Source organism: Tetrao urogallus, assembly GCF_951394365.1.
Source record: "Tetrao urogallus genome assembly, chromosome: 21".
Classification (NCBI taxonomy): domain Eukaryota; kingdom Metazoa; phylum Chordata; class Aves; order Galliformes; family Phasianidae; genus Tetrao; species Tetrao urogallus.
In genome coordinates, this window is record NC_136834.1 from 1,162,035 (window position 1) to 1,232,394 (window position 70,360).

Below are 70,360 nucleotides of genomic sequence, written 5' to 3' on the forward strand. Positions count from 1 at the left end.
TCACAGCCACAGCAGCAGGCAATGACACTCTGTCTGTCTGTCACACAGTTTTGGAGTCATGGTGATGGAGAGCTCCATCCCTCAGCCTCCTGCTAGCTCCTACTTTAATTTTCTTCTTTTCCTTCCCTAATTTTTTCACTAGAGTTTTGTGCTAGACACAAGAAAGTTCTCACCCTGCAATGTTTCTATCCATCTTGCACAAAGCCTTCAGCAGAGATGATGGGTACCAGTGCTGTTCTGTCATTTTTGATACCCTCAGCTGCTTTGCTCCTGAGAGTTTTGCCTCTGAGGACTGAAAGGAGCTCAGTGTCCCATGGATTGATTCCAGGGCTTGGATTGCAAAGGGGACAGTGGGAGAGATGCTGGATACCCTGTTTTGAGGCAGTCACATCAGTTACATTGGATGGTTTGAGGGATCCAAGTAACAACATTTCTAAAATGTAACTGCAGGGAAAAATGGGAAATAATTATAAGTGAATGAATGTAACAGACTGCTGAGGGGCACTGGTGGACCTTTAATCTCTGGGCTTTATTAAAGTAAACACATCCACACCACCCACCGGCTGCGGCCATTCTCACTGCTTTGCCATCTGTTGCAGGAAGGCTGGATGGGCAGCGTTGCCATAATTTGCAGAATGTCCTCATGCAAAGCTCAGTCAGAGGATGCTGGTAGCTTTTGGTCTTCTGGCTCTGAGCAGGCAAAGCTGGGTTTTGCTCTAGGGAGGAGATCCAGGCGACTTCACATCTTCTTTGTCTTTAGAGTTTCAGAATTTGCAAAACTTTGACAGAATTGAATGAAACTCTCCTCGTTTTTCCCCAGGGACAATAAATTTCCAAAACCTCCCATGGACTGAAACGTCAATAAAATAATTCTCTGCCAGTACCAAAGGCAGTCTGGGAAGCAAAATAAACAAGTAAAACCCAAGCCACACACATTGCCTGAGCTAAATGCAAATAAATCACAAAAGTATTAAGTTCAGTCCTAAATCTCTCTCTCCATCTTCCTGTTTTCCACACCGTCTGTTTTTGTTCAATCTACCCCGGGTAGATCTGGGTTTATCTACAGCTCAGCTTTTCCCTATCGCTGCGTTTTGGCTGTCTGTGTTTGTAAATAGGGGCATGCCACCAAATGCAATCACCAGAGGTATTGCTCCAGCCACACCTCCCAAAGGGCGCATATCTTCCTTTGTCACACAGTATCCCGAGTTGGAAGGGACCCGTAAGGATCATTGAGTCCAACTCCTGGGACCGAATGGCATTGATTGATAGCACCTGTGAAGTTGGCTTGTATTTCCCCCAGCGCTTAATTTTTTTATTCCTGAGGAGTGACATTAACATTAACAGGAAAAATACCTGATTCCAGTGTGCAGAATTGGAGTGACATCTTCTCCTCCATTAATCATTAGACCAGAATGTGTGCTGGGTTCATTCGCTGGAACATTTCCCACGTTCTGCCCGTGGTGATTTACACCAAGAGAGAAAGCTTTTGCTTTCCAAGGATCATTTCTGACCTGCAGCCCTCCTGGGAATGTTTTTTGTTCTCTAGGAATTTTTTGAGCACTTTGCATTTATTTGTTTCTTCCCTGGGAATCCTTTCTGTTTTATGGAAATTTTTGCTTCACCCACTTCTGTAAGCTCCCTTGGTTCTCCAGTAGCTGAAGAGATGTGTAGCATCTCGTGGTGTTTCCAAAGTGATTGTGGGTGTGTACCCTCAATTCAGTGTGTGAATGGTTTGTTTTGATTTTGTCGTCTTCTTCTGATGCTCCAAAGGTAGATGTGAAGAAGAAAAGTTGAGCAGTTGAGGAGGGGTTCTACATATTCTGGGGTTCAAGGAGGCAACCAGCTCTATAGCAAAATGAAAGAGTGACCTAAATGCCAAGGATGGGCTGGAATAGGAATAGGAAATGGGAATAGGATTAGGAATGGGAATAGCAATAGGATCAGGAATGGGAATAGGAATAGGAAATGGAAATGGGATTAGGAATGGGAATAGCAATAGGATTAGGAATGGGAATGGGAATAGGAAATGGGAATAGGATTAGGAATGGGAATAGCAATAGGATCAGGAATGAGAATAGGAATAGGAAATGGAAATGGGATTAGTAATGGGAATAGGGATAGGAGTAGGGATAAGAATAGGAATGAGGATAGAAATAGAGATAGGAATAGCAATGGAAACAGGAATAGTCATAAGAATAGAAAGAGCAATAGGAATAGCAATAGAAACAGCAATAGCAATACCTAATTTTGAACTGCATCCACCAGAGAAAGACCATTTAGAACAGGGCAGCACAACCTGAGTTCATTGGTCCCTGGAGGGAGACACCTGCTACATTTATTCTGCTGGCTCCTACCTTGGAATAACCTGTAATGCATAACAGCACCAGGAGCATAGATTTGGCCTCATTCCTTTCCCTCCCTACATCCTCTGATGAGGGCACTAGGCTGAAAGAAAGGATGTCACCTTCAGGGCAGGTCACAGTCGGTGGTGGAGCTAGCTGGGGACAAGCCTCGGGTCTTCTCCATCTCCTGGTCTGCACCCACTGTGCATTCATGGGCATGAAGCAGCTCTGCAAATCCTGCATTCATTACAAGACAATAAAGCTTTGCTGCATGGGTCTTTTTCTCAATGTCTCTCAAACCCAAGGCTGATTTGCATTTTCAAACCACCACTTCCACCACAGGAAAATGCTATTCAGTAGTTCCCAGAGCTCAAGAGTAAAGATTCTCTCTCTTATTCTCATCTGCCTACAATACATTTTTGTCCAAATTGTGCAGTGCTTATTGCTAATGTTTGTGTTGTGAATATTCCTGGCTTCCTGGGGCTTTGAAGCTCTGGCAGAAGGCGAGCACAGGAGGCACAGCACTTCGAGCACCCACACTGGGTGTGTGGGACGCAGTGATGTTGGGGTGAGGACGCTCGCTTGGTTCGGGTGCAAGCTGTGGGGCACCAATGCAGTCTGCAAGCCTTAAACTCCATTAAACAGAGCAAGTTCCAGCCTGCAGCTGAGCCCCCAGTCCCAGCAGTGCTGTGCATGACCGGGGCACGCTTCCCTCTGGCTGCTGTGGCTGCAGGCTCCGGGCTCACTGCTGTTCAGATGGTGCCATCTGGCTCTCGTGAAATATACAGGAAGCTTATCCAATAACAGAGGGGGCTGGCTGGCTGCGTGCCCTCACCGCTGTGCTCGGAGGGGAAGGGATTGTTTCTGCATCTGGGAGATACTGAACATAATTTTTGAGCGCTCGTGTACGAAATATTCGGCTGGCAGCTCGATGCAGGTCCTGCCTGGTTAGGGTAGGCCCGATTAGCAGCAGCCAGGAGCTGTTTGTTGTTGGGTTCGGAGCTGAGGTTTGTAAACACGTGGCCCACAGAAACAGTGATGTGGCTCTGCTAGTTCTGTGGATGGACAGGAAATGCACTTCCCCTAATGGTCGGTCCAGCAGGATGTGTGGGTTAGGAAAGGTAGGGAAGAAGGATCCCTGCTCTCTGGCAGGAAGACACCAGGAAACAAGTGGCAAAACTTCAAATAGGACAGGAAAGAGCCTGGCCCCATCCGCTTGCCTCCCACCCTGCAGGCATTTCTAAGCGTTGCTCAGATCCCCTCTCAGCCTTCTCCTCCCCACACTGAGCAGCCCCAGGGCTCTCAGCCTTTCCTCATGCAGGAGATGCTCCAGGCCCTGATCTCTCTGTAGCCCTGCTGGGCTCTCCCCAGCAGTTCCCTGCCTGCCTTGAACTGGGCAGCCCAGCACTGGGCCCAGTGCTCCTGATGTGGCCTCCTCAGTGCAGAGCAGAGGGATGGAGAACCTCCCTCGTTCTGCAGGCCGTGCTCTCTGCAATGCACACAGGGGTTCCATCGGCCTCTTGGGCACCAGGGCACACTGCTGGCTTGTGTTCACCATGGCCACCAGGAAACCCAGGTCCTTTTCTGCAGAGCTCCTTTCCAGCAGCTCAGCCCTTCGCCTGTACTGATGCATGTGGTTGTAGGAGCTGGGTTACTGCCCAGCCCTCCACACTGTATGGCTGCACTCAGGCCCAAAGTGGAGAGCCTTTGTGCAGTCAGGCACTGATAGACCTTGTGGAAGCTGAAAGCCCCCAGATAAAATTTACAAGGCCTGAGAGAGCCTGCCTGGCATTATTTAATGCTTTAGTAATGAGCACCTGAGCTGGAAAGATTGCCTGGGTAGTTTTATTCTGCATAGATGAGCAGTCAGAATTTCAAAGAGGGGTCATAAATATAAGCACGTGGGATGGTGACGGTGGCTGATGTTGGTGTGGAAAGCAGCACTGAAGGAATGAGAAGGTCAGAAAGTGCAAATACAGGGGAAGATGTTTGCCTTCCATTTCCCAACCCCAATGAGCGAGAAACGTACCTACAGTTTGGTACAGTTTGTGTTTATGTGCACAGATACTGCTGCTCGTGTGCAGTTCTTACGTGTGCCTGAATAAAACACACTCAGTGTGGCTGACGTAAGCTGGTAATGAACTATTTATTCATATTAGCAACACGAGTTGTTTTGCTGAGCACATCAACAAGGAAATGGTCGTGATTGGGGACCGATGCTTTGAGCACTGAGGGGAGGGGAAGGAAGTGTGAAGGCAGGCATGCAGATCTGCACTCTTGGGTAATGCATTGGCACAGGGAGGTGGTGGAATCCCCATCCCCATCCCTGGAGGTGTTCAGGATCCGTGGAGGTGTGGCCAGTGAGCATGGTGGGGATGGTTGGGGTTGGGCTGGATGATCTTGGAGGTCTTTTCCAACCTTAGTGATTCTATGGCTCTGTGAGGTGAGCAGAAGCTGTGTGACTGTGTGCCCATGCTGCTCCCTCCCTGCTCTTTGCTGGCTCTGCTGTGTGATTGATTGATTCCTGTCCCTCATATCGCTGCCAGAGTTAGAAAAGTGATTTTTCCCCTTACTGTACGCTGGCACTTTGCAACAAAACTGCTAACCCATCAGCATCACCTCCTCTGCAGAAACCTCCATCACTGGCAGAAATGCACTAAGCTGGTGGAATGCAATTTTACTCCAGGAGCCTCATTAAATTTGTATTCCTTGGAGCCTACAAGGAAGATGATGGTCTGGCTTTGTCTGCCTGGCTTCCTGTTCGCATTGGGTGATGCATCAGAAGGAACATGATGACACCAGCAGACGCTCAGTGATGGACACTTTGTGCTGTGCTGTGCCCTGTTTGTTATTTAATGGACAAATCTGTCTAAAAAGTGGGGTGGCAGATATCCTCAGCACAGTCAAATAAGCACAAATATTGGGCAGAAAAGCCTCAGGCCAGCTCTCTAATACAGCCTGATTAGAAGCCGTTCCCATCAGGCAGCTGTTGAGCAATTTGCCCACATGGTACCCATGTTGTCCTATGGCCTCTCTGGAACAGGGCAAGGATGGGAGAACTGAGACTCAGCTCTTCTCTCCCTCTCTCCAAAACCAATAAATAAATGCAAGAGTGTGGCTTGCAGCAGCCATTAGAGACCTCCTGTCAGCACAGAGCAAAGCCCCTGTAGTCGGGGATGTCTTTATCAAGGACTCCTCAGTGCAGGAGAGACGTGGACCTGTTGGAGGGCATCCAGAGGAGGGCCACAGCAATGCTCCCTGATGGAACGTGAGGACAGGCTGAGAGCTGGGGCTGTGCAGCACGGAGGAGAGAAGGCTGCAGGAGAGCTGAGAGCGGCCCGTGTGTCTAAAGGGGCTGTAAGCAAAAGGGGACAGACTGTTCAGCAGGGCGTGTGGAGATGGGACGGGGAAACGGATTCCTGCTAAAAGAGGGGAGACTCAGGTTGGATATAAGGAAGAAGGGAGGTGAGGCACTGCACAGAGTGCCCAGAGAGGAGGTGCAGGCACCCAAGGTCAGGGGATGGGGCTGTGAGCACTGATGGAGCTGTGGGTGTCCCTGCTCAGTGCAGGGTTGGACCTGATGGCCTTTAGGGTCCCTTCCAGCTCCAACCATTCTGTGGTTCTATGACTGCACTCCCGAAAGCCGAGGCAGAGGTCTGCAGTCAGTCTCCTCCGGCTGTGCAGATTCCCATCGATTCCAATCGAACGCCGGGCTTGTTGCCGCACAGCTCGGCCTCGGAACGCGTTTATCTCTCCTGTAGGGTACCGGGGAGCCGCGGTACATCGCACACCTCGGGACGCGGAGCGGGACCCGCAGCGCTGCCCGCGCAACTTCTCGACACTTCGGGGTGCTGCCCCTTCAGCCGCATCGCACCGCGTTCCCTCCTCCCGACATCACCTCACTCTCCGGGCATCGCTCCGTCGGGGTTTGCCCTCCTCGGCGCCGGTTGCGGGGGGTGACGGGGTGGGGGGGCCGCGCACGGGGCAGGCTTTATAGCGCGGCCGCAGCGCCGCCCGCAGCCCGGAGGGGCGGCAGCGCTCGGTGAGCTCCGCGCAGCACCGCGCGGTACCGCAGCGCAGCGCCGAGGGCTGACGGCCAACCTCCCCACCTCCCCCCGGAGGGCCGCGCTCGGAGCCCGGCGGAGCGGAGCGGAAAGGAAAGGAGGAGAGACGGCGGCGGGGTGCACGGGGCTGCGGGAGGGAGCGCTGCAGGGGAGAGCGGCTCCGCGGCTGCGGAGGTGAGTGCGGGGCGGGGGGAGCGCGGCGCGGCTCTGCGGGGGGGGTCCATGGGGGTCCGCTGTGCTCCCAGGCCGCGGGGCGGGCGGTGCTTCTCGCAGTCCCTTTTCCTTTTCTTCCCTTTTCCTCCTCTTCCTCAGTTCACTTTTTTTTTTCCCCTAGCCCCCTCTACCCCTCCCCCCCCTTTTCTTTCTTTATTTCCAATTAAATCCCTCGGCTGTGTGTGTTCAGCCAACTCTTTTTCCCTTGGAGCACGGGAGAGTTGATGAATACGCACAAAGGAGAGCGTTTCCCCGGAGGCTGTTTCCACAATGAGCCCATTGAGCTGCACCCGCGGCGCCGTGTTTCTCTATGGGGGGAAAAGTTGTGTGCCAGCACTGAGCTGCCCCATCCTTGTGTCCCTGTGTGTCGGGGGTGTCGGTGGGTCCTCTTTTACCCCACCTCCCCCAACAGCTGCTGTCCAACGTCCAGAAGATGCGTGGTGCACCCTGGTGCAGAGTGGCCTTTCTATTTTGTACTGATTAAGCTTTTCCTACCTAAAAAGCTCGGGTCGTTTTGTAGGAGCCCTGCATTGCTCAGGGACTGTCCCTGTGCACAGCCGGCTCTGGGGCCCTTTTTGTTCCGGTCGCACTCCAAAGTCACCCAGCATGAAGAAGAGAAAGAAAACAGAGAACCTGGAGAAAACCCAGCCGTGGTGTTGTGTGTCTGGTGGTCTGATGGGCAGCCCTTGCTGACCCTCATTGCTCACCACATCCCCGAAATGAGCAGGGCTGAGGGGCAGAGCACTGAGATATTGGAAAGTGCATTGAGTGCTTGGAAGGGATGGGAGCTGCTGGGCTGTGGGTGCTGCTGGAATGCTCAGAGATGGGAGGAGGATGAGGTGGAGGCTGCGGCCCCTCGGACACATCCTCGGCATCCCGAGCTGCTTGTGGTGCTGTGTGCAGCTTAGCAGCTCGTGCAGCTACGGGGATCGCATCCCCTGTTGGGGTTTCATGTGATGTGCAGGCAGATTGCTTTAAATGGGCTGAGTGCCCTCGTGGTGGTTTGAGGAGAGACTGTGGTTAGGTGGGATGAGGAGCTGTGCCTTGGGGAGGGAGAGCTGCTGCGATTCCAATGGCAGAATAAACAGAGCCGTGGTGCCCACACAGCCACACGTGCACACACGGAGCGGCTGCCAGAAAAGCTCAGGGTTTTGTTTTTTTTTATCGTTGTTGTTTTGTTTTCTTAAACAGTTTCAAAGGAAAACGTGGGTGAGTTCTTGAAATGAGTTCTCTATCCTCACCGGTAGAACTTTGCTCAGGGGACCCTTCTCCCTGCCCAGCCACCTTGTGAAGTGTTGATAAAGATATTATCCGCAGCATCAGCTTCCTTTGATTGCTCTTTTCAGCTGTGTGTCTGGATGGAAACCTAGCAACACAATAACCGTATTGAAGGGAGACGTTTCAATAGCTGCACTTCTTTTATCACGTTGGGTGCATCTTCAGAGGTTGGCGTCATCCAGTCGGTTTCTTTACCCCTTTGGAGCCTGAGAGTTTGATGGGGCCCCGAGCCTGGAATAAAACAGACGTGAGCTACTGAAAGAGACAACAAAGGTGGAATAGAAATGTGTAATATAATAAAACATCCATCCCCCTTTTCTTCCCCTGCCCCTGCGAGCACCTGCTGTGTTCTCATGGGATGCACTCTGCTAGGAAGGGAGGGTACCCATGTCACAGCAGAGGAATTCTCAAGGAGAAAGCAGCCATTGTGTTTGTAGCCACTTCACCTTGGTACACGTGGGGGAATCTAAAGGACAGGCAGCCCAGAGCAATGTGCAGCACAGTGCAGTGTGTGAGAACCAGGCTGGCCTTTGGGAAGCAGCCTTGTTCCAACCACCCACTGTGAGGAAGATTATGACTCAGTGTTTGAAATGTACAGGGCCAAATTCATCCTTGGGTTAAAAAGCTGAAAGTCCCTGCCTCTACATTTAGCACCATTCTGGTGTTGTCAGCTATGTTGACAGATGGATGCCCTTGTCGTGCCAGCTGCCTCCATGCAGCATTGGAGTGAGGCACCATCACAGGGAGCCGGAGTGACAGCACCTGGCTGCCCTGCCGTCAGCTTGGGAAGTAGGAAAGGTTTCTTCTCTGAAGGAGCAGCGATGCATTGGTACGGGCAGAGCAGAAAGGTGGGAGTTTATCCTTGGAGGTGCTCAGGGAGCGTGGAGAGGTGGCACTGAGGGATGTGGTGAGTGGGGGTGGTGTGGGGTTGGCCCTGGGGATCCCAATGGTCTTAACGATAAGCAGGAGATGGAAATGAGGGATTTCACGCTGGTGAAAATCTCGTAGTTTTCAAATGTTTGGGAGCAAACCTTTGCTAGGTGCCAACATTTCTCTAAATACCCACTGTTTCCATGGCTGCTTCTCCCAAGATCTTCTGCCTGTTACATGTTAATGAATTAAACATCACAGGCACCTTTGTCAGGGCAAAAGAAAAAGTGCTTCTGCTCCAAGACAACTTTGAGAGTTCCGTGTCTGTCATTTCTGCACTGTCAACGAGAAGTGTTTGCTGTTCAGGGGCAGCTGAGATGTGTGTGTGGAACTGTATGGAGTGCAGTGAGATCTGGCGCGGCACTGCAGGAGGGTACGATGGCCACTCTGTGTCCCCAAAAAGCACAGCATGTCTGAGAACCTCTCGTGATGCCGGCGCTCTGGGATAAGTGCTGCTTGTGCAGGGTTTGCCTGTTGGGTCCAAGTGCTTAGTGAGTAAGCTTGACTGAAGCTGGAGAGGGATCGGAGTTCGTACCTCGACGGCGTATGGAAAATCTGGATAAGCTGTGATTGTGAATTCTGAAGTTTGAGCAGGTCCTGCTGCACGGGCTCTGGGCGATGTCACTGCCATCTCTGCATACCAAATCCCAGCACAGCTCTCTTTAGCACAGAGTATTTAGCATACAGTTGGTTTAATCCTCTAATCTTACCCAGCACTGACATAAACGAGGACTGAACAGATTAGTTCATTTGAAAAAATCAGGCCCCGTTGTATCTCTCCGTGGCACTGCATGGAGAGGCGGCTTATTTCTCTGTGCCACTGCATTTCCAGCAGGTGTGTGGAGGTGTTCAGTGTGGAGATGTGGCACTGAGGGATGTGGGCACTGGGCACGCTGGGGTTGTGCTGGATGATCTTAGAGGGCTTTTCCAACCTTCATGATTCTCCATAAGGTCAGTGGTGCAAGTTTACCTGCTGTTGGTTGGGGTGGCAGCAGCAGGGTGGGCTGGGGCTTGGGGCAGTGGGAGTGCCAGGGCTGGCACAGCACAGCAGTGCTGCTACCCCTTGGTGACAAGCAGCCTGTTCGTTCCTTGCACTGTCACAGAGACCTGGATGTGCCCTTTGCTTCCCTCCGCTCACCGCTCTGTCTGCAGGGCAGCACAGCCCTGAGATGGTGTGCATCTCTGTGAGTGCATGGCCAGGGGCTGGGATTGCACTTCCAGACCTCGTGATGAAGCCCAACGATGAAAGATGAGTTTTCAGCTCTCCCTCACGTCTCCCCTGTGATGCCACAGAACAGGCCATCTCTTTAAGTGATGGATTTCGCACAGATTTACTCAAGTTCATTCATCTTGATGCAGCTCTAGCAGGGTGAATTCTGTCTGAGTTGTGGCCTTACTGATGTCTTTTCTAAGGGCTGGATCCTGCCTCATTCCTTGCAGAGCACCTGATCTCATGAATAGCTGCACTGCATTCAGGGAGGCTGTTAAGGAGTGCTGTGGTGCCTGTGACTCAGACTAATATAAGTCAATTTAAAGGACAGATGAAGCACAGTGTGAGTATGGATTGCCGTGTCTGGCCCCTAATGAATAATTCAGGGACGGCGTAAGAGTTAAGAGCTTCATCCAGCTGTAGGTGAAGTCAGCTCCCCGCTGACCCCAGCCCATAATACATCTCAGTTTGTGGTTAGCTGGCTTTAACCAGTCCACCCCCAGCCTGGTTCAGCACCCAGCAGAACATCACTTGGGGTGCTGCTGCCCATCACGGTGCCATAGCTGTCTTCTGCAGCCCCAGGACAGATGTTTTCTGAGATCTCAGTGCTGCCTCTGAGTCCTGCTTCTATAGTATTGAAAAACAGGAAAGATTCATCGCTGGAGCATTAAAAACACAGATACTGAAAAAAAGTTTAGCAAGGCATGTTGCAAAGATGTAAGAGATGTGAGATAGGGCTGGGGTGATAGGACAAGGGGAAATGGAACAGGACAAGGAGAAATGGTTTCAAACTAGAAGAGGGGAGATTTAGACTGGATAGAGGGAAGAAGTTTTTTATGAGTGGTGAGGCACTGCACAGAGTGCCCAGAGAGGTGGTGCAGGCACCCAAGGTCAGGGAATGGGGCTCTGAGCACCGATGGAGCTGTGGGTGTCCCTGCTCAGTGCAGGGTTGGACCTGATGGCCTTTAGGGTCCCTTCCAACTCCAACTGTGGTTCTGTGATGCTCTCCTTTTCCAAGAACTTGGGTTTTGCTACAGCTGGATCTTCACGCTTCTCTTTGGGTCTCTTTGTGCCTGCTCTGCCATGGCTGCTGCAAGCTGCCTCCGCGGGGGGGTTGGACTGCCTGCCCAGATGGCTGCAGCCTTCAGCACCTGACCCTTTTTTCCTGTTTTGAGTTCTCTCTGCTTGCTGGGAGAAGCGGTTTGGGGAACAAGGCTGGGATGCTTTCCCTGCCATCTGCCTCAAGGCAGCAGGCTGCAAGCTGGCACAGTTAATTCCCCGTCTTTGCCAAGCTCTGTTAATAGAGAACGGCTCCTCCTGAATAGAAGGCAGTTCTGGTTACATAAATAGCAGAGGAGGGGGAGAGGCCAATGTGTCTGTGGGGGGTGAAAGACATACTGGCAGTCGTCTGGTTTTTTATCTGCCGCTGATCTTGACTGTTGGCTTCTATATATGGGAGAATAAGAGGTGAGCACCATTCACTTTGTGCCCGGACTTCAGGCTGGGGATGTTAGCGCTTCAGTGGCTGTGATCTCACTCCCTCTGTGTGCATGTGATCCTGGGATCTGCCTGCTGGGATGACCGTGTGGGTGAGCTGGAAAGATGCATGGAAGAAAAGGATCTGGGGGTGGTGGTTGCTGACAGGCAGCTGAATGTGAGCCAGCAGTGTGCCCAGGTAGCCAGGGGGGCCAGCGGCATCCTGCCCTGTGGTTGGGCACCGGCACAGATGCCCAGGGAGGTGGGGGAGTCACTGTATGGAGGTCCCATAGAGATGTGGAATTGAGGGATGTAGTCAGCAGGCACGGTGGGGTGGGTTGGGGCTGGACCCAATAGCAGAGAAGGAAGTTTGCGTGTCAGCATAACTGACCTCTGCTGGGTGTGAAGTCCTTTATGCATGGTGGTACAGAACGTGGGAGGCACTGGGGAATCTGGCTGTTATAGCAGGGGTCTGGGAGGAATTGGGTCCTGTTTTCGCTCAGCCAGGAATGATTTTGAGCAGATCTGGAAGGTCACAGCAGTAAAAATGGCTCTGAGTTTTTGACGCTTCATTTCTGGGCACTGGTCTGTGAGTGCTTGCTGGAGCTGTGGGCATCACTGCTGCTCCCCCAGTGGCAGTTAAACAAGGAGCCATTCAGCAACATTGGTTGTGACTTGCCTGGTCTGTATTTAGCTTCTGTTCAAGTCAGCAAAACTTATGGCTCAATTCCAGCAGAACTGGAGCTCGACGGTGCAGCCTTGCTTAATTCGTTGGTAAACTTGCATCTAATCCGCCCTGTTTCCCCAGAGGAATGAGGAGATTGGATCTGATAGGTGTTTGCAAAGGGTTTATGCAGTCTCTGATGAAAGCTGGTATGATGCACAAATGCAAGGCGCTCTTTGCTCCTCGGGGGATGTGCTGTATGTTGACTTGTTTCTTGGCTCTGTTTTGTACCCAGGAGCTGGGAGTGAATTGCTTCTGAGTGCTGTATTAAGGTCTGTGGAAACCATTTATAAAGAAAAAAAAAAATTAAAAAAAATCCTAATCCTCTCTGCTGCTTTGGTACTGCTGAACATGCAGCATGCTTGATTCCTCGAATTGAATCGTTTGTCTTTTTGTTCCCCTTTTTAACAAGGCAAATGAATTCCTGCAGAAGATGGGGCTGCAAGCTCAGATGGAATACGGCCCAAAATTGCACCATAAGCCCAGCACAGCCCTGCCTCCTGCTTGTAAATCAAATTGGGCAAACTCTGTCCCCACATTTCCCCTCCACCTTGCCCTGCACCCTCCCGTCTGCACTCCAACCAGGAGCTCAGGCACCAAGCCTGGCCAGTTTTTATGGCTGAGTTGAAATGGAGAGGCAGACAGGCCCACGAGAGCGTGAAAGTGACTCAATAAAACAGTGGGCTCCATTTAAACGGAGGGTGGTGAGTCTGGACAATACAGACAACAGCTTGTTTTGAAAGCTAAATCTCTTTTGCTGGAAAGCTTGGGCTGCTTCCTGGGGCGTGCAGGGAGCTGCTCGTTCCGGTGCACACAGCCAGCACTTCCAGGTTCCAAACTGAAGGCCCAAGCGTTGCAAACTGTGGCTTTGCAGGGACCCACTGAGCATTTCTCAGCGCCTTGAACTCTACTGAGTGTCATAATTGTGCACAGAGCATGGGTGGAAACACAGCAGCACCACAGGGAGCTGTAAAACACCGTCCTGTGACAACGAGGAGCAAGATCCATCTGCAAGTGATGTTTCGTCCCCTGTGGCACTGCTTAAATTGAAAATAAGCTTCATTCCTGTAAGTCTGCTGCACAGAACCAACTGGTTGGGGGGGTTACCCAGCAGTGATGCAGGGTTCGTAGCACACATTTCTGTGGATGTGAGAGTGACCTTATTTAGATTCCAGTAACAAGGAGCTGCTCTGCAAGTGGCAGAGACAGATTAAGACTGTGATGACATTTCCTTTACAGACCTCTTGCTTTTTCTTGCATTCTCTCTTCTCTCATATAGCAATGCGTTGTAGATTCCTTCTGGATCCAAATCTTGCACACATGAGGCCAAACCATTCTGTGTGTGCACCACCTGCCTACATCCCCACCAGCTCTGCTCTGCATTTCCATTCCTCTGACTCATCTGGGAAACGGCTGCAGTGAGTTTGCTCCCTTCCTCAGCCAATTGGGTCTGCTTTCCAAAGGGCCACCTGCAGTTCCACTCCAGTATGGGGCAGCAGAGCTGAGTCCCTGAAGATCACAAGAACAGACTGTGGTTGATTGTGTGTGCCAGAAGGCTTTGGGACAAGGCATATCACAAAGGGATGGAAGGTTGGGTTTCAGCTCCCGATATACAAGCCCTTCAGAAGCAGGTGATGTGACTTGCAGCAGGAAAGCTAGAAAAATCTGTTGTCAAGCCATAAATCCCCCCTGTGTTTTTGTTTCAGTGCTGGAACTGCAGGAGTTGGTCCTGCAGTTAGCACAAGGAACATCTCAGCTTGTGGATGAGAGGTGTGGGATGCGTTAAGGGATGGGGAGCCATCACCTAAAACACTCAGATCATTTGCTGGGTGGCAGTTTCCTGGTAGCCTTTGGGCTGCATGGTTTCCTTGCACAATCCTGAGCTCCTGCAGCTCACATGGCTGGTGTTCCGTCAGCTCCTATTCCCTCAGCTCCTGATGGCAGAGAGGGAATAGGGGTGTGGGCTGGGTCTGCCTCTTGCTGAACTGTGCTAGAAATAGTGACATTTCTGTGAGTCCGTGCTGGGAGGGAGAAGGGGCAGTGCTGCTCTCAGGTCTGTGGCAGTGGCCTCCATCTGCATCCTGTAGGCATGGCTTTGCTGGCGGCAGTATTTCCCTCCATTGCTCAGGGACTAACAGCTCTTTGTTATGGCTCCTGCCTGCGTTAGGAAGCATCCTGGATTCTCCCTGAGATTAATGTGTCATTAAAGCCTGTTTGCTTATTCCAAGAGCTGGCCCCTTCCTCTGCTAACAGTCTGCAGGACTGTGCTCACTGAGCTGTGGTAGCATTTAATGTGAGTTTCTGCATGGATGCTGCAGCTGGCAACAAGCTTTAAGCCCTTTGTACTGGCAGGGGATCTGCTGCCTTGCTGCTCAGGCACAGAGGCATCCCCTCTCATCTCCCTTCAGGAAGTTTTCCCACTGTTCTGAAAACCTCGTGTTCACCCAGGTCCTGCCTGGGAGCCAGCAGCTGCAGCACTCAAAGCCTTTCCAGTCTGTGGGTTTTACATTTCCACTTCCAGATTCCAATGGTCCTGAGAAGATGCAAAAGCGGTGCTAATTAATCTAATTCCAGAAGCAGTGGGTTTCCATGGGAGGAGAGCAGCAAGCTGCATACGCTTCAGGGAGAGAGAAGAGGGGGAGTAAGAAAGATGTATGGCTGCTGAGGTCCAACCTTCTGGGCTGCTGAGAGCCCCCTACAGCAACTTGGTGAGCCCCTGCTATGCAGGACTGACATTTCCATGGGTGACAGTAGAGCAGGGTTTGCTGCAGTTACTTCCACCCAGCTTGTCAGGATGAAGTGTCACCAAAAACCCAGCCCCAGACGCTGGCAGAAGTAAGGGGCTGTGTCTCTTAGCTCAACTCAATGCACAGAGCTGCGATGGTCTGTGTATGGCAGTGGGAATGTCTTTGTTCCTTCACTCAGGGGGCAGTGAGGCCCTGGCACTGCTGCCCAGAGAGCTGTGGGTGCCCCATCCCTGGAAGTGCCCATGGCCATGTGCCCACCACAGATGGTAGTCCTTACAGCCTCCCTGGTGTGAATCTGGAAGTTCTTGAGGTCAATAATCATGGGACTCAGAATACAAGACCTTGAGTTCTGTCATTGTGAGGCATTGCAGCCCATCTGGTTGGCACACACGTGCAGTGGGACCTTCAGCCTGTATCTCCTCTTCCTAGAAGACCACAGCATGGAGGGGAACATTGCAATGTCTTCTTTTAAACTCAGTTGTGCTATTTATGTTGGAGTGAAATAAGTGGAAGTGAATTGGCTGTTCTGTGGTTGGCAAGAAGGACTGGAGAGACCACTGAGATCACAAGCCAACCCACCATGCCCACTGACCACATCCCTCAGTGCCACATCTTCATGGTTCTTGAGCACCTCCAGGGACAGTGACCCCACCACCTCTCTGGGCAGCTGTGCCATGTATCCCCACTTCTTCTGAGAAGAAAGAGTTCCTAATATCCGACTTGAACTTCCCCTGGTGCAACTTAAGGCCATCACCTCTTGTCCAGTCAGTGTTACCCAAGAGAAAAGACCAACACGCCATAGGTTTGCATTTCCAAGTTACTTTTTGTTCTGCTGTTCCACTCAGCACACACGGTGAGAAAGAAACTGCCCTCTTCCTCTTCAGGAATGGACTAGCAGCTTATGAGGATGCTCTGGAGAGGGGTCTTTGGGAGGGAACATTGGGGTTAGTCCAGGAGCACAGTGAGCACACTATTGCTGGGGGCTGCAGATGGAGCAGAGCGCACAGCCAGCCCTTGTCTTCGTGCTTCCTCCTGCTGCAGGGAGCAGCTGTGGGGAGTAGGGTTGGAGCTGGGGGCCATGCAGCTGAGCACAGAGCAGTGCCAGTGCCCACGGTGATGTAAGCAGGAGAGCCTGAGCATGGGCTGGAATAATGAGTGCCTGACAGGGGCTGGCAGCGGTGTGGGAAGCTTGAGAAGAACAGCCTGCAGGCTTTGGGTGTTGCAGTTTATTCCAGAGGATTGGGACCTTGTAGATGCTCTCTGGGGCCTAGGAATCGTGGAAGCATTACAGTTGGAAAAGATCATCCAGTCCAGCCAACCAACCCATCCCCACCATGCTCACTATCCCTGTTCTGCACTGCCAAAGACTGAGTGATGCTCCCTGACAAGCACACAAGGCTCTGCTTGTGGCAGCCATCTGTATTTAATGATCTGTAGAGGCTTTGTTACCAGCACAGGTGTTCAGTGGTAGACACAGGAGCGTGGGAATCCATACACCTTTAACGAGGTGCTGAGCACGGGCTGCTTCTCAACGCAATCCAGGGTGCTTTGAAGTCTGTGTCAGGACACCCAAAGGCACTCAGCTGGCCAGAAAGCAGCCCTTGGCTCAGCAGCAGCAGGTGGCTGGGGCTCTGACAGCATCCAAGTCATTTCTGCTCCAGGTAGGGAAGTCACTGCTGAATTGCACTGGTCTCAGTTTGCTCGGTGCCTGTGTGTGCCATGTGCCTGGTGACAGCAGGGCCTTATTGTTAACACAGGCAAGGAGCTTGGGTGGTAAACACAGCACAGGGCTGCAAGGCATGTTTCCTGAGGTTGTAAGCAAGGAGGTGTCTGCCAGCACCCACAGTCGTTAGTTGCAATAAGCACGAGCAAATTATTTTCTCAGGACATGCATTTTCTTCACGTGTGTTAGTCAAGCTCTTGTGTTGGTTTACCTCTGGGGCAACAAATGCAAGCAAACCCCAGTGACCTCTTTCTGTAAATAGTGCCAGTGTGGCAGTGCTTTGGAACGAGCATTTTGGGGAGCTGTGGGTGTCCTTTTTTGGAGTCCTTTGGAAAATGTCACCGAGGGATGTGGTCGGTGGGCAAGGTGGGAGTGGGCTGGGTTGGATTTGGGGGTATGAGAGGTGTTTTCTGACTGTAGTGATTCCTACAATCTCAGAAAGCAACCAAGATGTTGCTTTTGCTGCACAGTGCTGTGTGGATCACACCTTTTCAACCAGTCTGTCTCCTTTTTCTCCATATGCTGACATTGCATTCCCTTTTTCCAGCCCATCCTTTGTTTTCGTGGCTGTTCCGGAGGTAAAAGGAGCTGGAGGAGCTGATGTCTGTGCCATCTCTGTCACTCACAGGCATTCCCAGGGTGTCCCAAGTACAGGCTGGCAGGGCAGCGGTTAACACAGCTTCATGAAATGGGCTCATGGCAGAGGTTGGATGTCTTTATCCAGCACTGAGGTTATGTTGCACGGTTACGCTCGATGCTTCCGCTCAAATTATGCTTGCAGAACAAAGTGTGGAGTTTGCAGTTTGTTGCACATCTGTGCCGTTCTGCGCTCTCTAAGAAATTGGGTATCTTGTTGTTTCAAACATACAAATGTCTCTTCTTTTTCTCTTTTTTCCTTCTGATCTCCCTAGCACCTGCACCTGCCAGATGGGTGCTGCACCACCCCCTCCTCAGAGATGGCTGGGTTCAGCTCTGTGTGTTCAGCCTTCAGCTACTGTCGGGAGAGGCAGCGCTGAAAAAGCTCATGAGGAAATTAATAATTGTGCCTCTGAGCAACCAGGCTGGAGCAGCGTGCAGGAAATGAGGCGTGAGACCTCACGCTGCACAATGAGGAGAGAACAAGGCAGCGAATGGCTGCTGGGCTGGGGAAGCATCAGCCATTGCATGCACTGGCAGAGGTCAGAGCCCCCATGTTTGGGTGCTGGGCTTGGAAGAAAAAAACTGCACTGCAAAGCGTTTGCAGAAGGGGAGCAAATTAAGGATGCTGTGTCAGCCCTGATTTTGGCATTTCCTGACTGGTGAGTGCTTGACTTTGCAGCTAATCTTTCCTCACTGTTTTTGGCTTGTAATTATGAGTAGGCCTAATCAGTGCTCGCCAGGCACCTGGAGCAGCAGGCAGGTGCTGTCAGGAGAGCTCGGTGGCACAGGTCAATGCAACCCACTGTTTCCTTCCTCTGCCAGGTGCTTTTCTGGGCCACAGTGAGAGCCTTTGTGAGGGCACAGATAGTTAGCAGCCAGAAAGGGGCACTGTGTGAGTTAGTGCTGATTTCCTGCACAAAGCTGGGGGGCTCTGCCAGTCCTCCACCCTCCGTACAGCCCCATCTTTTACCTTGTCTCCTATGGGCACATGAAATTGCAGAGAGTGGAGCTGTGTGTAGATATATAAAATCATGTTGTTGAACTTATTTTTTCTTCCCCATCGTTACACTGCAATCCCAGCAGCACTGTTGGGTCCTGATGTCGTTCTGATCTGCAAAGTGCTGAGGTCAGGCAGTGGTTTTGTGCATCTTCTAAAAGAGGGAAGGGAAAATGCAAATGGCCCAGAAAGAAAAGAGATGAAAACCTTGTCACTGCATTGTGCTGTGCAGCTGGAAAAGATCTGTTTGGTTAATAATGGAGGAGGCAGCCCAGGCAGCAGTGGAACCAGTATCTTTTAGTATCGTGTGCGTCTCCAGGCTTGTATCACACTGAGACAGGCTCTGAGCTGTGTCCTCAGGCTGAATTAAGCTGCTGTTTGCAGGAGAGTTCCAGGAGATTCAGGGTCAGGAGCCCGGTGTGAGATGTCCTGAGCCTGCTTTGCTTTTCTGGGAGTGCAGCACCTCTGTAAGTCAGACCTCCAATTAGGGGGCCAGAAGTTGCACCTCGTACCTCCTGCTGCCTCATTTTTTGCACTCATGAAAGGCAGCGAGACTTGTGTGTGTTGGCAGAGGGCACTGCAGCACTCGGTCACAGCTGTGTTGATAAAGGGAGAGCAGGGACCCGAGACAGCCCTTCTTTGTTGTTTGTGTAACCAGTACTTCCCCAGCAGTCTTGTGGACACAAGCACAGTGGAAAACTCTGGGTCCTGAGTCTCAGCGTTGCTGCAGAGCACTGCTTTGGAGTGGATATACATTAATGATGCCCTGCAGCCACTTTGCGTGGCCAGAGCTCAGCGCTGCATCCTTCAGCATGACAGGGCCTGGGAGGCTCTTTGTCCATCCCCGCTGTCGAATGCACATCATTAGAGATGCGGCTTTTTTCCAGCAGCTGGATGCTCTTAGGATGATTTTGCAAGCACAAAGCCCGTTTCTCTTCCTCTTAGAGGAACTTTACGTAGCTCATAAAGGGGCCGAAAGCTGCCTTTGGTAGGAACTCTGCGAGTTTTCAGGAATACAAATAGGATCACAGAGCTGCTGGCTGTGCTGCGAAAGCTTTGCCCACGGGAGAAACAAATGTGAGGTTTAATTATTTTGTCGATAGGAATCTCCCATATTACAGAAATTGTCTTCCCTCCCCTTCTAGCCTTGTGCTTTCTTTCCTTTTTTCTCTCTTGCTCGCTGATGCACAGGGCTTCTTTTTTCCTCTAAGAAGGAACAACTGAGTAATTGAAATGGAACACTGGTGAGGATTTTTTAATCTGAAAGTTGGCATTAATTAGTCAGGTCGGATGCAATTAGCTTCCTCATCTGTCACTGCCTCTCCCTGGCTTGTCAATGACTTTCTTCTATCCTGGAATTTATCAGAAAGAAAGAATTATCATGGGTGGTTTGCCTGGTTGGGGTGCAAGCGAGTGACAGCACCCTCAGGGCTGATGGAGTTTGAGCTGGATTCCCCCATCTGCAGGCAGGGGCGAAATTCTTGCTAATCTTAGCCCTCCCAGGTTTGGGTTTGTCCCTTCTGTCTTGCTATCTGCCAGGCTCACAGGAGACGTCATTATTTCAACCCTGTGCTCCATAGCCCTGCAGTGTTTTAAAAGCTTCATTCATTACTCCAGTCAGACTGGGAGGTTGCAGCAAGGCATGAGGGATGCCTTGGTTAAATTGCTGAACAGGGAGTGCAGAGATGGAGGTGTTAGGATCATAGTCATCAATGTTGGAAAAGACCTCTCAGATCATCCAGTCCAACCGTCCACCTGCAGCCAGTGTTGCCTGCTAGCCACGTCCCTCTCATCCTTGGTTCATCCATGACAGTCATCCCCTGGGCTGTGCAGGGCTGATGCCCAGTGCTCAGGCTGAGTGTGGAGCTCAGGTCTGGTGTGAGGTGGCCTCTGTGCTCCTTTGGGCAGCAGAGCCCATTGCTACTGAAAAAAATAGCTCTGACAAAGAGACCTTCCTTATCTTCTGCCTGGTCCACAGTGCTGCCATGGCCATGAAGAGGCAGAGCAAGTTGTCAGCTGGATCCTGGCGTTGTTGGCCCCTTCTATAAAGCTGTGGGTGTGCCAGTGGTAGGTGTGAGTCTCTTCATGGCCACGTTTCTCTTTTCTGCAATGGCTTTTCTGAGCCCACATCTTCAGGTTTTGTGGCATCTGGGCTGCGTGCTGACACTGCCTGTCAGTCCCAACCCAGAGGGCTCAGTGTGAAGGGTGGTTGTGTTTTCATGTTATCATTTTGGATTTCAGTAAAGCTTTCCAATACTGTTTCTCATAATATCCTTCTGGACAAAATGTCCAGCATACAGCCAAACAAAAATGCAGTGTGAAGGGTGAGCAATTGGCTGATGGGTTGGGCCCAAAGGGCTGTAGTAAATGGAGTTACATCAGACTTGTCCAGTCACTAGTGGAGAACCCCAGGCTACAATAGGGAGCTGTCCCTAACATGGCTTTGTGGGTTTCTGCCCCATCTGCCTTCAATGGCATGAACTTGGGAAGCTGAACGTGCCACATAGGGGCAGTGGGGGGTCTCCAGTTAACATTTACAGGAGGTTTGGCTGCTTGTTCTGCGGGGTCCTGCCTGCTTTTGGAGCAGTTATGTGAGCCTTTGCTTAGGAATGGGCAGGGGGAAGTCCAACAAATCTCAGTGCCTACCCCAGGAGGTTGTCAGGGCCTCTTCTCTGAAGAAAGAGCTTCTGGGAGCATTCTTACCCTCTTTTCCTTCCAACCCAAAAGTAAATCAGAGCTTTAGTTGGAGCTGCAGGATTAGGTGCACAAATCCTGAAAGTGAAAAAGTAATTGGGCCGTGCTTCAGCGTTGGCCATCCCTGGGTAGTATGGGAGGTGGGGGAGGGAAACGAGGCCAGCCCCAAGTAAAATTCGAGCAGAGAAAATGCATTTCACTCCTTCTGGCCGATTTCAGGGTTTATCTCCCCTGCCGATTCCATTTGCAGTGTGTTGGGTTGCAGAAGCTTTCATCCTGACCCAGGCAGGATCTGACGAAGGCGGTAGAACCAGACGAGTCCCAGGGGCAATGCTAAGTGGGCTGTGTCTGGCTTTGCAGCCAAATCATGCGGTAAACTCTTTTGAAGGGAGTTCAGAGCTGTGCTGGAACCAGGGCAGGATGCACACAGATGCACACAGAGCAAGGCTGTCCCCTTCAGGGTAGCACAGCCTTCTGCCAGGAGCACGGCGTGAGCCCTCCACAGCCCTGACTCAGATCTGATGTGAGTGCAGACAATCCTGGGGCTTTTCCAGCATCTGATGCACTGGGGTTTGCATCAGAATTTGTACAAAGATTTTAGATAGGGTGTAGCATGCTGTGGCCTTCGTGTGTTGGGGGTGCCTACCTGCCATGAGAGTGAGTGGGGAGAGCCAGAAGATATACCTGAGATCTGATCCTCTTCCTTTAATTGAAGATTTAGATTTTGGTTAAAAAAGACGATGGCATGATACTGCTTCTGGTGGCTCATTACTGCCTCAGTCTCCCTTGCTTCCCTTTCTTGTCACATGCAGGCTCTTTTGTTCCAGGATTACAATCTTCTCCCTCCTTCTCCTCAGTAGCTCAATAAATGGGAAATTATTATGGCCCTTTACCTCTCTTTCTTTCTAAAAAGAGAATAAATGTGCTTAATCAGGTCTTGCAGTGACTCCCTTCTCTTGAAGGGGAGCCCAGGGTTGCGAGAGGAAGGGCTGGGTGCAGTGGAAGTCACTGTGTTGTGAGGTGATTCCAGCTGCAGATTAAAGCCTCTGGCGGGCATTGGTGCTTCCCTCAGTGTGGGCAGGAGCACGGATGCTGAGCTCGAAGGTTCTCCATGGGCTGGCAGTGCTGTCCTACAGATGCTGTCCAGAGCAGAATAAATCCTGCAGCCGTTCTGCAAAGCCATAGGCTTCCTCCAGGCTGCCCTGAGTCAGGGATCGCTGTGACTCTTGCTTCTTTGCACATCCCTCTTCTGCCTGGGAGGATTTCTGTTGCCTTGCTTTTCCTGAGGACTCGGAGTTAAGGGGAGCTGGCAATTCATCTGCCTGCAGATAGAAATCCTGTTTAATAGAAACACTGGCAAGGAGTAAAGCTCTTAAATTGCTTCTGGCCTGTGTGTAAATTGCTCGCAGCTTTCAGAGCGGAGCGACGAATTGAATGTGTTCATCCAGGAGAGGGCTGAGGGCTTTGTAGGAAGGCATGGCACTGTGCTGGCTGTTGTTCTTGGGGACTACCGCTGTGCCCTGGAGGTCTTTGGGAACATGGAGATGTGGCACTGAGGGATGTGGTGGGGTGGGTTGGGGTCAGACTTGGTGATCTTAGAGCTCTTTTCCAGTCTTAATGATTGTATGATTTTATAATGGAGCCCAGAACCAGCCAGTTTCCTTCTGGCTGGAAAGAGCAAGGAAAGGCATGAGGGAAGGCTAAGAATTCAGCAAAGAGAGCACTTCCCAGTTTGAGTCCTTTTCTATCCTGCCCAAGTGCGAGCTATTCCAGGAAGGAGTTTCTTGCTCACTCCCTGGGGGCTGCGTCTGCTTTTGCAATCTGGATGTTCTGTACCACTTCATTAACAACAGCCAGAAACAGTAGAGGGCTGAGATTTCCCTTGGAGATCCTTGCCTGACCCCAGGGTCGTTCAGCCTTTCCCTTTCCTGCTCTGCTGAATGGGGCTCCGGTAGGGTCACAGACAGCTCTGTGGGATCAGTTTGTGCTGACGTCCACGTCTGCAGGCACAAGTTTGTGAGCTTCCTATGTGTGTACAGTGCATGCTTTGTGGGAAATGCAGCTATGAATACCTGGGGGAAAATCTATTGTCTGTTTTAATGAGGAGACATAAAGTCTCTTGTGTTTTCATCTAGTAGCTTGAGCTGTTCCTGAGCATGAGAACCAGGTTCTCTAATTAATTAACACAATGTGAAGCCCCTGGCATCACTATGCTGGTGTCCCTGGAGCCACACAGAGCCCCACAGGGCCCTGTGACTGTTGTTTGAACTCCTCCTGCTCCAGTTCCTCTGTTAAATGAACCATGAGGTGCTCCATGAGAACCATCAGAACCTTAATGGTTATGATGAATCTGCGTGATCCAAAAGGACTCGTGTGGTATTGTCAAGGGTGCAGGGTTGGGAGAGCCCCAGCTCTGTTGCTGAGACCCTTTGGTGATCCTCTGCACCCACATCTGGGCCCGACAACCCCACAGCTGGGCCTGGTGACCCAATTGCAGGAGCACTGCTGACCACTTCTCTCCCCTTCTCGCAGGTGCTGGACATGGACACAGAGGATGACCCCTTGTTGCAGGACGCCTGGCTGGATGAGGAGGATGAAGAGGTTGCCTTCAGCTCAAGGAAGAGGCGGGAGGGTGCTCTGTTGTGTGGCAAAAGCTCCTGCAGGGTCAGGCCTCTGCGTGTCACGCTGCCAGTCAGTGGCTTCTGGAATATCGTAGGCTGGATATTTACCAACCCATACTGCGCTGGCTTCATCCTTTTCCTGGGCTGTGCCATCCCTGCTGTGCTCGCTGTTGTCATGTTCCTCCACTACCCAGCGCTGGACATTGATATCTCCTACAACGCCTTTGAGATCCGTAACCACGAGTCCTCGCAGCGCTTCGACGCGCTCGCCTTGGCCCTCAAGTCCCAGTTTGGGTCGTGGGGGAGGAACCGCCGTGATCTGGCTGACTTCACCTCCGAAACCCTGCAGAGGCTCATCTTTGAGCAGCTCCAACAGCTGCACCTCAATGCTTCCCACCTGCAGGTCAGCACGCGGGCCAAGCGCAGCGCCCCGCAGGGCAGGACTCGCTCCCTTGAGCCCCGTGCCCACCCACACCCAGGCAACGAGACGTCCCGTGTCACGAGGGGAGCCCCACGCTGGGACTACTCCAACACTTACATCAGTGCCAACACACAGGCGCACGCGCATTGGCGCATTGAGCTCATCTTTCTGGCCCGGGGGGACTCTGAGAACAACATCTTCACCACGGAGCGCCTGGTTACCATCCATGAGGTTGAACGTAAGATCATGGATCACCCTCGCTTCCGGGAGTTCTGCTGGAAGCCCCACGAGGTCCTGAAGGACCTGCCCTTGGGCTCCTACTCCTACTGTTCCCCTCCCAGCTCCCTCATGACTTACTTCTTTCCCACGGAGAGAGGAGGGAAGATTTACTACGATGGTATGGGACAAGACCTTGCTGATATCCAAGGTGAGCTGAGTGCTGTGGGCCAGGGCTGGTGAGGTCAGGGCATGCGTAGAGTCATGAAATCGTAAAGGTTGAAAAAGACCACTAAGATCATCCAGTACAACCATCAGCCCATCCACACCATGCCCACTAAACCGTGTCACACAGACCCCAGTAGGCGAGCAACAAGGCCAAGTGAAGGGGAATCATACATTGTACAGTTGCCTTCCAGTCCTTCTCTCATGTGAAAAATCGGAAGAATATCAGGCCTTGGACAGACAATAGGGGTGAGCTTCCCTGCACTGCGGAACAGAAGAAAGGTCTGTGGGCTGCTCTGCAGCATGAAAGGCAGCTTGTGAGTCACCAGCTGTCTGTAAGAAGAGGAGGAAGGCCCTACCTCCTCCTCCCAGCTCCATACCTGCAGGATGCCCCTCCAGCAGAGCAGAGGTGGTGAGGAGGTGAATCATAAGAAGGCCGTGGGTGTGATGCGGCTGTGGGATGGAGCATCCATCTGTCTCCCCAGCACAGGATGTAGCTGGTAACTGTCCAGGAGCCATGCTGGGAGCAGGGAAAGGCTGAGCTCCGTCTGCTCCAGCGTGAGTAATAGTTCTGTTACCAGAACAGGAAAGAGCCTGGTTCTGAGTTTTTCTGGCATGAACTCAAGGGACCTTGGGTTCTGGAGGCAGAACTGGCTTGCTCTGGTTTTCATGATGTTCTTAAAGAAATGGAGTCTGTTCCTTATGTCTTAACTCCCTGATCTTTTCTTTCATGTGCAGTTAATCGTATTACCATAGTCAACGACTACAGTCCCACCTTCCTTTGTTAGCCCCCGTGCCTTGCAAAGCTCAGCAGGACCTAACATGAGTGGTGCTTTTCTCCTGCAGGGTCCTTGGAGCTGGCCATGACCCACCCCGAGTTCTACTGGTATGTAGATGAGGGTTTGTCTGCTGAGAACAAGAAGAGCTCCCTGCTGCGGAGCGAGATCCTCTTTGGGGCACCACTGCCCAACTACTACTCAGTGGAGGATCGCTGGGAGGAGCAGCGCCACAAGTTCCAGAACTTTGTCGTCACCTACGTGGCCATGCTGGCCAAGCAGTCCACGAGGTGAGGGTGTGTGCAGGCAGGGAGGAGGCAGTGAAGGATAGAGGCTGAAGAAGAGAATGCTTGCTGTGGCACTAAAGGGGGGGTTGGAGGAAGGAGTAAAAACATCTTCAAAGCTGGGCTCTGGCACAGTGCTGTGAGTGGAAGTGAGGAGCAGAAAACCATTTACACACTTTCCTTCAGTGCCACTTCCTACTGCAGCAGCATGTCAGGGACATCAGAAATGGTGACAGCAAGGCAAAGATTGAATCTAGTGCCTGCCTTTGTGCTCAGCGTCTGTCTGATGTGGGGTCTGTTTGCTCCCATCTCACAAATTCAATTCCACTGACTCCAGCAGAGCTTCTGCTCTGTGTTCCTGCTCTAAATTTGGCCTCAGCTAGTCTGATGCAAGGAGTGAAACAGCCCTTAGTCAAGACATCAACCTGTGGGCAAAATGTGTTTCAGGAAATGCAGACATATTTCACCACCTGGTCTGCAGGGCTCATGTTGAAGAGAGCTTTGCTCTGTGCTTGTGGAAGAGAAAGAGTAAACCAGAGGTCAAAGAAAAAGGGTAGACCAGTATCCGGAGAGCTGGGGAAAGGCACTGCAGCTTTTCAGTCTCCAGCTCTCTACTGCTCTGAATCTCAATAGTTCCCAGAGTGAAGGGACACTGATCTTCAAAAGCAGAGCGAAATGCTGCCAGCTCTTGTTAGCCCTGAAAGCATCTGCAGTGTTCTCAGCAATGGGCTGGCACTGAGGCTGCAGCCAGTAGAAGCCAAAATGGAATTGGGGCTGAGGCTCAGATTCCCAGTTGTCTCCTATGATGCAGTGCTGTGGTACTCCTGCTTAAATTGTCTTGGATTACTTCCGCTCAGAGTCTGCTTCCAGAAGCAGAGGCTGCTAAATCATATGGTTCCTGATGAGCTCTAACTCTGCCTACATCCACTGGTTATTACCTTTGTGCTTAACATAAAAAGCAATGATTAGGATTCTAGATGGAATCAGCTTTGGAAGCTTCAGAAGCTGTTTGCTGACAGCAGGAAGTCTATTAGTGCCACAGACCCACCATACTCCGGAAGAATTCTAAAAATATTGGACCTGCTTTTATTTTTCTCCCTTCTTGTGTGTGAATTTCATCTCCAGCAGCAAGCTAGTCCAACCTGCTCTCACTGCTCCGAGCAGTTTATAGAGTTCGTGGGAGCAGTGATGTCATTTGGCCCCGGGGGAGATGATGTGCTTTGTTAAATCCCCTCACTCTGCTCCCTTTGCACTCAACTCTGCCTAATGTTCGTCCTTTCCACCTTCCCACCCTAGCAAAGTCCAGGTGCTGTATGGAGGGACGGATTTGTTTGACTATGAAGTGAGGAGGACATTCAACAACGACATGTTGCTGGCCTTCATCAGCAGTAGCTGCATAGCTGTCCTGGTTTACATCCTTACCTCCTGCTCAGGTAGGCTCAGAGCCCAGTGTGCCCCATCAGTGCCCCAGCAGGGCAGGTGGGAGGTGACTGTTCTCCCTGGGAGTGGCCATCACTGGTGTTTTTTCCATCTTGCTTTCCTCCTGCAGTGTTCCTGTCATTCTTTGGCATCGCCAGTATTGGACTGAGCTGTCTGGTGGCTCTGTTCCTGTACCACGTCGTTTTTGGGATCCAGTACTTGGGCATACTCAATGGTGTGGCTGCCTTTGTCATTGTGGGGATTGGTAAGCATGTTCTTGTTCAGATCTACCTGCGCTGCCTTGCCATAACTTCTGCATGCAGAAGAGAGGAAGGTATTGGAGACAAATGTAGATCAAATTTTCAAGCCTGTTGCCTCCATTATCTGTAAGTGGGGGATCTTCAGATCAGAAGCTCAGGGGAAATGAGGATCTCAGCACGTGTCCCTGTAGCATGAGCAAAGTACCAAACTCTCCCTCCTTTCTTTTCCCTAGGGGTTGATGATGTCTTTGTGTTCATCAACACCTACCGCCAAGCCACCCACCTCAAAGACCTGCGGCTGCGCATGATCCACACAATCCAGACAGCAGGGAAGGCCACCTTCTTCACTTCCCTGACCACAGCTGCAGCTTATGCTGCCAACATCTTCTCTCAGGTATGCTGCAGCTGTGGGACTGGGGGCTTTCTATTCCTGTCACAGGCCCTAAAAAAGAAGGAAGCTTCCAGGCTCTGACTCAGCTTCGTACCAAGTTTGCTGACTATGACTAAGATCAGCATGAGCTATTTTCAGGTTCCTCCAGATATCTTTTTGTCTCTCTGCATCTCCCTCCCTGATCCCAATTCTCTGTTCTCTTCATGTAGATCCCAGCTGTGCATGACTTTGGACTCTTCATGTCGCTGATTGTGTCCTGCTGCTGGGTGGCTGTGCTCTTTACCATGCCAGCTGCTCTTGGAATATGGACTCTTTATGTGTCCCCACTAGAGAGCTCCTGCCAAACCAGGTGAGCCCTGAGTTTTGTGAGTGGGAAGTTGTTGGGGAGCACATGATCAAGACAGCATGCAAATCCTTACCCAATCCTGTCATTCTCATTCTCCTTGACTTCCCCATTCGCTGATAATCTCTATAACATAAAAGAAGTTCAACCCTTAAAGATGAGAACAAAAATTAAAGGATCAGGTCCCACTTTCATTTCCCTTGGGGTAAGCACACATGCCACTTCAGGAGCAGACTCAGCAATGTCAGTCATTTCTCTTTCTTGAATCTCATGGAGAATGGGAGCCATCTGTGTCCTCAGAGCAGAGCCTCATCCCTGAGCTGTGGACGCACAAGCCCAGCATGGCAGGCAGACCAGAGTTGCTCTTGCCTGCGAGCACAAGCAGTGCATGCAGATTCCTGTTTGGAAGTCAGCACGTTTCCCTTCCCTTGCTCTTTAGCAGTGCAGATGACCTGGCCTGATTTAATTCATTAGCAGGGAGATGAACTGCTGAAATTTCCGTCACTCGGCACCCAGCGTGTGTGGCTCAGCTCTGTTTATTCAGCCCTGACTGCTGCTGCTTTGCCATAGCAGCTCAGCCCCTGACCTCTTAGCACTTAGCAATGGAAATAGAACACAGCATTGCCTCTTGTTGCCTTTCCAAGTAATTGGAGCAGGCTGCTGCTGTTTTCCTTCTTGCTGAAGGAGACCAGTGGTAACTGTTTGCAGGGTACCTGACTCAAAGCTCACGCCTTTGCGTCCTTCCCTTTCCCAACCCAGCTGCAGTCAGAAGTGCACCAAGAAGAGTGCTTTGCACCTGGCTGAGGATCTCTTCATTGCCTCAGAGGGCACCTCCAGAGCAGGCCGAGAGACGCTGCCCTACCTCGATGATGACATCCCACTGCTCAGCGTGGAGGAGGAGCCTGGTACGTGCCTGTTGCGTAGTGCCATCAGGGTGACCACGCTGACCTTTTTGTGCTGGAGCTTTTCTGGATTGTTCCTCAGTTTCCTTACTTTTAAGCAGGAAGTAGTGCCGTCACAGAAGGTTGTAGGTCTGCACTCTCTTGTGGCTGCAAGCTGCCTTGAGATCTGCAGCAGCTGTGGATGCATGGCTTGCTCACTGCTTTGCTAAACCTCTTGGGTCTAACACGAATTGTATTTTCTGTCTGGAATTACTAATTGCCAAATGGATGTAGCCATGAAACGTCTAATCCCTAGCACCAGGACAGCTCACCTTCAAGTACAGGATATTTTCCCCTCTTCCCTACTGCCCAGAGCATTGCATTTGAGAAGCAAGCAAAGAATGATATTCTCAGGCATCACCTCCTCAGAGCACCTTCTCCCTATGGCACAGAAAGGGCATCACTTGTTAGCAGGAGATGTTCCTTCTAGCTCTGATTGAAGATAAAGGTGCTTACAGGATCACGCTCTCTTAAAACTCGTTAGGATCTCTTCCTTTTAAAACCCGTGATGGAAGTGGTGTGGGCAGTGAGCAGCTTTCACACCTAGCAGCAAGCTGGAACTGGAGCCCATCAGTCCCATGGCGGTGCACAGACCCTCTCCCTGTAGATCTGAACTGTGCTTTGGCTCTGCATGGCAAGAGCTGTCTCCTTAGTATGCCAGGGACACGTGCAATGGTAATGTATGGAAATCACCCCTTCTGAGCAAACAGCTGAATGCTTCCCTCCAGGGCCCCTGGGCATCAGGTTACTCATGAAGTAACAGAGCAGCTTGCTGGTGACCAGGCATGGTTTGTGTGTCAGCTGTGCAGCACAGCAGGCAGTCCTTGACCCCCTTACAGCAAATGAGTGTTTGTCACCTGCAGGGAAGGGGCAGTTCCTCAGGCATCCCTCAGCTGGAATGGAGGGATTGTGCAGGAGCCTGGCTCTGCAGTCAGGCAGAGGTGAGCTGTGTGTAATCAGCTCCAAGATATACTCAGTAGAATAGGGGGACAAACTCTGCTTGAGTTCACAGAGAGAAGCTCACAGTGTCCCTGTAGCCACATGCACAGTGTTAGTGGGATCTGGCAGAGGAAGAGCAGCCTGAAGCATGGCTTTCGAATGAGCTGTGCATTAGTAGTGTAGTTGTCACATGGCAATGACTTGCCAAAGATGTTTCCAATGACATCCTGGGCGAGTCTCTGCCTGTGTCTCATCCCATCACCTTAGCACTGGGTCATACAGCTCATCACAGAAGGAGATGTTGTGAAAGTGAGCAGGAAGCAATGAGAAACATTCATGACACTGACACGTGCCTTTAATTTCTCTCTCTTTCTAGTCTCCCTGGAAATGGGGGATGTTCCCTTGGTATCTGTGATGCCAGAAAATCTGCAGCTGCCTGTGGAGAAGAGCAACCGAGGTCACCTGATAGCTCATCTCCAGGAGCTTCTGGAGCACTGGGTGCTGTGGTCTGCAGTGAAGAGCAGATGGGTGATTGTGGGTAAGGAGGAAAGGAAATTATTCCATCCTCCTGGGTTTTAGAGGGTTTGACAGCATCACAGGCAGTATCTGAGTTGTGATTATTAGTGACAAGAGATTGAGAAAGAAGGCATAATGGATAGTTTCTAACACAGTTGATGAGTGTCACCATAACAGATAGTCCCTAAGGGAACTGCATGAGGAACTTGGAGACTTCTCCATCCCTCTCCTTTCACTCAGATCTGAAATGGCAGGTCCCCGTGGGGTTATCCAAGCACAAGGCTCAATACAAGAAATCTCAGCTGCTGATGTCAGCAGTGCTGTTCCCTTCTCCTCCTTCCTCCATGTCCCTGCTAACGATATCATAAGAGGAGGATTTGTGCAGGGTCTCCCATGCACTTATCTGGGCTTTTCTTTGCAGGGCTCTTTCTCCTCGTTTTGCTCCTGTCCATTTTCTTTGCCAGCCGCCTCCGCCCAGCTAGCCGTGCTCCAGTCCTGTTCCGGCCAGACACCAACATCCAGGTGCTGCTAGACCTGAAATACAACCTGAGTGCCGAAGGCATCTCCTGCATTACCTGCTCAGGTGAGAGTGCTGATCTCCAGGCTGCAGACCCTAGGCTGGGGGAGCTGGAACGTGAAAGAGAGAGCTGTGTTTTTCGTGGCTCATTGGATACTGAATGGATCCTGTTGAAGGGAGGTGCATAGTCTGAGTAGGATGGTGGTGTTGCCTGTAGGAGTTGAGCATATTGAAAAGCTGCTTTAGCAGTTTTTCTGCTAGAGCAAATAGCATTCAAGTCGAGCAAAACCAACTACTTTTACTCATAAGGGTCTGTGCCAGTGACCAGTCTGAGGTCTGTGGCTCTGTGTTCCCTGGTTTGGATTTGATATTCAATAGCAAAGTATGTGATGTGTTACCTGTTCAACTGAGTAGCATGCACAGTGATCATAGAATCATTAAGGTCGGAAAAGACTACCAAGATAATCTAGTCCAACCATCAATCTATGGCCACCATGCCTACCATGGTAGGTATCTTGCTGTGTCATTCACTGTTTCCTCCCTGAGTAACCTTGTTGGACAGGTTTGTTTCAGGAAAAGCCCCACAGTTTGCAGAACAACTTCCGAACATCCTTGGAGAAAAAGAAGAGAGGCTCTGGCTCACCCTGGGGAAGTAAAGGGAGCATAACTGATACAGGGCAGCAAGGTAAGCAGGGCATGGGGACAGATTTTTTGGCCACATTTGTTTTAAAAAAAGAAGAAAAAAAATGATACAACCTTTGAATAACTGATACGGAATAATTTTCTTCTGACACATCCCTGCTGAGCCCTGGCTTGGTGCTGGATGTATAGGGCATCATTACCATGCCCCTTCCCCTCAATACCTACTGTTCTTCAGTACAAGATCTTACAGTCCAGGTGGCAGAACAGTCTAGTGACAAATCCCAGTGGTCTGCCTAGTATGAGCACAGGGCTGGGAGCTCAGACCTTTTGCGTCCCTGTCCTGTGTCACAGCCTTGCTGGCAGGCCACAAAGGTAGTAAATTCAGTTTGCTTTGCAGGGGATTTTGAGCATAAAAGAGTTACTGGGCCAGGTCCTGAGCTGACATGAATCAATAAGCCATCAGGAATTACTGCAGCTCAGGATATGTTTGTGAAAGCTTTTGAAAGGTGTGCTGTGCTGCTAGAAGGCAGAGGCTGTGCCTGCTGCCCCAGAGGAGACAACAGACCAGAAGAAAACCTCTTCCACTGCTGCCCACGTCTGTAAGATTTGCTGAATGAGCAGTACCACAAGCCCTCATGCCCTCTCTCTGTTTTCTGCAGATCTGCAGGGGACTGTGTATATCTCCAAGTCCAGAAGCAAAGGAAGGCCAGCCATCTACAGATTCTCTCTCAATGCCAGCATCCCTGCTCCCTGGCAGATGGTGTCACCGGGAGATGGAGAGGTGCCTTCATTCCAGGTGAGTCAGTCCAGGGATGGTGGACCCCTCTGTCAAGAGTGCAGCACTCAGGTGAGCACAAGAGCCTCCTGTCACTCCACAGGGCCCTGGGTAGCTCAGGGTGAAGGGGGTTGCAGTAAGGGAGCTAGCACAGAGGGCCTTGCTAGAGGGGATGCCTTGCACTGCCCCAGTATTGGTCTGTTGCAGTTGCAGTGTGATTGTCAGCAATGAGAGCAGGAATGTGGGTGTCTGTGGGGATCAGATGAGTTCTGGCATCATCAGCTGAGCTCAATTTATAGAAACTGTAATGAGACAGCTGCATTCCCACTGCCTCCTTCTGTCCGTGCACAGACAGCTGGTGAGCAGGCAACACTGCTTGTGCACGTGTTGGGCATGGACACCCCCAGCAGAATTCTCTTGCATTTCTCCCTCATCCTGAACAGAGCAGCCACCATCCAGCTCGGGCACAAAGAATGGGGGTGGCAAGGGGTTCCATCACACCCACGATGGGAAGGAGGCAGGCTGGGGACTGGCTGGGTTTGTTCCTACAGTGCTCATTCTGTATGGTTGTGCCAGTGCCCTGGGAGGAGGGGAGTGTGTGATGCTAACATATGACAGGCTGCAACCTTGTGGAGTTAAGTGTCTGTTTTCATTAATCCATTGCTTAGGTGTATAGAGTGCCTTTCGGTAACTTCACCAGGAAGCTGACAGCTTGTGTGTCCACAGTAGGGCTGCTTAAGCAGACGAGCCCCAGGAAGTGGATGATGACTACCTTGTCCTGTGATAGCAAGAGAGGCTGGAAGTTCGACTTCAGTTTCTACGTGGCCGCCAAGGAGCAGCAGCGAACACGGTAACCCTCCAAAGCCCACATGGCCAGGCAGCAAGCAGTGCACCTGAATGCTTGAAACACAATGCCTCGTGTCCAGTGCCAGTCCTGCTCTCAGCTGAACGTCCCTGGCCTTAGGCCTCTTTGCTGCACATATGCCCCACTTTGTCAAGTTATTTTGCAGCCTCGCAACACCATTAGCACTTGTCACAGGCTTGCCAGATGCAGGATTGTCACTGTGGGCCTCGTTGTGTGTCAAAAAGAAGTTGCTGATTTTTGTGTTGCCCTTACCCAGCTGAAGCCTTGGGCTGAGCAGGCAGCACACAGAGCACAAAGGCTAGGGAGCCAAGTCTCGAGCCATGCAGTTTTTCCCTTCCCTCTGTCCTTGAGAACGTCTGTTTCCATGTAGTGCTGTGGAGATCATCCATACTACCTGTGCCCTACCATAACAAACTCTTTTTCCTGCACAGGAAGCTGTATTTTGCCCAATCACACAAGCCTCCTTACCATGGCCGAGTGTGTGTGGCACCTCCTGGTTGTCTCCTCAGCTCCAGCCCAGATGGACCCACCAAAGGCATCCTTTATGTTCCCAGTGAGAAAGGTGAGCTAGTGAGGACCCGTTCAGCCATGCCTTGTTGCTGGCGATGCTTGAGAGTCAGCTGGGTTTTTGCCTTCAGGTGTAACCTTCCTTTCTTCTGCATTTGATAGCAGCACCCAAAGCAAGGCTCTCGGCGACTTCTGGGTTTAATCCTTGCATGAACACGGGCTGCGGGAAGCCAGCAGTGCGACCACTGGTGGACACGGGAGCCATGGTGTTCGTCGTCTTTGGCATCCGAGGGGTGAATCGTACCAAGCACTCGGACAACCACGTCATCGCAGACATGGTACACGAATGCTGAACGGCCAGCTGGGACTGAGGAGTGAAGGAAGGGTCTCCCTGGATGTATTTAGTTATTCCCTGCAGCAGTCAGGACAGATGGAGGTGGCTGGCTGTGATGAGCCAGAAGCACGCTCTGTATAGAACATTCCCAAACAATGGGGATGAAGAAGCCCTTTCCTAAAACTGCTTCAGACTTTTCAGAAAATCCCTTTTGGAGTGCAGTACCTAACCTTCTAATTTTAAGTCTAAATCTGGCTTGCCTGAGAATTTTAGAAGCAAACCCATCTTGAGCTCGGTGTGGAAATGTCACTGTAAACTCAAGATCCAGGCAACTGATATTTTTCTGTAATTGTTTATTTTGTTATGAGATTGTAACGTGGAAAAAATACAAAGCACTCTAGAGAAAGTTTCCTAAAAGTGATGTTTTCAGAAGCAGTTTATCCCCCTGGTCAGGTACTTTGAAATATTCACAGCCTTTCACTAGCAGAATTATGCTTAGCTGTGGCAGTTGCGGATGCATTTCAGCCTTTTGATTTGGGTTCTGTCCTTGTTTCCTCTGGAGGGAACAGCACCACACACAAGCTGTAGAGTGGACAGAAAGCTGGAATTGTGCAGTCTCCTTACTCAGATCACAGTGGTTTGGGGCACAGCCTGGTAGCCATATATTCATCAGTTCTTCTGTCACACTGTCTGATATATGTATCTATAATTTTTTAATGTAGTTTCTGGGTTGTCTGGTGAGGCAAAGATGTGAGGTTTGTTTACTGTAGAAGCTATGGTCTGAATAAGCAGATTGCAAGCTCTGTGCCCAAGTTCTGCCTTGTGCCAGTTGCAGTGTGCATGTCTCACGTGTGGTGCTTCTGTTGTTGTGTCTCCTTGTGAAAGGGCAGCGTTATCTACGATGACAGCTTCGACCTCTTCAAAGAGATTGGCAACCTGTGTCGCCTCTGCAAAGCCATCGCCAGCAACACCGAGCTTGTGAAGCCAGGAGGGGCTCAGTGCCTGCCCTCGGGTACGTGGGGTCCTTGGGAAGACCCTGGGTCCCTGGATGGACGCTGCTTCTCACCTTTCAGTCTGAGGATCATAGCTCTTAAGGGCTTCTAAACCTTCAGTTCCCAGCTTGATGAAGCGAGGCAAGGAAGCAAACATACCAGTCGGTGATAAATGCAGGCAGTGCAGAGAGCAGAGGTGTTTCTCAGCAGGCAGCTCTTTGAGCTGGCTGCAGCACAGCTTTGGCCCAGGTCACAGCTCCCACCTCCACGAGCCACTCACCCTATGCTTCCATTTGTTGTGCCAGTTTCTTCAAGGATGAGAAATACCCAGCAAGTAGGACAGCAGCGGCAGATGCCTGTTCTGCATCTCTGTTAGCAACAGTGCTGCTTGAGTTGTGATCATGTCCTGTTCAGTGCTGACAGCACTGACTGCCCTCTCAAGCTGAGAATTCTGATCCTGAGATCTGTAGTGCTTTTACAAGTTAGAGTTGCAAGGAGAATCAGCTGCTGACAAATGCAGCCTGCAGCTTCCTTGTTTTCTTCCCCTTTGTTCCCATGTGCTCCCTTTCCCTGTCCTGTCCTCCACTCCTTGCTCTTTCTTTCTCTCCAGGTTATAGCATCTCCTCCTTTCTGCAGATGTTGCACCCTGAGTGCAAGAACATCCCTGAGCCGAACCTGCTGCCTGGACAGCTCTCTCACGGGGCAGTGGGAGTGAAGGATGGGAAGGTGCAGTGGATCTCCATGGCATTTGAATCAGTGAGCATCACCATCTATCCTTGGGACACCTTCTTCTTGTGACTTCTAGGGGCTTAGCTCTGTTCTTTCTGCACTAGCCACTTTCATTTGCAGCCATAAATTAGTGCTTGCTGGTGTTTGTGCCTGGTTGCAGACAGATGCCTGCACTCACATGTTGCTAAGAAGTAGCTGCTTATGCCACCCTTTGCTCTTACCATGAGTTCAGGCAAAGAGCTGGTGGCTTTTTGCCCCTTTAAGTTCTGCCTGCTACTCCAGCTGTTTGTTCTACCTTTACCCTTGCATACACTGCATCAGGGAGCAGGACACAAGTGTAACATGTTCATCTTCTTACAGACAACCTACAAAGGGAAATCTTCTTTCCAGACGTATGCTGATTATCTGAAATGGGAGACATTCCTGCAGCAGCAACTCCAGCTCTTCCCAGAGGGTTCTGCTCTCCGTCATGGTTTCCAGACCTGTGAGCACTGGAAGCAGATCTTCATGGAGATTATAGGCAAGTGACTGTCCTGTTTCTCTCCCTGAGGAAGCCAAGTGCTCTGATGTACCTTCACAACACCCTTTGCTCCATTTTATGCCGTGTTGTATCTTCAGCCCCTTAGGACTGTGCACAGTCCTAAGATCTTCTTCCACTCCAAGCAGCACATACTGTCGAAATCCCTAAATAGAGTTCAGGGAAGTAGAGAAAGTGGGGAAATTTGCTTTGCTGCTGGGGAGTCCAGGGTTGCAGTTCCCCCTCACCCCAGCTGTCACCATCCCAGGCTCCAGTTAACTGGCTGTTTCTCTTCCAGGAGTGCAGAGTGCCCTGTATGGTCTCATCCTTTCGCTGGTTATTTGTGTGGCTGCAGTGGCAGTGTTCACCACTCACATCCTCCTCCTGCTGCCAGTGCTGCTCAGCATTTTAGGTAAAATTGCTGACCTTGGTGTGCCAGGCCTTCCCTTTCTCTGAGATTGGTGGGTTGTGCCACTGCTGAGTCTCTGATGATTCGAACTGAGTTGCTATTTCTCTCTGTAAATCCTTTTGGTTTCCTGGACTCAGTCCTGTTATGCTCAGGTGAACGGGAGAAACTCGACAACTGCATAGGAACCTCATTGGGAAAACAGATTTGTGTATCTAATTCCCTGTGTGCATTATCTACACAATCCCTTCTATTTGTTTAAATAAGGGGTTTAGCTACACAAATGCCATCCCTGCCTGTTATGTATAATAATGTGATTAAGTCCCACATGCCCTGAATAGCAATTGCACTGCTTCCCAAGGATCAGCACCATGGCTGCTGTTTCCAAGCAGTGGGAGATTTTAAAAGCTGAATATTTGAGTGTTTCTGTTAGTATTTGAAGCAAATTTCTAAATAGCTCCCTCTCCTTGGCTGGTGATTTGACGATATTATGGACTAAGTGTGTTGCTTAACTTCCCGGTTTCAAAATCAAATCTATCATTTTAAAACCACTTACTCTCCCACACATGACTCACAAACAAACAGCACTCATGCCTTTAAGAAAACCTTGTGCATGTGCTCAGGCTGTGAGTAAACTCCAGCAAGCAAAACATAGGGCCCTCTTCCATCTAGTGCACGTATGCACGTTTGCTTGTGTTGAATTCATTAGACTGGTTGGTATCAGTCTGTCATTTTGCCTGATGTTTCAGTGAGGTGCTTCGCTATCCCCAGCAGGTCTGAGTGCATTATTGGATGGCAGGAAGGTGAGGGAAGCATTCGCCTTTGTGGGCAGGAGGGAGGATGTAAAGCATTCAGCCTGGCTGGCATACAGAGCTCAGAGGCATGATCTCAAAATCCCCTGAGACTGAGCTGTAACAGGAAGGCTGAGCAGCACTCCTTGAGTCCCCTAAACTTGCCTAACATGAGCTTCTTCATGCAGGTGTGGTCTGCCTGGTGGTGACCATCATGTACTGGTCTGGCTGGGAAATGGGAGCTGTGGAAGCCATTTCTCTGTCCATCCTCGTTGGCTCTTCTGTCGATTACTGCGTGCACTTGGTGGAGGGCTACCTGCTGGCAGGGGAAAACCTGCCGCTGCACCACGCAGAGGTGAGCTCTTTTCCTCCTAAAGCTTTGCACGCACTCCCCTCGTGCCTTTGGTATCACCCAGCTGTGATGCAGGGTGTAAGATGTGCTGGGCAAAATGGAATGCCTCCTGCCATCCTCACAACGTGCCTGGGTAACTTTTCCAGCTGATGTGAGCTGATGTACCTGGAGTCAGTAAAACCCAGCTGAGCATCCAACCTGCATTCTTGTCCCTCTCTCAACGGCCACTGGACACACCTGTGTCCAAAGCAATGCTTTTTCATGCCCCACTAAGGACAGCGAGAGCCTTAGAGTAGCCCTAAACTCATCCTGTAACTTCTGAAAATCAGACTGGCTTGTGACTTGCCCCCTCTCGCCCTGCTAACATCTTTCCTTCTTCGGGAAGATGGGCATCACAAAAGCTTGGGGATCTCTGTTCCCTGGTATACCATCTGTTTGCAGTCCACCCGCCTAATGTGGCTGAAAGAAGGCACTGGTGGAGGCACAAAATCCAGCACTTAGTCTCTGCTGGATTTTAACCTCATGGCTATTTGCCTGGTGTGCTCAGAGACTGCAGAAACAGCAAGAAGTACACTCACACAGCGTCTGTGTCCCAGACCAGGACTCCTTGAGCTAAGCCACCCTCTCAGAGCATAAAGCATTTCTGCAGCCCTGTGTGCTTTGTCTCTGCCCCCCGTGACACTGCTGTCCCTTCCGCCAGGACCCCACAGCCTGCCGCCAGTGGAGGACGATTGAAGCTATCCGTCACGTGGGCGTAGCAATTGTCTCGAGTGCTGTCACCACCGTGATTGCCACCGTCCCGCTCTTCTTCTGCATCATTGCCCCTTTCGCCAAGTTTGGGAAGATCGTGGCCCTCAACACGGGAGTCTCCATCCTGTACACACTGACTGTGAGCACAGCCCTGCTGAGCATCATGGGGCCCGGCACCTTCACCCGGAGCAGGACTTCCTGCCTCAAGGCTGTGGCAGGGGTGCTTCTCGCTGGCCTGCTGGGTCTATGCATCTGCCTTGCCCTGCTAAAGGGTGGATTTAAGATCCCTCTCCCTAATGGGACAGCCCTGTAGACCTCACACCGAGAGCCACACGATCTGTCCTCTTGCTCCCTTTTCTTTTTTTCTTTCTTTTTTTTTTTAAAGGATATTTTTTGTAAGAAAAAAAAAGAGGAAAAAAAATCCTGTTTTTTCCAGAAGTTTTTCAACTCCAGATGCACTTTATTTTCTAATGGGTTTTGCTCTAAACTTGTATTTATTTCAGAAGTGATGGATGGATGACGGACAGTGAGGGCTGCCCAGGGAATTCCTCAGCCCATGAGTAGGAGGGGAGAAGGTGCTCTTCTCTCAATTTTATTTCTGCTTTTCTTTTTTTAAATGAACAGAGCTTTCTGGAACCACAAAGGTAAAGAAGTCAGGTAGGCCGTCTGACCCCTTTCAAACTGCTTCCTTTCTGTCCTTGCCATGGCCAGGGTCAGCATTGTGACGATGGCTTTAGAGGTGATGTCCTGTCCCATAACAGGGCTGTGCATCAACCCTGAGCCTTGCAAATGGAAGTGAGGCCTGGGGAATAGCATTGCTTTGCTATGCCCTGTGCTCAGCTGCAAACTCACTGCACAGGATGCATTTCCCAGCTAACTCTTACTGGTGTGGTTGTGAAATTAAAATGAGAGATTTTGGGGCAGCACCACCTGCTGGGACCTGCTTTCATTGTTAGCGAGGAATGCGAGGACATGTGGCTCTTTCTTTCATAAAGGACGCCGGTCCTCTCACTGGGATCCCTTGTGTCTCTGAACAGTCATCAGAACACTGTTGGTGCCTACAGGGCCCTGTCCTCCTCTCCTTCTTGCCAAGGTAGCAGTGGTGTCCTGTCCCAGCTCCCGCTCTGTGACTTCACCAATCTACCTCTGCTCTTCATGGCAGAGAGAGAACTGAAGGCCTTCAGCTCTGTACAAAGATTTTTGCTCCAGGACCTGGAATCCAGCACTTAGCCTGAGGATAAACTAACCCCTGTAGCAAGGTAGAGCCCATAGCTGGCAGCATGCATGGATAAACAGTGGGGCATTCTCTGTGGCAGCTCAGAGACCCTGCTGTGCAGATATGAAGGCAGCAGAGCTTCAGCCTGAGGCTGCTGCCTGCTCAAAGCAGATGGTTTATATTAAAGTAAAATGAAATTGCAAACTGGTGCCATTAACAAGTACATTTTAAGCATCACTGATTCCATCATATTCTTAAAATTGAAATAACTAAGTGTGTGCATTGATATGCAGCACATCTGGTCCTTGGCAGAAGGGGAGGGGTCAGGCCCACTGGGAGATGCATTAAACATTATTTACAGGGATGCCAACAGAAAGAGGTGGCTGGAAAGCAGCCCGACTCCTCATTTGTTTGCAGATACCATGTCCCCGATGGCTTTGCATTCTCTGTCTGGATTGACCCCCTTTTTAAAATGGAAATGCCAGGAAGCTGGCCCCTGGTGCCAGCCACATTCTGGGGACTGTGCTGCTGAGACAGACCAGCAGCTGCTGCTGCTTGGCTCACTATATCCCTGGTTTCATCCCTGCCAGTCTCTTACATCTTCACATCGTGTTGTTCCTCTGAAACAGGATCAAACATTTGTTCCTAAACTAGGTTCCCCAAGGCATCAGCTGGAGAGAAGGGATTGAGGACAGGAGTCTCCTTGGGCTTTGTTGATGCCAGGAGAAATCTAGAGCAATCCATGAGGGTGGTGAAAGCATGAGCAAACAGGACCTGGTTTTCTTCCTCACCATCACTATGGCACAGCTGAGTTACCCTTTTCTGCAGGATTTACTGTTCCTTGACCCCTGTCTCTGCTCTGCCCAGCTCCTACAGAATGAACCCTGATGAATAAATGGTTCTGGGAAGGATTTTCAACCTTCCTAAACCTGTGGTTCTTTGAGAGCTGCTATGCAAGGCTCAGCCTCACTGATCTGCAAGCCCTGCTTTCCCTGATGTCTGATCTCCAGATTTAATTACTAGTGGAGCCCTGAGCACTTGTAAATGGCAGCAAGCACAGAGGGCAGCGTGCTGATGACATACAGCGATCTACATGGGTGTTGTGGGGCAGAGTGCAGGAGCCCTGGTGCTGCTGCCAAGGATGCTCTGACTGGAAGCTTGACCCATATTCACCTATTGCTTCAACCTTCTTGGAGTGATTAAAGCTGATGGTTATTTCCAGGTCACCAGACAAGAGAGGAAGGTGCTGAGTTAAGCCTTGCAGCATGTCCCTTCTGTGAGCACGGAGAAGCACTGAAAGATCTTTAAGGTGAGGCATAGATCTGCTTTAATCCTGCAAAACTTAACACGCATTCATGCCCCAGGTATCCCACAGTTTTACTCACTATAAAGAGGCTAATATAAGCTCCTCACTTCCAGAGTGATGCTGGGCACACCATGCTGGGACCAGTCCCTCAGCCATTCTCAGAAAGCAAAGATTAGTTTCAAAGTAGTGGAAAAGCTTTTGTGCCTCTGGGTTCTGATTTAGCAGTGTCTGATCTCAGACAAAAATAACAGCATTCTTAGCACCCAACAGGTTCTGTCCCATTTTCTGGAGCAGGAAGGGGGAAGGACAGACTGCCAATCTTTCTCATCCTCTCTGGCTAGTCAGAGCAGTAGGGCAGGCTGATATGAGCAGGAACATCACCTTCTCCATGTTTGCCCAAGTGGCTCTGGGAACACGCTAGAAAAGCAATGGCTGGAGTGATTCAGGAAGGAAAAGAAAAGACTAAGGTAAGTATAGCAGATGATTTGCAAAGGCATACTGAGGAGATGGTGTCCCTCCAGCAGGAAGCTGAGGCAGAGTTAGGATTTGGAGCTCACTCCAAGTTATAGTAGAATAGCTAGGAGATGATCCCAGATTATGCTTTCCAGTGCAGGTGCCCGCTGGACATTGATAAGCTGAAAATTTGATGGTCACAACACTTGGGTTTTAGATGTAGAAGCACAGAATATCCTGCAGAGTGTTGCAGAGTGAAGGAGAAACAGAAGTGGAGCCCAGCCTTCCCCAGCATACTTGCAACACTGTCTTGGTGGAGACAGTAAATCAGTGGCAGATGCATACATCCATCTCCCTGGCATTAGAAAATATTCATAAAATTATAGGGGTAAGAAAATGGATGGGTTTATCTGAGCAAGCATGAAGGTGGGGCTGACAGCCCTGCTGGGAATCAGTGCTCTGAGGCAGATGCTTGTAGCAATAAAAAGCAAAGGCTCACCTGTCTAGCGCTGTTCAGGAGCAGATGCTTGCCCTAAATTAATTCCTCCCAAATCTCTACCCATCTTCTTTCTCTGATGCCCAGAGCATCTCTTGGGCCCTGTCACCTTGCTGTGCAAGGTTCCGCCTTCTCAGTGGTACCTCCTTTGCCTAAGATGCTCACAGATGCTGAACTAAGGCATGCTGGAGACTTTCTCAGAATTTCTCAGGCAGGGGAAGCTAAGGTGCTAAAATTCTTCATATAAAGCTGCCAGTTTCAGTGTTCTTAAATAGTTGAACACATTGTCATGGAAATATTTCATCCTGGCTTTACTTGCGAGAGAACGCACTGTTTTTCCATTTCAAAACAATCTTATTGCTGCAGTTAAAAAGAAACATACATGGGTTCTCAGTTACAGCACACTGCAATTAAATATTTGTTATCTGCCATTCCTCTTTTTTTTTTTTTTTTTTTTTTTTTTGGTAAGTTCTGTTTTGAAGGATTCCTTCTGAGAAGTTAACGTTTCAGGATGGAAACTGTAATCTCCTAGAGCTGATCATCTAGAGCTGATCCTGTCCTGACAAGAAGCCCTCAGTAGTTACAGGAGGGCATTGATTCCTGTTTGCCAAAGCAGAGATATGTACAGAGCTGCTGCCTTTAGAATTGCTGCTGCTTGAGTTCAAGGTTCCCCACAGACAATGGTGAGAGTAGGACTCACAACAGCTTTGGAGCAAAGAGGAACAGAGCTGATGTGCTTTGCAAAGATCAGTGTCAGAGGAAGAAATAGACCCAGGTCTCCTCACTCCATTTCTTTGCTTTTGTTGCAGTAGTTCTTGAGGCGCTGGGTTCATGCAGGGCCTGTACAGGCAATGGAGTCATTAGGGCTGGCCACCAATCTTGGTGGTTTCAAAGGCTGCAGATAGTGGAAAGGGATCAGTGACTGTTCTGGGCTGTGATCTCTGTCCCAAGCAAAGCCAGCCTGGAAATTATCCCCAAGGAGAAGGATATATGACATGCTTACAGAGCTGTTTGCACACTGTTTTGGCAATCTGGCTGCAGGGGTCTCCTGAGACCCCTGACTTTGTCACCACTGGAACAAACTGGGATGTTGCTTTTATGTCACTGCACCTCATTTTGGCTTGTGCTGCATTGAATTTTCTTACCAGAGTGGCTTGCCCTCTTGGAAAATTATGAAAGGCCACGTAAATGTGTGCACACTGTCCAGCAGGAAAACTGTGCTGATTGATTTGCAGCCAGGCAGGGCAAGTCTCTTAGTAATTAGCAAAATCACTCCTCACCCCGGATAGCATGCAAGTCACAGTTCACAGGTTATCCTGTTTCAAAGCCCTTTACTAACTCCTCTTCCTCAGCTTCACACCCAGGTCCTGGAATTGGAAACTCTCACAGCACCCATTCATCAGAATGGAGGTGTGGGATGCGTCCTCCCCTTGGGGGCAGCGGGGGGGGTGATAGGAGGACTGGAGGCAGAGCAGCAGGCAGGAAGGTTTGCAGGGAAGAGAGCAAAGAAGAGGGATGATGGGGGAGGGGGGGCAGGAGCACCTCAAAGTGCTGCCGCTTCGCCACGTGCCTGCAGACCTTCGCATCGGTTCTCAGAGCGATGTAGCACAATTCGCAATGTAACGTCCACGTGTTACTTTTTGTAAGTCGTCTCCTACTCTCCCTATTTTCAATGTTCCTTGATTTTTGGAGACTGTTGTAAATAAAAGATTTTGACACTGGCTCGTTTGGCTCCCTCACACCACACCACGTTACAGGTAGGGCAAGGCGATGCTCCAGCTTCACACAGGGCTGGAGGAGGACTGGCTCAGGTGAGGGCTTCATCCATGTTTTCTGGGGCTCTTTTACTCCTTTGTTCCACACAGTGCTGCTGCCAGCACATGGAGATTGTTCCCCCGCGAGAACGGGATTCAGCAGCTCCTGTAGCACTGCAGTTCCCCAATGCCCGGCATGGACTGGGAGGGTGTCCTATGGGGATGGTCAGTGTGGAGGAGGCTCAGCAGAGACCTCAACACTACAACTCCAGAAAGGAGGTTGCGGTGAAGCGCAGTTGGTCTCCGCTCCCAGTGATAGGTCCAGAGCTAATGGCTTCAAGTTGCACTAGGGGAGCTTCAGGTTGGATAGTAGGAACAATTTGTTCTCAGGAGCGGTGATGCAGCGGAGCGGGCTGCCCAGGGAGCCGGTGAGCTCAGCGCCCCCGGCCGCGCTGTAGTCCTTAAAGATGTAGCGCTGAGGGGTGGCCGTTACTGCCGCCAGGGGGCGGGAAAAGCGGGGGCGGGAACAAGCGCGGACGCAGCGCTGAGGGGAGGCGGGACGGGACTGAGGGCTGCGCTCCCGCCTGCCAACGTTTTGTCACAAGAGCGCCTCAGTGGCGTCAGCAGAGCTGCGGCCCGCGGTGCTCCTCTGTGCATTCAGCTTTGATCTGCTTCCCCTCAAGGTCTGAGCGTGAGGTGAGGCAGTGCCAGGCTCCCGTTTGTTGCAAGAGGTGAAGCGAACCCAGAGCAGTAGGTGTGCGGTGTGTTGTGTTTCCAAGAGCTGGCCCACCCTATTTCTTATGTATATTTTTTCCCCTCAAGTCAAACATCGCCCCAAGAGCTCAGCACGAAAGCATGCCTCATAGCATGCAGCAAAGAGATGAAAGGCCAGAGGGCAGCCCCTCTGTAGGTTTTTTGGGAGGAGAAAAGCAAAATCTTAGGGTTGGGGTTGGAGAAGGCTGCCAAAGATCTGGGTTTCAAACCCAAATCTGAAGCACAGAAGCCCCTCTGCGAGGTGGAGGTGTGTGCACTTCAGGCTGAAAGACAGCAGCTGGGGAACTGCACCACGAACAACTGCTCACAATGGGATGGGCAGACAGTGGAAATGACCTCTGCCTTCTAAGTGAAAGGCTGATTCTGGAAGATGCGGTTATGAAGTAATAATAAGGGTTGCTAAGTGGTAAAGAAGGCCTGGAGGAGGTATGGGTACCACTACACCTGTGATTTTGAGTAGCCAAGAGGGGATGTGGTGGTTGTGAAGGTTGTGGTGCCTGTAGTGGCCCTACAGCACGTAGGCAGGGAGCTGAGTCACGTCTTCTTCCATATCTGTCTGGCAGCCTCAAAGCACCCAGAGCAGAAGTAGGTGTGAGGGCATCCCATCACAGCAGGGGTGAGCTGAAACTTGGTGCTGAGTATTGTGGCTCAATTCTTTTTTGCAGAAAGGCAGCTCTCACTGCTCCATTTTAACACTTGTTAGCTCAAGTTCAGTGTTAGATTCCTGTTAGCTACAGGTGTGGGTGCTGATATCTCATTAGCCACCACCAAAGAGCTCTGCAGCTTTGTCAGAGTGCTGCAGGTGGTGGCTGGTAGGTGATTAATAAGTTCCCCCCACACCCCAATGAGGTGGCAAGGGGCAATTTGCCTGACCCTGGGAAGTGCAGAGGGGGTGAGCTTTCAAAGCAGCTGTGTGAAAGTGTTCTTTCTTAAACTTGGGATCTCTTAGTGCTAAGTGAAAGTACAGGGTGACTGCAAGGGAAAGTTCCATGTCTTGCTTTAAGACTTTTAAGCAAAGACTTTCTAGCTGGGGGCTTATATCCTACTGAGCTTCCTGGGACTGTGCCATGGTGGATGTGAAGAGGCAGTGGGGATGCAGGTCCTTCCTTGTGAACCCACTCCCAACCTATTGGCTGGCTCCTGGGAGCCTTTCCCAAAGTGTCATGGCCTGGGCTTCCCTTGAGCTATTTGCAGACCGATAAAGGAAAATGAAGAAAAAAACAGGTAAGTGATAAAGCAATGTACAAGATAACACCTGAGCTTGGACCCAAGTTTGTTGTCTGCATTAAGCACATCTTGTCCAAAATGTTCCATGCTATGGGAGTGATGCAATTCATGAGCTGCCCCTTGTTGGTGTACAGGAGTATGGTGAGTTCACTGCTGCTCTGCTTTGCTTTAAGGAGTTTGTTTGATGGTCAGTACAACCTTGTCATGAGAGGCAAACTGTGGTTCATCTCCCTGAGTGTCACCTGGGCTTGTGGTAATCTCCTGAATGTAATGCAGCCTGAGTCTGCTAAAGGATCTGCTGCCTGTGGGTTTTTATTTCCAGCTCTTGATTTGGAGAGTGAAAAGTTCCTGGCCAGATAAAGTCCTTACTAACTGCAGGGCTGTGCAAGAGAAGGTAATGACATGGTGGTGCTTTCATCATTTTTGTGCCTTTATCTGCTTCTGCCTTTAGGTCCTAGGATGGGGTGACACTGTGCTGCTGCAGTTGAAATAGAGGTCTGATCAAGCAGTGTGAAAATAGTAGTGGCTTTTTCTCTTCTGCCGTTGAGCTAGCTCTGATATTACTGATGGACCACAGTGCTCCCTCTATATACTCTATGGAGTGCTCCTGAGGACAGTTTGTCAGGCTGGCTGCAGAGATTGGAGAGCTGGTGATTTTTTTTATATCCTTTTTTTTTTTTTTAATCCTTGCAGCCTTCCTGAAGGATTTAGTTCCTTAGAGTCAGAGGTGTAAATGTACGGGAGGCCTGTCCCTGCTTCTAGCATTCATGTACCTCTCAAAGGAGTTGTTATAGAGGAGTTGAAGGGTATACTCAGGCTATTGTGAGTGTTTCCAATGACAGTGATGATAAATCATGGTATCTTGCCAGTGCTTTGTCTGTACATCTTTAAGCTTTTTTTTTTTCTGCCTCAGAAATGGAAGTGACTCTGTGTCTAACGTGTCGAGGCTGTGACCTCAGTGAAATCCCCTGATGGCTGCTGCCACAATGTACTCTGCATCACCTAGAGCTGCTCTGCAAAGACACTGTCTTCACTGTACCAGATGTCATGCAGCCAGAGTGATGGCACCATGTGAGCAGGCAGCCTTGCAGTGCCCCAGGGTGCCTGCTTCTGTCTGGGGATATAGGAAGGCTGCAGGCTCCTTGGGGCATAGGTTAGGCTGACTGCAGTTGAGTTTGTAGAGCAAAAGAAAGCCCGCTCTGAGCTGCCTCAATATGTGCTTGGGAATCTGCTGTGGTGAGAGGTCATCTCTGGCCCCCTGGTGTGCTGTTACCAACTACCTGCTTTAACGGCCTTTGGTTTTTTGGAGCTTTAAAGCTGACTGTGCGGTGGGTAATATACTAAAGATAGGAGCATGCCTCCAATTCTGGAAAGCATGGCAGGCACAAGATCAAAGACCTAGCTAAGCATTTCATTCTGTTCTACCCGAGGTTAGCATCGTAAGTTCCTGGAGAAGTCTGCCAGTGCTGTCTGGAAAGCTTTCTCTCTGCTGTCTGATCATCTGGGGCTGTTTCTGATAAAGGTGATTGCAGAAAAGCAGATACAGCTCCTTCCAGATGCACGGAGACACTTAAGTTCCTCCTTCAGCACTGACCTCATTCCTGTTGGGCTGAGAGCAGCTGGCTCAGTACCAAATGCTTCCTGCTCGTGCAGCTGCTGGCTTTCTGGCATTCTGTGGTCGATTGCTGTACCCTGGTAATGGGGCTGTTGGGCTGTGGGGAAATGCACGATGGAGCTGCAGTTGAGCTGGTAGGGCCATCGCAATGGGATCCGTGCCTGGAGTTGGGCATGCAGCAGTGGGCCAGGGCTGCTCAAGGCACCCAGCCAGAGAGGGCTGCTGGTGACTAGCCACTAGCCTCACGCTGCAGGCCATGCTCAGTGGCCTGCAGTCCCATTTATTAGCACTTAAAACTTGCTGTCTCTGCTCCAAATGGAGTGTTTACAGCATTGACACAAACAGCTGTCCCAGTCAGCCAGATCATAACAAATGGGAGTTTTGGCTGGAGTGTTATTTTGCTGCAAGGGGGTAATACATCTTATTACTAAACAATGAAGTTCGTGATGGATGGTGACGAGGCTCTTTGCTGTCTTGCTTGATGATCGCACTGAAAAATAAACATAAAACCTAAGACGTTCCCAGGGATCTAGGCAAGGCCTTGCATTGTGCTTTGTTAGAGACAGCTTTGAGGTTCCCTGATGCCTAAGCTGCAAGAGCCTTTTCAGCAGGCTGCTGGTTTTGCTGCCTTCTCTCTGCAGTGGATTAGGTGGGAGGGATTTGGGGGTCAAGGAGTGAAATTCCAGGAGAGAGAAGGATGTGCTTGTCAAAAACATGGGGTGTAGCAAGAGCTGAGAAAAGTTGGTCACTTTGCTGGGAATAATGCAGAGGTCTTGTTTGTGGTGATGCTGTCTGATTACCGGGCATATGGGTCAAACTGTGTCATTTTGATTCAGCCTGAAGTAGGGCTGCATTGCTGCTGGACTGAGGGGCACGGTCCTCCAGAGAGCTATGTGGTGTATGGGAACTGTTGAGTCACGGCCTGAACCACTGATTGAGCACCTGGGGAAAGGACTGGGCCAGCCTTGGCAGCACAGGTGAAGGCAGTTCAGCTGTGTGACCAGGAGGAGTGGAGCCTGGCTGCACCTCTTTTACATGCCCTCATTTAAGGGCTGACTGCCACTGGGGAAGGATCTCTTTCTGGAGATCCCTCCTTGGTGAAGATTTCCCCTGTGAACCTGGAATCTTCTGGTATGTCTAAGCAATCTTCTTCCCTTCTCTTATGGCACCTTTCTATCGTGTCAATCCTTCCATCTTTTCCCGTATTGGTCTGTCCAATTGCTACAGCAGGTAATTATTGTTCTATAGAGTGACAGGGTCCTCCTGAAGGCCATGCGCGTGATTCTGCTGCTTCAAGTGACTTGTGTGGAAGGCTGTAAGCCATACTTCTCTGGGCAGAGAGGTGGAACAGGTTATATGCTCACTTAATACCAGTGCAAAATTGAACAAATGCTGTTTAATGCAGAGCTATTCTGATTGCCTGCCATCCTCTGCTTCTAAGTACCTGCAGCAGCAGAGCTCAAGACTGTGCAGGTGGGTTATCTACAACTTGGACTCATTGCAGAGATTTTGAGGGGCTCTTGGACTGAGCTCTACAGGAGCTGCAGAGAAGTATTAGCTGCCTGAAAACTGTGTGTATGACTCACAGGTCTCCTACGCACACCTTCACCCACGTGCCCTTCCCTTCATGCTGTTTCCAAGCATGAGGACTGCTGAATTTTTCTGCTCTCCTCCACCCCAACTGTGTTTTCTTTTTTTAAAAAAAGAGCTGTGAAATGATTGGAACAGGTGGTGCTGTGATTTCCCAACAGTGTAAATAAATAGATTCAGGCCACAAGTGGGGCAAGCAAAACGGATCAGTTGGAGCTGCTTGCTGCTTCTTCTGGGGCTCAACAAGCAGAGGTGCAGGGTATGAGATGAAGCACAATAGGCCTGACAGCAATGGAGACTGGCATGGAGTATGTGAGTGACAGTGGTTGCGTCTGGAAGCCAATTAAAGCTTATTTAAAATATTAGCATATCAGCAGGCAGGAATTCTTCCGACCGGATTGGTTTCACTAGGGGATCAGGGAATATGGCCAGTGTTCAGCTGGCAATCATTCTTTTCAACACGATTGCATTCATCACCTGACCTGCCAGGGCACTGCTGGAGGAGGCTGTGTCCCTGGGAAGGGTATTGCTGGCACTGCGCCCCTGCTGCAGGAGCTGCACCAGTGAATGGCAGTGCAGGGATGAGCTCCCGCTTGGGAGCCAGGAAAGCAAACAACAAAGCAGCTCTGGTTTTGTGCCAGTGTGTTTGTGGAGTGGATGAAGGAGGCAGGAACCTTTAGAAAAATAATCCCTGCTTTTCCCTGTCAAGTTCTCCCTGCTATATATTTATATTTAGTGTCTATTTAGCAGTGAAGAGGGGAGGGCTGTCTGGCAAAGTGGTTTGCTGGGAGAAAGTGGGTTTGTAATCCAGACAGATTCAAAGGCAGCCTTAAATAGAGCATTAATGGACTGAGGGGTTGAAGATTGCAATCTTCTATTTTGGTGAAAATGGAGCTTTCTGTGTGTGCCAGCTGCTGCTCGCATGCAGGGATTGTTGGTCACTGCGTGGAGCTGTCACTTGTGTATTTGCCTGCAGTGCACAAGCATTCCTGAGAATCTTCCTGTTATTCGGGGTACTCTGGGGTCAAGTTCTATTAAAAACGTGGAAAAAGAGGGAGCAGAGCTGGCTTACTGCATGCCTCATGTATGTGTCAGGATGAAACAAGCAGCATTGTGGTTGGTTTGGGGGCACAGAGCAGTCAGACCCTGTGTTGTGATCTGGGAAGTACCTTGTGGCTTTTTCCTTTCGCCCTGAGTAGGAATTTGGGCTCTGAAGCATTGCTAAGCAATGCCTGTCCCTGCTGCCTGCTTGTCTCCTGGGCTGGATAGGCTGAGGTCTCGGTCCTTCATCTGTGTAGCATCGTTTTCACTTCAAATTGTACCAGCAGTTGGAGAGTTGAGCGTTGAAAGATTTGCTAAATATCAAACAGCAGCCAAAATCACTGTACTGTCTTTTTTCTTCCTGTCAAGGTCGTGGTGCACTTGGACACTTTCCTGACTGCTCACTGCAGTGCACGCTGGTGCTGGGAATCTCACCCCCAATAGATCAGTGCCCAGTGGCTGCAGGAGCAGGCTTTGGTTACCCCCGGTGTATTTGCCCTGTAGGCAATCAAGCCGTGAGCTCTTCATACTTGTATTTTTGTTGATTGATATCAATATTGGAAAATTACATGTTATATTGCCTGGTTACTGTGAGGTGAAGTAGCATGACCTTGGTTTCTGGGGGTGGCTGCAGATGGGTGTGCAAGCAGCTTCCATGGTGTGGGAGGGAAATTCAAGACTTGGAGCACTGCATGAGAGATCAGGGCTACAGATCCAAGTAAACTGGGAACCAAATTAGGAGTCAGCTGACTAGGTACAGCTTCTGTGGGCCTAGATGTGGGTCGTGGCAATCTGAAGATCTGTGTGTACCCACACCAGCAGTACTGAAGTTGAGAGGAAAAGCTGGCCTCTAATAACTCTGTATCAGCAAAGAAATCGTGGCGTGCTCCGCAGACACTGACAGTCTTCAGTTTCCTGCTGCTGCTTTGGCCAGCGAGTCTGTCAGTCAAATATCTGCTGAGGGGATGAGTGTGTGCCTGTTGGAGTCCTCGCCAAGGAGGAGCAAGGAAGATGGGGAGGTGACCTGGACTGTGTTTGTTGCTGCACTCTGAGGAATTTCACTCAGAACAATGCAAATGGAACCAATTTTGTTCAAGAACTTGAACAGGTACTCAGAGGGCCCTTTTTTCCCCTCTTACCATAACTTCTCTAATTACTGCAATGTAAACCCTCATGCTGAAGTGTTCACAGGAGTGAGTTTACTCATTTTACTCTTTCTTGGCATAAAAAGCATCGCATTAATCAGGTTTTAATGTTTTCTCGCCAAGGGATGTGGATTATAAAGCTTTAGAAATAACTTGCAAATCTGGAAAAGCCAATTAATAAAACAAAAATTCTGATGTCACTTCCTCATAAATTAACAATTTATAGATAATTTACGGTGCTCGTGTCATTAGGCAAATGGACTTTAAATTGATTTCAAATTAGTGGGTTAATGATTTCCTGCAGGTAGTGTTACCATGGGCAGCATTCATGGTGGCTTTTCAGTAGAGGGGTAGGTGTGGGAGCAAACCACTGCCTCGATAATTGAGGCAATAATTGGAGCGGTGGTCACATTCAAATGCAGTATTGATCTGCAAAAAAGTGCTGACTTTCTCCATCACTGTGGCAAAGAGGGGGTGGGAAAGGACTCTAGGAAAGACTGCAGACTTTGCACATTTCTTGTATAATAACTTTTTTTGGTACATATTAACTCCAGCTGGTGCACTGAGGTAGCCAAGTGATATGGTATTGTTGAATAACCTTGTAGTTTATAGGACAGGAATAATTATGCAGCTGAGTTCTAATTATAGCTGTGACGGAACAACGTGTGCCCAAATTGATTAAAAATAGGGTGATGATTACATGGCTTCAGTGCTGTTGAGTCTGAGACCAACCCAAGACAGAGTCCAGCTCAAGTGTTGCCACTTCTCCACTGTTAGCTTCCATCCTTGTGTGGTTTTCCCTCTTGTTTGTTTTGTTTTTTTTTTTTTTTTCTTCCATTTTAGTCTGTCTACAAATGTTGTACATGCTTTGAGGGATAGGCTGACTGGCTCAAGTATATCATAGAATGGCTTTTGAATGGAGGGGACCTTAAAGACCATCTATTTCCAACCTGCTCCCCTGGGCTGGTTATTTCCCACCAGATCCCAGGGCCCATTCAACCTGGCCATGAATGCCTGCAGGGATCGGGCACCCACAGATTTCTCTTGGCAGTAGTGCCAGTGCCTCACCATCCTCTGAGCGTCACATTTCTTCCTAACATCTAATCTAGATCTTCCCTCTGTTAGTTTAAAGCCATTTCCTCTTGTTCTGTTGACACAGGGAGCTACAGTTGGTGTCCTAGTGTGAGGTAAGCCTTTGATATCTCATCTTGGTTGACTATTAGTTGCCAGGAGCTCCAGGCTCCTTTCTTGTCACTATAGGAGCAACTCTAGTGGCATGTTTAGCAGTGTATGAAGGGGGACTGTAAGACAGAAGGGAACAGACTCTTTAGCAGGAGCTGTTGTGATAGGACAAGGAGAAATGGTTTTAAAAACTAGATGAGGGGAGATTTAGACTGGATAGAAGGAAGAAGTTTTTTATGAGTGGTGAGGCACTGCACAGAGTGCCCAGAGAGGTGATGCAGGCACCCAAGGTCAGGGAATGGGGCTCTGAACACCAATGGAGCTGTGGGTGTCCCTGCTCAGTGCAGGGTTGGACCTGATGGCCCTTAGGGTTCCTTCCAGAACTCCAGCCATTCTATGATTTCTATAGGCATATGCTGGCATTAATAAATTGATTATCTGAGCTGCTTGTATCTCATCACCTTAATACTGGAGGCATAAAAAATACTAATGAATTCCTCCTCTGGGAGATGAAGACTTATTGTCCCAACCCTGTGGCTGAAGCAGGGAAAGATGCCTGCCCAAGCTCATGGGATGAAATGTTAGCACATCAAGGAGGGGCGCTTCTCTCCTGTTGATGTAGTGCTGCCTTCTGTGAGCCCTGCTTCATGTGGGTGTGTTGCACAGTGTGATGTGGGACAGCTCTGCACAGTGACTGTGGTCTAAATTGGCAACGCTCTGAGCAGTGCTATGGGCACTATTACTCACTGCCACGCATGGGGAGGCTGAATGCTGTGGAGGATTACATTTTGAGCACGACAGACAGTAACTCATGAATTAAATGGCTGTGGAAATGGATTTTGTTGGCAGTACATATTTGTGGAGTGCAGTGTCTCTGTGGCTGGCTGTTTACACAAACTCTATTGCTTCCAAGCTTTGTATTACAAAATTAAATTCCTCCTGCATTAAAAATTTATGTTGGATGAAAAGATCAGTGTATTGAAACTTGGTGAGAACGTCCCCCTCTGTGCACATACACACCTCATTTAGATGTACCTCTGCTATGAATACCAGCTGATGATCCATATCGTGTGAGATAAGGCTTATAATTACCTTCTATAAGAAGCAGAAAGGTGCCCTTAAATAGGGGGCAATCCCTCTAAAGATGAAATTCATACTAACTGAGAAGTTGTTACTGCATCCCTCGCATCTCCTGTGCTCCAGAGGTGTTGAAGAGAAAGAGATTTATGGGAAGGTGCTTTCTCACAATATGTTATTTTGGCTTCAAGGACACTGAAATTCTATCACTTACTGCACAGAGCTACTTGTGTCAGTACACAATTCAGCTGGTAATTATAGCCTTTCATCTTATTAGCATATGTAAGAGTTTATATAAGTTTTATCCAAACATTTTTAATTCATTAGGTGTTCTTGTATCTGCTGTGCCCTGGGGCGTAAGGAACACTCTGCACTTGTTTTTTATGTAAATTAGATCTTAAAGATGCACATATATCTGTAGACATGCTTCTCCCATTTAAAAATGACGCCATAAGATGCGTACAATGAGGGAGATAAGGATTTATAGTGCAGTGTTGGTAGAATACAGTTTATTTTGTATATAGTGTTGCAGAAAAGCAAATAGAGCAGCTTGTCTTACAGTGAGTCAATTATGAGAAGTCTGAGGGGAGAAGTGGAATGAGGAGGTGGGGAGTGAAAGGGAAGGCAGCAATGGTGAGAGTGGAGGTGAGCAGCAGCTTGAGGTAGGGACCCAAAGTAGGGCGAGGGTGGCAGGAGAGGAGAAGGGTGGGAAGACCTGTGGGGTGAGGTCTTCAGCATCATGGCAACATGATGTTCCTGCTGCATCCACTATGAGCGTTGTGTGGGAGGGCAGGTGGGATGCAGGCCCTGAGGGCCAGGCTTAGTGCTGCTGCTGGAGGATATGGCAGTGAGCAACGAGTAATGGCAGCGCCTGCACAGCGCAGAGGGACCCCCAGCCCTCCCTGCAGAGATGCTCGTTGGTGCTGGCTGTCAGTGGAGGTGCTGCACGACTTGGCTTTTCCTGGTGCATGTGCTTTCCGTGGCCAGGTGGCAGCTCAGCATCTCTGTATGAAATTCCTTTTTCCTGTTAAATTGCAGGCTATTTATTTCTGCTTTCTTGGCTGGGGCTGCACGCTCTGAGTCTGGAGGAGCCGTGACCTGAAGGGACCATCTGTTTCTCTGGATGCAACCTGCTGGCGGGCAGGAGGTGGGAGGGGGTCGTGAAAGAAGGCTTCAGGTCCTGCGGTGCTGCTGTTCCTCATGCCTTCTCACTGTCTGAGCATTTAAAGAAAAATAGGATTATTACTGTTCTGTTATTTCTCTGGCAGCTGAAATGGAGTCAGGCTGACTGTTTTCTCCCTGCAGATGGAGAGGTTGGGAACTTTGGGGACAAACCTGGGAACGCTGACCTTCAGAAGGGTTTGATTTGGTAACAGTTTTCTGAAATTGCTGGTGGTCAGAGCATTGGTTACCATCTTCAGAAACCCACAGAAAGGCTTCAGGTCAAAACCCACAAAGCTGTTGAAGGCTCTCACTTTAGGAGCCTACGTGGCAGCTTCATGCTTTGACTGATAGCAGCCTGTGAATGAAAGGCTCAGCCCCGCAGTGCTATCTGCAAGTGTCTGTCACTCTCCATATTTAGCAAGAGCAGAGAGTGGGAGATACAACCTCTGATTAATGCCTCCTGGGAGTTTCTGCAATATTGTTTTGCAAGCAATTGTCATTTAACATTAAGGTAAATACTTAGCAGCTATGAACTAGAAAGCCTTTCTTCCTTTCCTTGCCCTCTTGGTTTCACAACCTCTGGATGATGTTAAAACCACATCTTTTCATCTTCCAGCACTGCTGGTGCCACAGAGCTCACCCTGAGCTGATGGCAGCTGGCTGCACCATGCTGGGTTGTGGGCAGATACTCACTTCTGTGATGGCCAAGAGGAGTTAAAATGGAAAGGTGCTTCTGCCCCTTTTACCTCTTGCAGGAGGCTGCTGGCTGGCACAGGACTGAGTGGCTGGATATGTAAATGAGTTCACTTTCATTAGAGATCTCAGCTGTAAGAAAACACCATTAACTCCATCAAGGCTCATCTCTTTTAATACCTGTGCTCCCCTTGGACACATCTAAGTTTCTAGGCTAATGATTTCTTAGCAGACTCTGGTGACTTTTACTTAAGGAAGTTGCTTAAGATGTCACTCCTAATATTTTTTCCTCCATTTCTGAATCATATGAAGTCTGTTAATTATTATTGCTCCTCTGAAATGTTTAGTGCCTACCTCTCCTCCTTCCCTCACATGGTTCTCATCAATGTAACCCAGGCAGACTAATGGGAAACCTGCAGCACGGTCCTTCTCACTGCTATGATGGAGGTGAAATCATGTTTTGGGATCCCTGCATCATTGCAGGTGATAATAGTGCCAGTACCACCCCTGTGAAGGTGGAGGAAGCTTTCTTCAGTGAAGAACAGCACTCCTTTTTCATCAGCCCCCTAAAGGCCAGCAGTGTGGTTTGTTCGGGGTCCTTCAGGGCACAGCAAACAATTACTGATGCATGAAAGCCACCACTGCCCATGCTTTAACAGCACTGCAAATTACACTCATAAATTCACAGTGAGGCTAATTGCTGTTTTAAGGAGTAGATGTACTTTAAGGAGAAAAAAAAAAAAAAATCTGTAAACACTCCAATGCCCTGCTGAGCAAAGAAATATTCATCTTGGGTAAGGAACAGCCTTCCAGGGCAATATGAATGCAAGCTGGGTCACAAGCTTCTCAAGGGTACTCACATTCCCCCTGATGTGGTTCTGAGTGAGTGGAATCCCAGAATGACCCAGGTTGGAAGGGACCTCAGGGATCATGAGTCTCCAACCCCCGTGTTACATGCAGGGCCACCAAACTCCACATTTCATACCAGACCAGGCTGCCCAGGGCCCCATCCAACCTGGCCTTGAACACCTCCAGGGATGGACGGGGCATCCACAGCCTCTCTGGGCAGCTGTTCCAGCACCTCACCACTCTCTCTGTAAAGAACTTTGCCCTGATATCCAACCTAAATCTTCCCTCCCTCAGCTTAAAAACATTTCCCTTTGTCCTGCAGTTATCAACTGTTCCAAAGAGTAGGCTCCCTTTAGGTACTGAAGGCTGCAATGAGCTCACCCCGCAGCCTTCTTTTCTCCAGGCTGAACAAGCCCAGCTCCCTCAGCCTGTCTTCATAGGGGAGCTGCTCCAGCCCCCTGATCATCTTTGTGGCTCCTCTGGACCCTCTCCAACAGCTCCCTGTCTTTCTTGTACTGGGGGCTCCAGACCTGGACGCAGTGCTGCAGATGGGGCCTCACAGGAACAGAGTAGAGGGGGAAAATCACCTCCCTGTCCCTTCTTCTGATGGAGCCTGGGACACCAGGATCTGTGACTGAGTTTTATGGTTGCTGTTTTATTGTAGGATTTCAGTTGCCACTAAAGCAGCATGCCTTGTGATTATGGTGTTATTGCTTGTTCTGGGAACCCCTCTGGCCTGGCTGAGCGCTCCCCTGTGCCGCCCTCTGCCCTTGTAAAGAGGAGGGATGCAATAGCTTTTGAAGGATTACAGTCAAAGTGGATGTGACCAGCGGAGGCAGGGGAAAGATGTAAACCTCATTGTGCAGGGAAAGTGAGATGCTGGGCAGGCTGCTTTATTAATTTGCAAGGATGCTGTTGTTCCTTAGGGTTTCTGCCCTTCACCTGCCTCGAAGCCGTCCTCAGGATTAAAGGAAGACCCAGGAATGAGTCTAAGCCCAGAGCTGCCTCATCCTGCGCTCAGGGCAATCAGTGGAGGAGCACCAGTTTGCTTAGGGGGTGTCAGGCTCTCACTGCTGGGCCTCAGCTAGTCCCTCTTTTAGCCCTGTGATTTCCCAAAGCCCATCGCTTCTCGTGATGGCAGCTGCACCTTCAGATACTGCTGCTCCATTCCTCCCAGTGCTGAGCTCTGCTTGCAAAGACAGCCCTTTAAAACAGCGCTTTGTTCCTGTGGTGCCATCATTCTTCTGAGCCTTTCTCGCTTCATTCCCAATTGGATCCTCCATACTCAATTGTCTTGATCTGTGGAAATGTTGGCAGGATCAAGTTTTTGGCTTTTTTTTTTTTTTCCTTTTCTTACAATGATTTATTGTATTCTAATTCTGGTTTCAGTGTTCTTGTTTCACTTGGCAGGATATGAGATTTGCAGGGGGAGGCAGTGCGGGAGGTTTTACAAATAAAATAGCTTCTCTCTCTTTCTGCCCAGGGTCTGCTCTTCATTACTCTAGTGCAGGGCTGGAGTAGGTGAGATGAGAATCTGGCTGCCTGCAAATTGTTGAGGCTGTAGCTTTCAGGACACTAAACAGGCAATGTATGTGCATTTTAATAATTGTAACCTTCACAGCTAGCACAGTTTCTGCTGAATGTGCAGAATGTAAACCTGCATGATAATAGCTAGGAAGGTTGTGGTAGATCTTGATATACTGTTTGGATTGGGCTTTGCTTTGCTTCAGGACGATCTGGTAAGGCTCTGGAAGGGAATGGTGAGCTAATTGAGCATTCAGCAAATAACAGTTTCAAAAGCTCCTTGTCTAGTGAGGTAAGAGACACCTGTGAAAACATGCTTCCTTTGGTTAGCACATAAAGCAGTGCCCTTGCTGGCTGAATGGGATGCTTGAATTATAGGTAGTCATATTGCTTTGAGCTTTGCAAGCTCTCTGCATAATGAAAACACTCTCAGCTCTTCCTAGTAATGCTGAAGGGAAGCAGTTAATGACAGTGCAGTTCCTGTGGCTTTTACCTTCAGTGCACCGTGGGAGCTCTACTGAAAGCACTGCCTCCTGCCCAAGTCCAGTTTCTGCAAAGGACTTCAATGCTGCAAGGAGCTTTGGTGCAAATGCCAAGATTGGCAAATGTGTATTGCTGCAGAGATGGGTGCTGGCCAGTTGTTCTGAGGATTGACACCATGCAAAATGGGGGCTGATGGGAATCGGACCTTGAAGCACGCAGCCTGCTTTATTTGGCTGGGTGTCAGCAGGGTTTTGTGCCTGGCTGTAGTGACTCCTGTTTTCACAGCTGCTCTTTAAAGGGGAAAAGCTCCGTAGCCTTTCTAAAGGGAATACTTCAAATGTAAAGTCAAGCCAGGCTTTCATGTAAATAATGCAACCTCTCCCTTCGCTGGTGTGGAGCTTTGTACAGCGTATGCTCTCAGCTGGCAGCTACCAGTGACCTTTATGGGAGAGGGAGAGGAAAGGTCTTCCCAGGAGGTATAGTGATGTTATTGGAGTCTGTTCCTGCACAAAAACGGAGCGAGAACAATCTCAGGGCACAGAAGGGGCTGACTCTGATGTGGACATGGCAGGCAACCCCACTGCTGGAGGACCTGGGGCCTGACCTGCCTGCTGAGCTGAGCCAGAGAACCTCATCTCTGCCACTAAGCCGAATGTTGCTCTATTATGGGGCAAGGGCTTCAATTTGCTATAGGCTCCGGGCTAAAGCATGTTACTTGGGAAATTCAGTGTATGGAGAGGCGGGGGGGAGCTGGGATCCTCATGCTGGGTCTTGGCAATTGGTCAAAACAGCCTGAAGGGGGAAAAATCATCGTCCAGCTTCTCCCATCCCATATCTATTTTCAAGGAGCTGCCCAAGAGCTGTGGATGCCCCATCCTTGGATGTGCCCAAAGCTATGCTGGATGGGGCCCTGTGCAGCCTGAGTTGGTGGGTGGCCACCAGCCCATGGCAGGAAGCTGGAGCTCAGTTCTATGACTATCATTTTTATTCTAGTTCTGAATGGAAGCACATGCTGAGTGGTGAGTGTTACTCTGAGGACACTCGGTAACATTCGTGTGTGGTCCCCCTTGCTGCTGTAGTGAGCGCCTCAGACTTCCGCTGCTGTATCCTGCAGCTGAAACCTCTGGGCCGTAACCTATTCAGCCTTCCTGGCAGAAGGTTTCAAGCAGAGCACAGGGCTTTGCAGGCAGCATGTGGGTGAGTGTGAGAAAAGCCAGCAAGGTGTTCAAGCTGAAGCAGGTCAAAAGTGAGAACCTGAATTTCACAGGAAACGCTGATACGTGTACTTTGAGAGATTTTTATGTCAAATGGAGGAGGAAAAAAAACTTTTTTTCCTTGAAATTCAGGTTTTCTAGAACTGAATCTATAAAATGCATCCCTGCTACTCTTGAAATCATCACCCAGGCCTCCAGTTTAATCAAAACATTTATCTTCACTGGATTCGGTTGGAAGTGTTCCAAACTGATGCGATCTGAGCACATCTTTTAACTTGAAAAAATATGTGATTATTCAGCAGAGGAGTTGAGAAGTTATGGTTGATGCATAATTCACTCCTGTTTCCTTCATCGGCAGGCGTGAACGCGAGTCAAAACTTTAAGCACAAATGCACTGCGTGACCTTGGTCATCTTTTAGCCAACCTTTCTACCTGCTTTCACCTCTGTCATCTTTTCATCTTGTGTTACTTTCTAATTAATACCTTCAGGCACACAGTTCTGCTGCTGTCTGAATCCCAGCCTATAAACCCTTTGTGAAGTTTATCTGTGGGAACAAAAGGCCCTTATTAAGACACTGGTTTTGTGGTTGGTGCGTGGGAGTGTTACAGCGTGGGGGGGGAGGATGGGGGAATGGGCTGCTTTGTGATCACAAATCTGAATACATTCTCTGTATTAATGTAGAGCGTCTTATTTTCTTTACACAAAGGAGCCCAAGAAATAAGAAGTTTAGCTTAAGTTATCAATGCAAAAAAAAAAAAAAAAAAAAAAAAAGAAATATGCCTCTGTTTGGACCTCTGTAAACAAACGAAGTTGGATGTATGTCTGAACAACTGGTAGCACACAAAAACCACTCCAGGTGTGACATTTCTTTGAGGGGTTTTTACCAAAGAGCAGAAAGCAGACAAGTGGGGCTGTCGTCCTGAGCTTTGCTGGCACTGTGTGCTCCTGTGAGCAGAACACTGCTCCCTGCGGAAAGGGATGGCTGGAGGTGGGTGGTGAGGATCTGTTGTGTGCGTCGCTGCAGGGCTGGCTCTGTCTGCATGCTCACACATCTTCCTGTGTACTTTGGTTTTTGCAGATTTTGGAAAGTGTAGCAACCTTTCAGTAGCTAATAGGGGGCACAGATTGCTCAGAGAGGTGGTGCAGACGCTCAAAGTCAGGCTGGAGGGGGCTCTGAGCACTTATGGAGCTGTGGGTGTTCACTATTGGGCCAGATGGCCTTTAGGGTCCCTTCCAAAAGTGAGTCTGTGATTCTACGTTGTGGCATTGGATGCAAGTTGAAGTGCACAGCTCTACTCCTGTACTCAGGACACATTAGCAGAGGGAGAGCTGTGGGTGAAACCGTGTTTGGAATGGAGGAGCGCGGCAATGTGACAGGAGCAAGGCCTCTGCTCAGGGACAAAGTTGGAGCACTGCAAACCACGAGCTGGGAGCCCCCAGCCTGCTTTCATCCTTGACAGCACTCTGGTCACCCTGCAGAGAAAGCTTTAGGGTGAGTACGTGGGAAAGCAAACTTGAATGGAACCAGCAGAGCAGGGACTGTCTGCAGAACAGGGACCAGCGGGTGCAGGGAGCTGAAACACAAAGCACCTCAGTGACATTTTTCTCATCTCCCACAGAAACTGCTGGCTTATGACAGTGAGCAGCAGGAAGCTCAGAAACAATTTCTCCTTTGACATTTAAATTGCAGACAATGTTTCCAATTAAATTTCCTTTATTTTTTCCCCTCTACTAGATGTTGTTTCAGGTGTATTAGCTGCTTTATTTTATTAAGGCTATTATTATCTGTTGTTGAGGCTGCTAGCAATGCAGATTTGCTGACGTTTTGTCAGAAGGGTCTTTGAAAGCACTGCCTGCTCTTAACCTTTGGGATTGCAAGGATTTTGCCATGGCTGTCTTCAAAGGTGTGCTTCTGGTGGGAGCTGCAACCCCAGCAAGCTCTGGAAGTCTCTGGGGCTCTTTAACTGCTCACCCACAGGCCATGACTTGTAGGGTCTTTTTCCTGGTGGAAGATAGTGGGGCCTCAGGGAAGGATGTCCAGGGAAACCCAGACTCACTCCTGGAATTGCCTTTCAGAGAGGTACAGAGCTGAGCCCAGGTATTTCCTGGGCTTTACTTTTCATCTGTTTCATTCTGCTGGCTGGATGAAGGTTTTCTGTCTTTGTGATGAAGGATGTGCCCTGTCGGGGCTCTTAATCTCTGAGGCTGTCCTGATAAGCCTACAGACCTGGAAGGACAGGAGGATGCAGCTGGTCAGGCAGAGAGCAGAAGACTGAAGGACAGTGAGAAGTTAGGGCTCCTAGCAGAAGGATTGGGAGATGATGTGCAAGGATTTAGCCCTGTGACTCTTTTCCATTGCACTGGGGTGGGGCTTTTACTTGGAGACAGCAAGGCTAAGGCTGTAGCATTACTGTGAGTGAGCAGGAGATGTGTGGGGATCAGTGCATGGCTGTTCCAACTTAACAATGAATTGTTGCAGGGATTTCACTTTGTAGGGAGCTGTGTAGTTAAATCCCTTCAGCTTATTTGACTGGTGCTGTTCATGTAAGTTACTTTATTCTGCTAGGGATAGCTCTGGTCCTAGTGTGTTAGGAGAAAAGAATGCCCTTTGCTATAGCTGATGCAGCTTCCTTGCTTACTTTAAAGGCTTTTGAGAAGCAGGAGGAAGTGAGCTTGGAGCCTCTTGCACCAGCAGTGATGGGCTACAGATCTGGGCTGGTGCAGCTGCTCCAGTAGCATCAACCAAGCAAGACAAGGTGTCAGTTCTCAGGGCACGTTGCTACCCAGCAGCTGATTGGACTCCTGCTGGTGTTAAGGGCAACTGGGGCATCTGCACCCTCAGGGTAGTGCCTTGCTCCAATCAAACTCAGTATTTCTGCTGATGTTCTTTGTGTCTGCATAACATCTTCTGTGTTGAAGTACCAGAGCCCTTATGAGCCTTCATTATCTGCCTTTTTTCATCACATCCTTGTGGGGGTAATACACTTCCTCAATTTAGAGATAGGCACTTCGAGGCACAGAGAGGCTGAGGTCAAGAGGAGAGATGTGTGGAGAATGGTAATACGGACCAGCAGAGCGTTTTGATGCTTAAATTCCTCATGATTCCCAAGGAGAACCCAAAATGCTGAATTACCTGTGCCTTTACAAACTTCCTGGCCACAAGTGCAGCTCCCTCCTTGCCAATACAAAGTGAAGAGGAAGCAAGAGGAGCCCTGCTCCCAGGTGTCACCCTTAGCATGGCATGGGACTGTCCAACTCGGCAAGAGGAGATGCGTAGCAGGAAGGAACTGCAATTTATTGAGGCACAGACTTAAATGAATTGGTTCATTTATAAAATCAACTTCTCCAGGCTACTTAGCTTTTTGATGTCTCACCAGTATTTAATTGTCTTAACTTGATCTTAATAGAATTATTAGGTTTTATATCTCTGTAGATCTTGAGATTTATTTCCCAGCTCTCAATCTATTGGCCTGTGGCAACACTTCTGCTTAGCTTTGATTTGCAGGGGGGAAAAGTTATTAGGCCAGTGAGCTAGTTCTGCATTTAGCAAATGGAACAGTTCCTAATCAGCTCATCTATGTTTTGTGCTGCAGACTTCAAATGAAATATTGCTTTGGCAATATTTACTGCAGTGGATGTTGTTTTGATGAGTTAATTGTTCCCCTTTATCAACCTGGGACGGCAAAAACGGCCCTGGCTCTGGAGTTTCCTGCTGCCTTCTGTGTATTCACCTCTCTGCTGTTGTGAGCAGTGTGGAGGTGTGCTTGGGAAGGGCACTATGGCTTTGTGGTGGTCGAGTGCTGCATATGGGCTACGGGTTGTTGTTACTTAAGGCATTGGGGTTTGGAGATGATCTTTTCCAGTAGAACTGCAAAATGAAGTTTTGACTGAGAGTGGGTGGATGGATGGGAGTGGCTCAGCAGGACGGGGAGATGAAACATTGAAAGTTTTGGTGTTTGTGCTGTTCTGAAATGCTGAAGTGTGTTTTGAAACAAAGTCTTTGCTTGTTTTCCTTTGTTCTGTTTAATACAAAGCAGAATTTCCTGGACTTGAGCCAAGATGAAAATGTCACTTTTCATTTGCTCAATGACTGAGTTAAAACAAACTCGCTGCCTGCGTCAACCGCATCAACAGGCTGCCAATGAGCGCAGTTCTGGCTGCGAAATGAGAGATGGGCCCCATATCTTTGGGGATTGTGCTTGTTAGAGAAGGGGAAGGCATCTTGGGACACCAGTAGATTTAGCTGGTATTAACAGCAGGGGTCAGTGACAGCTCTGTCTGTGGCTGATAAGTAAAAGAGCCAGCTCAGAACTGCAGGTCAAGAAACAGCGGTTGTCATTACCCTAGAAGCAACGATAACATAATCCTTTAATAATACCAACATAATACCAGCAGCTGTGGGCAGGGAAAACTAGAAAACCTGGCCCTGAATTTGGTGTGGAGTGGCATAGGAGAGGAGAGAAGGCTGAGTGCCTGGATGGGTGGGACATGGAGGTGTGGAGCAGGACGTGGGCAACGTGGGAGTGCATGTGAGCATCAGAGGTGGCTTTGCTAGGAATAATGCTCTGCTGCACACCCTAATGATTTCCCCAGTCCCAAAGGATATGTGCTCCTGCTCATGCCCCACACTGATGCTGTGGCTGCCTCCTAGGAGGAGGAATCCCCTTTGGTTGCCTCTTGGCTGCCTGGGGCCCCTCCTGCTGTCTAAGGGATTTGGAGGGATGGGGGCCTCAAGGTGTGGGGAGCTTCTGCAGAGAATTGAGTGTAATGTAGGAAGTCAAGCTTGCCTCCTACTGGACATGTTATCCAGTGCTGGATATGTTATCCTCAGCACTCTGCCCCCCACTTAAGAAAATATTGCCCTCCAGATTCAATCCTGTAGCCCATTATTCATGAGGTCATTACTGTTTAATTTAATCACCAAATGTCAGCTCGATCCCATTTATTCTGCCAGCTCACTGGAGATTTACCTATTTATTTTACATTTCAAATGAATTGCTCATTATTCTGTCATTCTGGGATTTTATTCTGTAATTTATTTTGCGGGCCCTGACAAGTTGAAAATGAGCCCTGGTTCTCCTCTGTCTCGCATGTTAATTGTCAGGGCTGTGGTTCAACTGTTTGCTTGCAGGACCAAGGGACCTGACCCAGCATTCAGGGAGGGAAGGAAACCAGACTGTGTAATCCCACAGCTGCTCTTGCCGATTCAACTGTGACAAAGATGTACTTTTTCTTTCTTCACTCCCTCACCTTTCAGGTTAATGTCAAAGGACAAATTACCCTGTGCAACTCGCTGCTGAAATACATCACTGCAGTTCAGAGGTCTGCAACATCCCTTGTGGTGTGTGGGCATGGGTGTGGATGTGCAGAGAGTCCTGGGAGCAAAGGCTGTAAAACACAAATGTTGGAGAATAAGCCGTTTCAGCGTATAAATCAGCCTTCTGTTTTTCAGGTTAGGATGAAATGGTCCCTGGTGAGAAACTGTCCTTAGATTGCCTATTATTTCCAGCTCTACTTCACTTTTCTTCGCTCTTGGCTTTTATTTTATTTTTTGTTTCTTTCTTGTCCTGATGCTGGAGAAGACAAACCTGCTGCAGCTTGCAAGCTCCCAGGCTCCTGTGGTGCTGCTGTGCCTGGATTAGGCCTTGCTGTCTCCTGTGGGTCCATGTGCTCGCAGATGAGCTCCTTGCAAACAGGTTGTCATGCTTGCACGCTTGTCTGGCTGCTGGATAGCTGCCGTGCCATCTGAGCCCCATGCTGCCCCCGCCTCATCCAATCTTTCTCCTTCCTTTTGCAGAACAACGTATTACGGAAAACCAATTTTCTGTCTGGATTAGTTCTTTATCTGCCAATTGAGCTCTCTGTGCTATCTGTGTTACCCTGTGAGCTGCTGGGACCCACGGGCCCTGCTCGTTGCCCTGTTATTATCCAGTTGAAGATCAGCTCTTCTGTGCTGGAGAGAAGGCTTGTTAAGGAAATTCACAAAAGGCAGAAGACATCAGCAGGCACTAGAAAGAGCAAGAGGAAGAATCTGGAGGATACAAAGAGGGATTTCAATCTTCAGGCTCATTTCTTGGTGGAAAATAAGCCCAGCATCCTCTCAGTTCTCAGCCAAGAGTAAAAATCCACTGGGTTTGTCTTTGTGATGCTTTCCCTGATGCTGGCACAAATCCAAAGCACCTCATTGATTTTCTGTTTTGCCCAGTCTGAGATCAGCAGGATGAGATTGCTGCTGTTTGCTAGGCTGAGTTATAGCCTCCTGCTTCCAGTGAAGCTCTCTGGCAGATGCAGAGGGGTAGATCTAGTTTGTTTGCTTGTTTTGTTTTGTTTTCCACATGAAATGCCATTTCTGGGCATTGTATCTTCCCCCTCTCCTCAACCTGGGTGATCCAGGGCATGTTTGGAAGCCACAGCTTTGCAGGACTGCATAAAGCTCTCTTGGTTCTGCCTCACCGTCTCTGCCAAAGTTAGTCTGGCCAGATGTAGCCCTGCTCTGTAATCCTGGGGGCTGTCAGCAGCTCGGAGAGTGAGCATAGACCTGGGGACTGACTGCACTGGTCAGCCTGCCATCAGATTTACTGACATCAAGGCACTGCGTGCAGAGAGGAGCATGGATTGAAGCAAAGTCTTTAGAAATTGCTGCGGTACGAGCAGCTTAAAAATGAGCAAACAGCCTGGGAGCCCTGCAGTGCCTTTGGGTCTGGGATGAGCTCCTGCTCTCTCCTGGTAAAGGAACCTTCCCTTGTTGGTGGATGGGATACACTGGTTTCTGCTGTTCTTCAGTGCAAGGAGGAATGGGTGGCTGAATGCTGAGTATTCATTCTGGTGAACAACAGTTTGGAAAGCACAACTTTCCAACTGGCTGTCAGGCATGTTTTATTTCTGAGTATTTAAATACCCTTAACTTGGTTGTAACTGAATTTGTGTCCTAGCATTTTTCTTAATTGTTCTCTCTGATTCCTCTGTCAGTGTTCAGCTGAAGAGTAATTGGGAGAAAACACTGCTATGCATCCTGCTTGGAGGATGTGGATCCATCTGTGTGCCTCTTGTGGGCTCCAGGGATGAGCCCAGGTACATTTCAGCTTTGTCCTCCATTCTCAAAGATCACTGCCTCTTCTGCTTCCTTTTCTGCTGCTCTCCTTATACTACAGAGGGGTGCTGTGCCACTTAAGCAGCACCTCTCCTTGAGCAGTGTGGCCACAATGGGACACCTGCTGGACTTGATCAGGCTCTCCCATGCACCTCTCTGCACCCTACTTCTCTGCAGTGCTGTGGTAAGGGTTTTCAGACCGCCTGCAGGAGTTAATGTACTGCCTGCTTGGATCCTGCTGGAAGAACTGCTGTGGAGCCCTTCTGAGAGCTCCTGGCTCTGCTTTCAGCTGAGCAAGAGATGACAAATAGAGGTTATTTCTGCAAATGCTCCTTTCACCCATTAACAAGCCGTTAATGGTGCAGAGATCCAATAATAATCCTTCAGACTGGCTGGGGGTTGTGTGGCAGTGTCCCTGCCAAGCAGCATCTCCTGCAACCTCCTGAGGCTGAGAGTAGTTGGGATGGAGAGCTGAATGAATCAGAGGCTTAAGCTCCCTGCTGTGCCCCTGTAAGGTGTGAATGTGGTCACAGACAAATCTGGTGCCCCTGTGACAGCCAAGGAACACAGGGCTCAAAATCGCTCACAGTGCTGCAGGCGAACACTTGCTTTAGGCTGATTTTCCCCAAACCTCACTGTTTCCAGATTGGGAAAGCCAGGAGCAATCCTTGCTTGATTCAGCAGGCCGTGTGCTGGTGGGAGCGGCTGTTTGATGTGGCAAAGCTCCATGTGTCTCTTAGCTGTAAAAATACATGCTTCTTCTGAAGCTACGTAAGCAGTCACATTACCGAGAGCACTAAGTAGAAAATAGAGCCCCCCAACAACCTCCCTGCTGGTAACACATTGTGAAAAGCTTTGCTTCCTTTTAAAAGAAGCAAAGAGCTTTGCTTTACTGCCAATAGAAGATACATTTCTCTAGCAACTGGAGTAAAATAAATCCATTTAAACAGAGGTAATTTGGTGCAAAGGAATTGATTTTTTTTTTTTTTTCTATCGCAATAATGTTGGATAAAACCAGTTTCTTTAAAATTACAAAAAATAGAAAAAGGAGGTGGGAGGAAGAGTGGGAGTGCTGCAGTCTGGTATTGTGCATTGTTGTATAGCTGTTTGCCTCCGTATTTTCTGCGGCCTGTCTCAAGGAGACCTTGCTGTGCCTTTTTATCCCTGATAGGTTTAGGTTTGCTTCCCGTTTAGTGTAAGAAATGCCTGGCCAGTTAGACCTGCAAAAATGTCCATTTAATTCAGGATGATCCCACTGCTAGGAATGGAGGTAGCATGGAAATTACAGAGGCAAGGCCAAGGACTCCCATGAGGTCTGCTAAGAGGATGCAGGGGACTTGGAGCATTGGACAACTGGGCCATGGCTTAGCTGGTCCCTTCTGCCCCAGTGGGCACTGACTACCAGGAGCAGCACGTGACGGCGACAGCAGGGATGGAGCTGAACTGTGAATGCATCTCCTCTCCTTCCAGTACCTGTCAGACAATATTCTTCATCAGAGCCCTGAGGGGGAGAGTTCCAAGTGGAAGAAGGGGAGGGTGGGGTTACGGCTGGAAGAACACCAGATTCTTTGGCTTTTATCAGTGCACCTTTCAAACTTACCTCTATGGCCTGGCTAGTCTAATAATGAATTGATTTTTCCTGTGCCTTCGTGTATTTTACAGAAGCCTTGTCAATATAAGGCACTTGATTCAGTCAATAAGAAATGAGCTGGGGACTCCAGACTGGGATTTAATCATTGCAGCATCACTAGTGACATTTCAAGTGACAGATTTTCCATTAACCTGGGGAACCCTGTTTGGCTTGCTCCTGAGGTTCCTCAGCTCAGCTACTGTTTGGGATGGGAATCCCCCCACCAGCACTGCTGTTTGTGGCTGCAGGACTGGGGAGCTGTGCCATAATGGGGAAGGGAAGAGCGAGACTCCAGAGCAGCATCTTCCTGCTGGCTCTGATGACATCACACTGTCATGCTGAAGCTTAATAACGGTTGGCAGTAGCTAATTATCTCATTGACAACTGCTTTGTGCCAAGGAGCTGTGCAGACCCTGCAGATCTGGCTGCTCTGCCCTACTGGGGGAACCCGGGGTCTCCAACTTGTCCTTTGTTGGTGCTGGTGGTGGAGATGCCTTTCAGGTGTGCGTGCAGAATCTGGATCAATAGCTTGAGTGCTGTGCTGGTGGGTCTCCTACAAAGCTACCAAAGTAGTTGGAAGCCTTGAGACTTTGGCCCTAGAGCTCCAGGGGTGCTCAGGAAACAACAGTTCCCCCCTCATTGCACATCAGAGCTGGACATGAGGTGTTGAACCACTCCTGCAAAGATGCAGCACCTCAGATGTGCGTGCAGTCCTCTGTACATCATCTGGGCAGAGAGTTGGTCCTTGTTTCCAGAGTAACAACGTCTTGCTCCAGTGGAGCAGAGATGCTGCCTGCTGTTCCTGCCCCCAGAGCAGGCAGTGTGGGGTGCTGCCTCTCTGCCTTGCCTCAGAGCCCTGGCTTCTCAGCAGGGCAAAGGGAGAACGCATGACCCCCTCTGCTGGCAGCCATCTCCAGCTGAAATGTTATTTCAGGCCAATATAAGTACATTCGCATCGGCATCCGTGTGAGATGAGGAGGCAAGGGCTTGCCTTGCTTTTCCCATTAAGAACAAATCTCCCCTCTGAGACAGCCTGTTTACATGCCCTAATGAGTCTCTGCTGTCTGAAGCGGCATCCAGCTCTGCAGGATGAGCCACGCTTGCTGAGCAACCTCTTGTCTTTCTATTCCTCCTACAAGGAGTGGGAAATGCTCCCAGGTCACCTCTGCTGTGCTCCTGGGACACCCTGGGGACTGTGCTGCTATCACTGGGACAAACTGCTTGTTTAGCATTCAGTGCTGTGACAGATCACCTGGCAAACTGTCCTAAGAGCCTGCGGAGGGGGAGGGCGAAGGTTGCTGCTGAGGGCTTGAATCTAGAGAGGGGCTAAATAAAAGGTAGTGCTGCAAAGGCAAGGTTTGGAGGAGCATGGTTTGAGGGTGGTGAGGCACTGGAACAGGCTGCCCAAGGAGGCTGTGGATGCCCCATCCCTGCAGGCATTCGAGGCCAGGCTGGATGTGGCTCTGGGCAGCCTGGTCTGCTGCTTGGTGACCCTGCACACAGTAGGGGTTTGGAACTGGATGAGCACTGTGCTCCTTTTCAACCCAGGCCATTCTGTGATTCTATGGTTTGTGGTGTGTTGGAAACGGGCAGATGAAGGGATGGGTTAATTTATCACGAGGATTGTCCTGTTGTGCAGCTGCCCTTGTGTTGGCTTTTTGTTTGTGCGTTTTAAAAGGAACTTTGGAACTTCAGCATTTAGTTAAGGTACTTTATTCCTTTGGGTTATTTTTAGCTTGCCATGGCAATGAGATGAAAGCATCTTCCTGGTCTCTAAATGAGGAGCTGCTTGTTGCTGCTCGCTGGGTCTATTTCGTAGGTGAAGGAAGAGTAATAGAACCAGAAAAGTAATTATATCTCTCTGTGTGTTGCTCAGTTTCACAGCAAGACCTTTGTTTTTAGCCTAGTGGTGAGGAGTGGGACTCAGCTGCGGGGTTTCCACACAGTTAACGATGTGATCACTGACTCCTGGCTCAGAGGGCCTGAATGAAGATGGGGCGATGCCGTGGGGCCTCCCCAGGTCAAGGCACAGAGGTGTTGTGGGCTGGCCCATGCAGCTCTAACTCTTGTCTCACCCTGTGAAACACAGACCGTCTTGGGCTGACTGATGGGCAGCATGCAGGCAGAGGGAGCTGCCCTCCTTGCACTCCATTCTCCCTTTAATCCAGTTTCCTGAGACTGTGAATTAACTGCTCGCTGATTATATAGGCTGTATAGTTCTTTTCACCCTGGAAACTGGATAATATCCTGAGCTGGCATCATTTGGGTGC

The 70,360-nt window shown here is 49.7% G+C and overlaps 1 protein-coding gene across 2 annotated transcripts; it reads left to right on the top strand.

Annotated features, from left to right (window-relative positions):
- Window positions 1–23,575: 23,575 nt before the first annotated feature.
- Window positions 23,576–38,879, top strand: DISP3 (dispatched RND transporter family member 3; the record flags this gene model as incomplete). 2 transcript variants are annotated; one of them, XM_079545386.1, is made up of 20 exons in its annotated part: window positions 23,576–24,506; window positions 25,367–25,586; window positions 26,877–27,013; window positions 27,130–27,264; window positions 27,493–27,653; window positions 27,860–27,999; window positions 28,753–28,898; window positions 30,250–30,411; window positions 30,811–30,972; window positions 31,469–31,591; window positions 32,208–32,344; window positions 32,992–33,173; window positions 33,620–33,750; window positions 33,858–34,033; window positions 34,915–35,041; window positions 35,632–35,777; window positions 36,111–36,270; window positions 36,566–36,679; window positions 37,653–37,819; window positions 38,517–38,879. In XM_079545386.1, the coding sequence occupies 20 exons, from the start codon at window positions 23,579–23,581 to the stop codon at window positions 38,877–38,879; spliced, it is 4,017 nt and encodes a 1,338-aa protein (XP_079401512.1). The 2 variants fall into 2 exon arrangements, with proteins under 2 accessions (XP_079401512.1, XP_079401511.1); XM_079545385.1 differs by having other exon boundaries at window positions 23,579–24,506; window positions 33,861–34,033.
- Window positions 38,880–70,360: the final 31,481 nt, after the last annotated feature.